This window comes from Helianthus annuus, chromosome 2 (genome assembly GCF_002127325.2).
Source record: "Helianthus annuus cultivar XRQ/B chromosome 2, HanXRQr2.0-SUNRISE, whole genome shotgun sequence".
In the NCBI taxonomy this organism is placed as follows: domain Eukaryota; kingdom Viridiplantae; phylum Streptophyta; class Magnoliopsida; order Asterales; family Asteraceae; genus Helianthus; species Helianthus annuus.
Window position 1 is genome coordinate 100330857 of NC_035434.2, and position 72089 is coordinate 100402945.

The 72089-nt window shown below is 42.3% G+C and overlaps 2 protein-coding genes and 1 pseudogene across 2 annotated transcripts; 1 reads left to right on the plus strand and 2 right to left on the minus strand.

Moving 5' to 3' along the window:
- The first annotated feature begins 23419 nt into the window (after positions 1 to 23419).
- Positions 23420 to 24640, plus strand: LOC110892580 (pentatricopeptide repeat-containing protein At5g40410, mitochondrial). The gene has a single exon (XM_022139738.1). It carries the CDS (start codon positions 23420 to 23422, stop codon positions 24638 to 24640), a length of 1221 nt encoding a protein of 406 aa, XP_021995430.1.
- Positions 24641 to 25484: 844 nt separating this feature from the next.
- Positions 25485 to 27117, minus strand: LOC110917421 (annotated as a pseudogene).
- Positions 27118 to 28598: 1481 nt separating this feature from the next.
- LOC110892574 (extensin-3-like) lies at positions 28599 to 29285 on the minus strand. The gene has a single exon (XM_022139732.1). It carries the CDS (start codon positions 29283 to 29285, stop codon positions 28599 to 28601), a length of 687 nt encoding a protein of 228 aa, XP_021995424.1.
- Between the last annotated feature and the right edge of the window lie 42804 nt (positions 29286 to 72089).

Genomic DNA, 72089 nt, shown 5'->3' on the forward strand with positions numbered 1-72089 from the left:
ACCCATCGTGAGCGTAGTATAGGCGTTGGTAAGATACCGAGGTCGTCCAAGGACACAAGAGCTTTTAGTACCGGTTTATCCTCAACGTCTAATCAAATCAAAATTTTAGAGAAAGGTTTTAACATGAAAATAAAAACTAAAAATGCTGAAAATAAAAACAGATAGACAAGATGAATCACTTGGATCCGACTCGCCTTTAGTGTAACCTTTGATGTTTTCCGCACTTTTGCACTTTTTAAGAGATTATCTTAGTTATAGTAGTAGGCCCCTCTTTTGAAGGTGACGTTACCCTCAAACCAGTAGTATAAGTCAGCAAGGATACAATCCGAAAGGGTTGGACTATTGGAAGATAATTAATTAAGTTATTAATGCGTAATGTGGTAGGCCCCTCTTTTGAAGGTGACGTTACCCTCGGCTAAGTGGTTTGAGTCAGCAGGAATACAATCCCAAGTAGCCGGGTTAATGTATTAATAGTAGTTTACATATGAGGGGGTCAAGCCATTCGCACCCCCGCCATCCAATACCAGTGGGTATTGAAGGAGGTCCTAGTAAGCTTGACCCAGGTCCTTGTAGGATCTATACACTGAACAAGGCAAGAACCTTAACAAACCATTCCCTTAACCCCCGACCAGGTAGCCAACATATCTCTATATAGACCGTAGAGATATGAATGGTGTAAATCTTTTATTTTATATAGACAGTAAAATAACGCCAAGACACCACGGATAAATGATAAGGAAGTTTCACCTTCAACATAAGAAACTAGTTATTAAAGTCATTAATACAAAACCAAATAAAAAGTGCGAAAAGATTAAAAAAACAAAGGTATTACACTAAATGCTTGTCTTCACCAAGTGATGTAAGAGACTTAGGCAAACATGGCCTTTGATTGTCAAGAACGCTTACTATCAATCTTGGATCCCGAGACTACTACACACACTCTATGATGGATGATGGTAGTGGATGTGGGTGTTGTGATGGTGGTGGAGTGTGGGTGAAGTGGGAGAGAGGTGGTTTGTCAAGGGATGCTTTTGAAGTGAACCAAGCACCTCTATTTATAGCCTGCACAGAAGCCCGGACACGGCCCCGCGTCCATCCACTTTCTCTTTCTTCATTAATTGCAGTTTGTCTGCATTAGTTGACCACGCCCCCGTGTCCGCTGGGCACGGCCCCGTGTGCAGAAGCGTATCTGTACTATCAAGACTTGCTTGGATTCTGCGAATCTTAGCGTTGACCACGACCGTGTGGAGCTGGGCATGCCCCCCCCCCCCCCCCCGTGTTGGGGAATAGAAGCTTCTACGCTTTTGTCTTTTCTGCAGACACCTGAGCACGCCCCCGTGTCCGCTGGGCATGGGGCGTGTTCAACCTTCTGATATCTTGTTTTTGCTTGGGAAGATGTTGTTGAGGGGTCAGGCATGCCACGTTTATTCCTTTTCTTGTATTTATGTTAGATTTAGCTGTATTTTTGCTTCTTTTGTTCATTTGCGCTCATTTAATCCTGAAAATACAAAAGGAAGACAAAAGCACACTTTTCCAACATTAATACTAAAAAAGGTTAGTTTTATGCCTCATTTGATGTAATTTATATGTTGCATTTTACACACATCAAATACCCCCACACTTGAATCTTTGCTTGTCCTCAAGCAAAACTCTTTATAATGTGGCTTACACACCCAAATGGAATGGGTAGAAGAGAAGTTTTTGGGCTTATCTTCAGTGTCGGGATTCCAAGATCTTTATTAGGCTTTATTTTTATGTTATTTACAATCCTATTCATTATGATTTATTTAGAACATTACATAAGAGAAATTACTTATTTGGGCATAACATGCCTCTTTAAAATTCCATTTATATACAAGTTCACATACATCATGGGAGATCACTCAACACTCGGCCGAAGATGTATTTTTGTGAAACACTCGAGACCGGCATGGAACTTACTTCTACCATATGCTTGCCAAGTAATCAATCCTCCTCCTTTTTAACTATAAACCTTTGTAAATATCAAGAGGACTTTGGGGAAGGGTTAGGGTTGGGTTAAAGGTAGGTGGTTTTGGGTTAGTGGTTAGTAGAAAAGGGCGAAAGGCGTAAAAAGCGTCGTTTTTCGTAAAACTTTTTGTTTTTGTGACTTTTTATTCAAAACGAAGCATTTTTCAAACAAAGTTTCTTTTGAGGAACTTGTTTGTTTATTGCTAGACTTCATAATTTTTTTTATAAGGAATGTCACATGAAGACCGAGCTTTTTACTAAAATAAAGGGTTTAAAATAAAAAAAAAGGTTTTTGGTGGGTAAAGGGTGTTTATTTTGTGGGTTTAGAAATGAAAAGGTTTAGGCTCAAAGGGGTTAACTAGGGGGATTTTGGGTAGGTGGTAAAAAAATAGAAAAATAGTGGTGTTGAAAGAAAAAGGGTTAGTCCTAATGCCTCCATCATTTACTTATTTGGGTTTAAGTTGGTAAGGACCGGAAATGTATCGTCATGGAAATTCTAGAGTCGTAAGAAACCAAGTGGCTATTCACACAAGAAACGAAAAATGAGCATTTAGTTTAAAGATGTGTATTTATATGCTCAATTAAAGGCTCAAAACTCAATTTTTGTGGGAATGGGTTCTTGATGTGATCAAGTATATATAATAAAATTTTAACTAGATTTGTCATGCCGTTTCATTATTTTCTTATGTTGGTTCTTTTTATCACGACGCTGTCAGTTGTAAATTTGTAAAAAATATAACCTTTTTAGAATTTGTTATTCCCAATTCAAACCAAGACAAGTGAAAAAAATGAAAACTTTTTGAAAAAATTTGGGGTGTTTAGCAGTTCCAATAGAGTATTGTGTAAGGCTTATAATTAGGACACCACGGCCTGTGTCCGGGCACGGCCTGTGTCCGGGCACGGCCTCGTGTTCAGATTGCCAGTAACAGAAGGTTGGGCACGGGGGCGTGTTCAACGAACACGCCCCATGTCCAGTTACCTGAACTGGGCATTTTTCTGCCGAACCTTGAGCACGGGGCGTTATTACTCCACATGAAATCCCACTAGATTATATCAAACCAATTACCAACCTATGGGTCACCCTACATCAGTTATTAATTTGTTAAGTTTGATACAAACATTCCATAGGAAAAATAATACATTTAATCATATAGTGAGCCTTATGAATTAATTGAATAAAGGTAACGCCGAAATACTAGTATAATCACACATGGGCCTCTCTCCTGATGTCATGAAGTAACATGATAAGAGGAATAATCTCTTGACACTAAATACAACCTGATCACTCTTACAAACATAGCCGACTACTATGTTCACGGTAATATCCTATTGAACCGATCTGTTTGGTGGGCTGACAAGTATATTGGGCGCTAACCCATAGGCTGACTAAAGAATCCAACTAAATCACATGCAAACCTTAGATCACAATCATGTGCAATTTATGAAATTATGTGCAATTTATGAAATTATGTGCAATTTATGAAATCATGTGCAATTTCAGAGAGCAATCAGTATTTACAATCACTATGTCTAGAATTAATACAACTTACAACAATTCATAGGATCATATCGACACACAGCAACTTTTATTCATAGATCATGCATGATTAATACAACCAACTAATATAAATCACATGATGGAAAGAACATACCGATTGCAGAATTATAGATAGATGAGAAGGTCACGAGAGGGGGAAGGGGTATCTACTGCCGTACGTATTCTTGGGGAAGGTAGGGTTTAATTTTTAAATATGAGATGATGAATATTAATGTTACGTGCACATTAATATTACATGATTGGCGATTCTTCCTATTTGGCCGATAATGGGCTCAAGCCCAACAAATAGTGCCGAGATCAAAAGTGGGAGGGTGTGGGCCAATCGGCTGCTTAAGTGGGTGTGCAATTAGTTTTGGTTTGGGATTGCTAAACGAAATACGCATACTTACACAATTGTAAAAGGGGTGGGCGTTTGGGGTTGCCATGGGGTTGGGCCGAGGACTTGGTGGGGTTTAGGATTGGGTTTCTTGAGCCGCAAATAGGTGAGACGAGTAATACAAGTTTAATTAGAAATAATTAATACATAATCTATATATTAATCAAATTACGATTCAACGGTTTGGGGTCGGTTTGGCATGATTAGAATTTGGCTTCAATGTGCCTTTTACATTAAATACTTTATATAAGTGTAAATAATTCGTCGCATGAATAATTCGTCGCACCGGTCCATGCATTTATATAAAAAGAATGAGGTAAGTATAACGACGCTAACCTCAGGAACACGGGTTGTCACATCATCCCCAACTTGAAAGAAATTTCGTCCCGAAATTTAGCACGTGGTTACTGAGAAAGCTAGTTAAGTTGCGTGGTTTCCTGGTTTTCCTGGGGTGTCACATCATCCCCCCGTTGGTTTGGAATTTCATCCCGAAATTCCGCAGTAGCTTCAGCCTTAGTAGTGGTTTCACGTTTCTCGAACAACTGGAGATACTTGTGTTTCATTCGGTCTTCTCGTTCCCAGGTGAATTCTGGGCCACGACGGGAGTTCCAACGAACTCGAACAAGAGGTATTCTGGTATGCTTGAGAATCTTAGCATCTCGGTCAGTAATCTCTACTGGTTCCTCGACGAATCGCAACTGATTGTTGATAGTGAGCTCCTTGAGAGGAACTATGAGGGTCTCATCTGACAGACACTTCTTCAGATTCGACACATGGAATACGTTGTGAACTCCGCTGAGTTCTTCAGGTAGGTTCAGTTTGTAGGCCACCTTGCCTATTTTCTCTGTGATTTCGAAAGGTCCGACATATCGCAGGTTGAGTTTGCCTCGTTTACCAAAACGAACTACACCCTTCCAAGGTTAGACTTTAAGTAATACTCGATCCCCAACCTTGAACTCGAGTGGTTTCCTTCTCTTATCAGCGTAGCTTTTCTGACGGTCACGAGTTGCCGCCATTCGTTGTCGTATCTGATCAATCTTCTCGGTTGTGTCTACGATGAGTTCTGGGCCAGTGATTTGGCTGTCGCCAACCTGTGCCCAACAAAGAGGTGATCGGCACTTACGCCCGTACAATGCCTCGAACGGGGCGGCCTGGATGCTAGTGTGGTAACTGTTGTTATATGAAAATTCCACCAACGGCAAATGTCTTTCCCAACCGTTACCAAAGTCGATAACACATGCTGGAAGCATGTCTTCAAGAGTTTGGATGGTGCGTTCAGACTGCCCATCCGTTTGCGAGTGATACGTTGTGCTCATGTCTAAGCGAGAGCCAAAAGACTTGTGCATTGCTTGTCACAATTCAGAGGTAAAATGCGAGTCGCGATCAGAAATGATGGAGGTTGGCACCCCGTGCCTTGATACTACTTCCTTTAGGTAGATGTCTGCTAGAGTAGAAAACTTATCCGTTTCCTTGATAGCCAGAAAATGTGCAGACTTGGTCAGTCGATCCACTATCACCCAAATGGTATCATTTCCGCGTTGAGATCTAGGCAGGCCAGTAACGAAGTCCATGGAAATTTGCTCCCGTTTCCATTTCGGTAACTCTGGTTGTTGAAGTAGGCCTGATGGTTTCTGGTACTCGATTTTGACTCTCGCGCAAGTCAAACATTTACTAACGTAGGTTGCTATGTTGGCTTTCATACTAGGCCACCAATACGTAGTCTTGAGATCGTGGTACATCTTATCAGAACCAGGATGTACCGAGTAACGAGACTTATGGGCTTCATCCATCACAAGCTCACGTAGATTACCATAGAGTGGAACCTAGATGCGCCCTGTCACGTAATAAGCGTCGTCTTCCTTTTGCTGTAACCGTTTCCTCGATCCTCGCAAAGACTCAGCCCTAATGTTCTCTGCCTTCAATGCTTCAACCTGAGCATCTCATATCTGAGCGGGAAGACTAGAGTGAATGGTAAGCCGTAACGCATGTACACGCTTAGGTTTAGACTCCTTCCGGCTGAGGGCATCGGCCACAACATTGGCTTTGCCCGGATGATACTTGATCGCGCATTCGTAATCATTCAGAAGCTCGACCCATCGACGCTATCGCATGTTCAACTCCTTCTGTTCGAGGATATACTGGAGACTCCTGTGATCGGTGAAATAGTGCACTTGGTATCGTACATGTAATGCCTCCATATCTTGAGTGCAAAAACAACTCCCAGCTCCAGATCGTGAGTAGTGTAATTCTTTTCGTGAACTTTAAGTTGGCGTGATGCATAAGCAATGACTTTCTCACATTGCATCAACACACAACCAAGTCCTTGGATTGACACGTCGCAATAAACCACAAAATCGTATGTGCCTTCAGGTAATGAAAGAATAGGCGCGCTACAAAGTCTCTCCTTTAAGTGCTGAAATGCGGACTCCTGTGCATCACCCCAATGATAGGTGACAGACACCCTTCTGAGTCAGTGAAGTGAGAGGTTGCGCAATCTTGGAGAAATCCTTGATAAACCTTCTGTAGTAACCCACCAAACCCAAGAATTGGCGGATTTCTGTTGGGGTATGGGGCGCAGGCCAGTTCTTGATCGAGTCAACCTTGGATGGATCCACATGAATCCCATCCGCATTTACCACGTGGCCTAAGAAATGGACTTCGCGAAGCCAAAAGTCACATTTTGAAAACTTAGCATACAGCTGCTCTGCTCGAAGAAGTTCCAGAATAAGACGCAGATGATGTCCGTGCTCCTCCTGACTCTTAGAACAGATCAGGAAGTCGTCGATGAAAACAATAACGAACTTATCCAGGTAAGGTTTGCACACTCGATTCATGAGATCCATGAAGACCGCAGGTGCGTTTGTTAATCCGAAAGGCATGACCAGAAACTTGTAGTGCCCGTAACGAATTCTGAATGCTGTCTTGGAGATATCCTCGTATCGAACTCTCAACTGATGATAGCCCGATCTCAGATCAATCTTTGAGTAGAAGCTCGACCCTTGCAGCTGGTCGAATAGGTCATCAATGCGCGGAAGAGGATAACGATTCTTCACGGTCACCTTGTTGAGTTCGCGATAGTCAATACACATTCGGAAGGTACCGTCCTTCTTCTTCACAAACAAGACTGGAGCTCCCCAGGGCGAAGAGCTAGGACGAATAAAACCCTTGTCCAAGAGTTCTTGCAATTGAGTGGACAATTCTTCTAGTTCTAACGGGGCTAAGCGATAAGGTGCACGAGCTATGGGTGCTGCTCCAGGAGTTAGCTCGATTTGAAACTCGACTTGACGATGAGGTGGAAGACCGGGTAATTCCTCAGGAAATACCTCAGGAAAGTCGCGTACGATAAGAATGTCTTCTACCTTCTTCTCTTTCGTTGAGGTGTCAGTAACAAGGGCTAGAATGGCTGTGTGGCCCTTTCGTAAACACTTCTTGGCCTTAAGAAAAGAGATGATACCCACTACCTCGCCACTCTTGTCACCACGAATCACAAGGGGTTCTTTACCAGAACGAGGAATACAGACGATCTTCTCCTTGCAAAGAATCTCCGCTTGATGTTAAGATAACCAATCCATTCCAATAACAACATCGAAACTACCCAGAACGATAGGAATGAGGTCGATAGAGAAGGTCTGATCAGCAAGAACAAGATTACAACCCTTAACTATGAGTGTGGCCTCTAAACTTTTACCATTTGCTAGTTCTACAATGTGCTTGGTGTTTAAAAGTGTTGGAGTACGCTTAATCATCTGACTAACTTTTAAGGACACGTAGCTAGTATCGGCACCCGAATCAAATAAAACTGAAACAAAGAAGTCATCCAGTAGGAACTTACCCATCACGACGTTGGGATCATTCCTCGCATCACCTTGACCAATCACGAAAGCACGACCCTTGGCACCATTGCCACCACTGTTGCCCCCGTTGTTTCCATTTCCTTGGCTGTTGTTGTTGTTCTGATTCTGATTCAACTATGGACAGTGTCTCTTGAAATGACCCTCAGCACCGCACTGATAGCATCCCTTATTACCCTGCTGGTGTTGCTGTTGGTTCTGTGGAGCTTGTGGCTGCTGTTGACGATTCTAATTTGCAGGACGAGAGCTCCTGCAATCCTTGGCTTCATGACCAAACTTGTTACATCTCTGACAACGACCCTTGTGGCACGGCCCGCTGTGGTGCAAATTACATCGATTGAACGTAGGGTGATTTCCCCTATATCCACCCTGACCCTGATTCTGAGTACCTGAAGATTGCTGACCAGGGCTCTTGAAGTCGTCAGTCCTTCGCTGCTGAGACTGAGACTGAACCGAAGTGGAACCCTTGCTCGAATTTTCATCCCACTTGCACTTGTTGTCACTAGGAGCATCTGAAGTAGTTGTAGTAGCACCAATACGCTTAGGCAGCTTGTTCTGCTCCACTGCCTGATCAGTGACACAATGAGCTAGCCGTATGACTTGTTGAATGGTACCAAGGTTAGCTGCAGTCACATGGCTCTGAATCTCTGGCACCAAACCCTTGAGGTACAGCTCGATACGCTTGATGGGAGGATCCACCATAGTAGGACACAAGATAGCTAACTCGTTCGATCTCTTTGTGTATGCCTCGATTTCGGACCCTGTCCTCTTCAAATTGAAAAACTCCACCTCCAGCTTGTGAATGTCGTCGCGATTACAGTACTCTTCTTTGATCAGTTCTTTGAAGTTGTTCCATGGGGTGGCATTAGCAACCGCCAGCCCTAGCAATTGGACCTGTGCTTTCCACCAGGTGAGTGCAGCACCATCAAGAGTTCCCAAATTTCACCCTACGAGCTTCAGGGCATTCACACATCTCAAAAACAGACTCGATCTTCTCGAACCAGTGAAGAAGACCAACAGCTCCTTCTGTGCCGCTGAAGGTACTAGGTCGGCAATCCATGAATGTTTTGAACATACACACGGGAGGCTGAGCATGTTGACTTGTTACGTGAGAAAGAAATGACAAGGTTAAGCACAAGAGTTGGTTCGCAAAAAGTAGGATCTAAACGTCCTAGGATAGGTCGAAATGGCAGGTTATACCTCCCACTTGAGCTGCAGCGAGTGCCTCAGCAACTCGTTCGTTGATTAGAGCCGTCAACTGGGCTTGAGTCATGTTGATACGTCCACTCATGATCTTCACATCAAAGAAACCACAAGTGAGAGAGGTGTCGCGAAAGTACATAAGTATGGGATGACAGAAGAGAGTACACAGGGTTTCAAACAATAGTCGTTACATTAACCAAACATACAATAAACAATGCACTAAGCAAACTAATAGATAGGCAAAATAAACATAAACCATATCACCTATAGTGTTGAGTCTTGCACGTGGAGCGAAGCGTCATTGTGGATCGTTGAGCACTGTACAGGTTATAGTCTGGTTTTGTCAAAAACTTTTCCTTTTTTTAAACCAAGTTCACTATAACCAATGGCTCTGATACCAATCTGTCACACCCCCAAACTCCACAAGTGGAGTATCACCGCATGGAGGCGTGACTGACCAGGATCAACCCACCAATCATATTGAACGATATAGTAAATTAAATAAAAGTTCAACCACACAATATAATTGGTGTTCAAAAACAAGTTAACCAAAATTCAAGTTAAACAGCGGAAGCAATAAAGGTAAAACCAAAACATAAGTTCAATAAGTTTAAATGTTAACATGGCACACAACGGTCCATGTCCCATAACGACTCCTCCTGCTCGTGCAAGCTCCATAGATACCTAACGACCTGCAAGGCATGTAACAACGAGTCAACAACAAAGTTGAGCGAGTTCACATTTGGTTGTTCAGTTAAAGTTGTTTCATAATCCATAAGTTCATTTGAAAACCAGTTGTTTATCAATTCCTTTGCTTCCCAAACCATAACCGGTGGGGGCTACCCCATGTTGTAAACCACTAGAATAGTTATATATATTGGAGTCCTTCCCAATCCGAGGACGGAGGTACGTATTCTACCCAACCGAGAATACGCAGGTTAAATGTGGGCGTCCTTCCCAATCCAAGGACGGAGGTACGTATTCTTCCCAATCCAAGAATACGCAGGTTTAGTGTAGGCGTCCTTCCCAACCGAGGATGGAGGTACGTATTCTTCCCAATCCGAGAATACGCAGTTTAGATGTAGTCTATTAGTGGTGAATATACAGGTTTCATCTTGGCTTCTTAATCCCATTCCCAACCCACCGGGAATCCCATGCCTTAAGAGTGTGAACTCACCTTGGTGTGCTCAGCAGAGTGTTTCACTTGTTTTAGTTATTAAATTGACCATGCCCTATTATTGTTCCATTTAACATAGGCTCATATTCAAGTATGGTCGCATACACAAATATATAACACATAGCACCTAGGAATCGTGTATTAATCTTATACATCTAACATACCACATTTCACAAGTAGCACCGAAATAATACTATACAGGTTGTCGAGTTATGCCATTTAATCAGTTTGCATACAAGCACCGCACGTATCAAACCACATTTATCCATCAGATAGTGCACACGAATACAAGTATTGGCATTCACCACGCCGTTACCTTAGACTAAACAGTTAAGCATGTAGTATAATAGTTCGTCAACCAGGTATGGCCCAATAAAACCTAAGACCCAACTAACGAAGACCCGTGTACTTACAACTGGGCCCAATACCATATGCGGACATGAAATTACATCGCAGCCCAAGTGTGTGCACATATGCCCATTTACCATGTTGTGCGGCCCAAGTAGGTTAGTAACCATATTACCATGTAATCCATTAAATTTCCCAGGCCCAACCATTTATGCCCTTAACAGCATGGTCCAATCCCCCCCCCCCCATTCGAACATGTGCGGCCCACCAGTATTACTCCACATGAAATCCCACTAGATTATATCAAACCAATTACCAATCTATGGGTCACCCTACATCAGTTATTAATTTGTTAAGTTTGATACAAACATTCCATAGGAAAAATGATACACTTAATCATATAGTGAGCCTTATGAATTAATTGAATAAAGGTAATGGCCGACATACTAGTATAATCACACATGGGCCTCTCTCCTGATGTCATGAAGTAACATGATAAGAGGAATAATTTCTTGACATTAAATACAACCTGATGACTCTTACAAACATAGCCGATAACTATATTCACAGTAATATCCTATTGAACCAATCTGTTTGGTGGGCTGACAAGTATCTTGGGCCACTAAGCCATAGGCTGACTAAAGAATCCAACTAAATCACATGCAAACGTTAGATCATAATCATGTGCAATTTATGAAATTATGTGCAATTTATGAAATCATGTGCAATTTCAGAGAGCAATCAGTATTTACAATCATTATGTCTAGAATTAATACAACTTACAACAATTCCTAGGATCATATCGACACACAACAACTTTTATTCATAGATCATGCATGATTAATACAACCAACTAATATAAATCACATGATGGAAAGAACATACCGATTGCAGAATTATAGATAGAGGAGAAGGTCACGAGAGGGGGAAGGGGTATCTACTGCCGTACATATTCTTGGGGAAGGTAGGGTTTAATTTTTGAATATGAGATGATGAATATTAATGTTACGTGCACATTAATATTACATGATTGGCGGTTCTTCCTATTTGGCCGATAATGGGCTCAAGCCCAACAAATAGTGCCGAGATCAAAAGTGGGAGGGTGTGGGCCAATCGGCTGCTTAAGTGGGTGTGCAATTAGTTTTGGTTTGGGATTGCTAAAAGAAATACGCATACTTACACAATTGTAAAAGGGGTGGGCGTTTGGGGTTGCCATGGGGTTGGGCCGAGGACTTGGTGGGGTTTGGGATTGGGTTTCTTGAGCCGCAAATAGGTGAGACTAGTAATACAAGTGTAATTAGAAATAATTAGTACATAATCTATATATTAATCAAATTACGATTCAACGGTTTGGGGTCGGTTTGGCATGATTAGAATTTGGCTTCAATGTTCGTTTTACATTAAATACATTATATAAGTGTAAATAATTCGTCGCATGAATAATTCGTCGCCGGTCCATGCATTTATATAAAAAGAATGAGGTAAGTATAACGACGCTAACCTCAGGAATACGGGCTGTCACAACAACATCATCCAAACACCAATTAATTTGAAAACCATCATTCATTAAAGAGAGAGTTACATAAGTTCCTAATAAAAGCATAAACTAAAACTTAGATAAGAAGGTCAAGAAACACAAGAAATCTAAAACCGCAAAGAAGTCCTAGCCTATAGTTTATTTTAAGAGCAAAATTTCTGACAAAGATAATTTTCTCGATTGAATGAGGCTTGAAGAACTTCTCCTCCGGGACCATACACGTCGTTAAGCCATTCTTCTATCTCCCGAGGGAGAAGAAAGGCGGGCTCATTGGCATCATCATTTTGAAGGGGTGTAACTTCCACCGGAACTTCTTGCAAATTGTCAAGAGGCGGTTCCGCCGGGGATGTCATCCCACCCGGTGGGGTTAATGACTCCAAGTGCTAAGTTCCAATCCTCTTGGGGAAGGATTGGTTCCATGGGAGGTATCACAAGAATGTTCAACCTCTGGTGCAAGAGGTTGATTTCTTAGAAACTATTTTCCAGACCCACCGTCAGATAATTTATACGGTCAATCAGGACTTCTTCTACGGATGTCATTTCGTCAAGAGCTTCTCATAGTGCCATCACATAGCGTACAAGAGTTGCTTCAATTGAAGGCCTTCGTTCCCTCCGACTGTTTCTAGAATGTGCTGGAGACAGTGTTTTGGCTTGACATTCTACGAAAATAAACCAAAAAGAGTTCATTTTAATGAAACGGTACCTCGAACACGGCCCCGTGCTCACCGAGCACGACCCCGTGTTCACCTCTATGCAGATTTTTGGAACAAGGAATCGTGGAGCTTTAAATTATTTTTCTGACTTTTGAGGCATTTTAAGCAGAAATAACTTAAAACAGTGTTGTAAAACTTATTTTTAACAAGATTCCTTGAATAAAAATCTAACAAATATCACAATAAAGCTTTAATCTATGGTGATTTCAAGCTCTAATGGAGGTGTTGAGGAAAAAATGAAGAAGAAGGCAATGGACAAAAGTGGAAAAGACAAGATGGTTGTTAAGAACCTTCTTTAGAATATACCTAGTATGGTATATGTGAATATCCTACCAAATCTCTGTCTTTGGAGTGGTCCAAATGTGCAGGAATCTTGTTGCATTTATAGAAAACGACAGCACGCTGGACATGGCCCCGTGTCGGCTGGACACGGCCCATGTGCAGACAAGATTCTGACACTTTTTGTCCGTATTCTGACCGAAAGTCAGACGAGAATCTTTTGGTGGACACGGGGGCGTGTTGACCTGGACACGGCCCCGTGCCTAGAGGCTGATTATGAAGTTTTGTCTATTTTTAAGGAGTTTATCCGGATCGGGTGGTTCCTTACTGGACGGGACAACACCGAAGTGCCTGAGATACCTTAGTTGCGCTAGTTTTAGATGAGAACGCAAGAGGTTATCGAAAAGGGTGATTCCTATCCTAATGTAGGTGGACAAGTCCAACCCTTATCTAGGCTCTCGTTAAAGAAGGTGTATGTCGAATCGCTCAGGTCTATGTATGCATCGACGGAAGTCGATGGGGAGTCCTTCACGACACAATCGACACAGGGACGACTATCGCTCAAGTCTTCGCAAGAGTTAGAGGTGATTTCGGGAGCGACGATGTTGTTTTTATCCGAATGCGATCTCAATAATTGTTCTTGGGCGTTGTCTTGAGATGAATTAGTTATGTCCATCTGAAGCTCTTTTATCCAATTAAGAATTAGATCTTCTAATTGAAAAAATTCTTCAAGAATCATTTCATTTAGAATAGATGATTGAGAGCATTTTAGGGAGAGATAGGGATTATTTTTACTTTCGCCCCTCTTAAGGCTATAGGAAAACGGTGGGTCTACATAGTGGGGAGTGTAATTTAAAAAATAACATTTTAAATCTTCATGATTTCTGCCACATATTTGACACCACATACCATTAGAGGAGCGGTAGTAAAAAAAATCAGTATCGCTCATGGTTGTGTCAGAAATTACCAACCGTCGGGATCTTACGGTTCTGTTTTCAGTATCTGATACTTGGGCACGGGGTGTGTTGATTAGCACGACCCCGTGTTCAGCTACTGTCTAACTTAAAACAGGATTGCCAGTACCAAAGATTGGGCACGGGGCGTGTTCAGCAGGTACGGCCCGTGCTAAGCTCTGCAGAAGCTGGAAAATTTAAGAAAAATCCTAAAAAAACAGAAAATAAGAAAAACGATTAGGCCGTTGATTCCTAACTTTCTTAAAATCCTTGTGTCCCCGGCAACGGCGCCAAAAACTTGATGCGTGTGTATCGTTATATATTTTTATGTATATTTTTAGCCCTTTTTAACACTTTAGTCAAGTTTTAAATTTATAAAACACGATATTTTACTAACACTAAACACACATATGGGTAAGTGCACCCATCGTGAGCGTAGTATAGCGTTGGTAAGATACCGAGGTCGTCCAAGGACACAAGAGCTTTGAGTACCGGTTTATCCTCAACGTCTAATCAAATCAAAATTTTAGAAAAGGGTTTTAACATGAAATAAAAACTAAAAATGCTGAGAATAAAAATAAAATAAAAACAGATAGACAAGATGAATCACTTGGATCCGACTCGCCTTTAGTGTAACCTTTGATGTTTTCCGCACTTTTGCACTTTTTAAGAGATTATCTTAGTTATAGTAGTAGGCCCCTCTTTTGAAGGTGACGTTACCCTCAACCCAGTAGTTTGAGTCAGCAAGGATACAATCCTAAAGGTTGGATTATTGGAAGATAATTAAGTAAGTTATTAATGCGTAATGTGGTATGCCCCTCTTTTGAAGGTGACGTTACCCTCGGCTAAGTGGTTTGAGTCAGCAGGAATACAATCCCAAGTAGCCGGGTTAATGTATTAATAGTAGTTTACATATGAGGAGGTCAAGTCATTCGCACCCCCGCCATCCAATACCAGTGGGTATTGAAGGAGGTCCTAGTAAGCTTAACCCAGGTCCTTGCAGGATCTATACACTGAACAAGGCAAGAACCTTACCAAACCATTCCCTTAACCCCCGACCAGGTAGCCAACATATCTCTATATAGACCGTAGAGATATGAATGGTGTAAATCTTTTATTTTATATAGACAGTAAAATAACGCCAAGACACCACGGACAAATGATAAGGAAGTTTCACCTTCAACATGAGAAACTAGTTATTAAAGTCATTAATACAAAACCAAATAAAAAGTGCAAAAAGATTAAAAAACAAAAGTATTACACTAAATGCTTGTCTTCACCAAGTGATGTAAGGACTTAGGCAAACATGGCCTTTGATTGTCAAGAACTCTTACTATCAATCTTGGATCCCGAGACTACAACACACACTCTATGGTGGATGATGGATGATGGTGGTGGATGTGGATGTGGGTGTTGTGATGGTGGTGGAGTGTGGGTGAAGTGGGAGAGAGGTGGTTTGTCAAGGGATGCTTTTCAAGTGAACCAAGCACCTCTATTTATAGCCTGCACAGAAGCCCGGACACGGCCCCGTGTCCATCCACTTTCTCTTTCTTCACTAATTGCAGTTTGTCTGCATTAGTTGACCACGCCCTCGTGTCCGTTGGGCATGGCCCCGTGTGCAGAAGCGTATCTGTACTATCAAGATTTGCTTGGATTCTGCGAATCTTAGCGTTGACCACGGCCGTGTGGAGCTGGGCACGCCCCCTTGTTGGGGAATAGAAGCTTCTATGCTTTTGTCTTTTCTGCAGACACCTGAGCACGCCCCTGTGTCCGCTGGGCACGGGGCGTGTTCAGCCTTCTGATATCTTGTTTTTGCTTGGGAAGATGCTGTCGAGGGGTCGGACATGCCACGTTTATTTCTTTTCTTGTATTTATGTTAGATTTAGCTGTATTTTTGCTTCTTTTGTTCATTTGCGCTCATTTATTCCTGAAAATACAAAAGGAAGACAAAAGCACACTTTTTCCAACATTAGTACTAAAAAAGGGTTAGTTTTATGCCTCATTTGATGTAATTTATATGTTGCACTTTACACACATCAGTACTCAAAAAAAAAAGAAAAGAAAAAAAACCGTGTAGAAATAAGGTGTTAGCAATCACATATGACACTTAGATTAAAATCTCTGGACAAAAAGTGCTTTGGATTACTTGTTACTAAACTTACTCATCTTGACACCTGTTAACAAAATAAAGTTGCCTTGTAAAAAAATCAATGAAGTTTTAGTAATCTCATTTGTCACTAACTATTTTAAAAAATTTAGCACAGAAAGTGTTTTAGAATTTAGACCAATCCAACTTGAACCATACCCGTATGGAAAATCACCCATTTTGACCCTGAACAATTTTTACCCGTTACTCATCCCACCCATATCACCATATCTAACGCAAAAACGTACCTTTATCAATCCCAACACACTCTTGGACGCAGAAAACTGGAGATACACATTGAGCATCTCAATGCCATCTCCATTCTTGCTTAGAATTAGATTACCACCAAACATTAGCAAAGCGTAATCCGATATACTTGTGGGGTCCCGAATGTATACGTTGCTGGTTATCACCTTTTCACTATAAACCAAATAAGGAAGAGGATCACAAAAACTTAGTACATACCAAATGGGCAGGTTGGAGTGGTAGGATAACAGGCCAAAAGGATAAATAAGTCTACAGATTGGGCTGACCGGTAACACCCTTGGAGCTCACCTGCCTATATAACTTATTTCATCAAGTCCACGTGTATATTAAAACTAACTTACGCTACCATGTACGCATCTGGTTTCATACTTTCATTTATACCCATTTCGGCAAGTATATGCTATGAATTGTGAAATGACAAAAAATGCCCGAGTTTATAAAATTGTAGTACAAATATAAAATTCTAAATGAGAACCAATTATACCCTTCATTTAGGTGTACCTTTCTCTTAATAAAATTGATTTAGGAGATGTAGAAAAACTGTCCACTGCATAAACACAGAAAACAGGATAAGTTATACTCGATAAGAAAGAAGTAAAGTTCCTACAATTCTATCCTAAGGATCCTATATCCTACCCTTCAAAGCCCACTTTTTAGGGAGGGTATTCCCTAGTGGAATGGTATCTTTCCTAACAAAGAAGAATTGATTTCTCCAGTTAGTGTCGTTCTTGGTGGTTTTGAGAAGTGGGAGTGGATGTTGTGGTTTGGCTTTAAACAGAAATCTGTGGGAACCATGAGAGACCAGGTTATAGAGACAAGCTAGTTCAAAAAGGTTGATGTTTGCAAACCCTTACAAGTTATGTCCTTTAGCCCTAACTCAGTTAATTTTTATGGTTAAATCTGACCAAATGGACCCCACATGAGGGTATATTAGTCATTTTACCCTAAATACTAAAAAATAAAATTATAAAAATTTCATATTTTCTCTTTTCATAACACCCCCACACCACCATTGCCACACATCCTGCCCACTCGTTCATAAACACTTCCTTCCAACCAACATTCCAACCCAAAAAAAAAACTTCACCCACTTTCTATCTAAACCCACCTAATTTTCCAAAACAAACCCCACAAAAATTTTATAATCACTTCAACAAAAAGATTCTTTTAGATTATACTCAACGAGATATACATCTGAACACGAAATCAACAGTTTAATCGCTTCGAATTTGGCAATTTTGACTCAATTTTGCGGTTTGTTCTTCGAGAAATCACTGGTTTTGACTCGATTTTGACTGCATCGCCGCTTGGATTCTAGATCGGGATTAGCTCGCTCTGAACCGGCGTTGTCGAGAACTGGCCTGAACGGCGCTGTTGCAATCATTGAACGTGGTGGAATCTTCATTCAAGTTGCGTTGTTATCATGGTCTGCATCAGGAGAAACGCCCTTTTCATCACCAGATTCACTTCCATTATGCTCCGAATGATCCGACAACCACCACCAACATCTGCCCCCACCACAACAATCCAACAACCGGCGGAGCTATGACGGTGGTGAACGGAGCTATGACGGCGGCGGACGGATCTGTGTCGACAAGGGAGCTGTGGCGGTGGTGCTGGCGGTGGATCTGTATATATATATGAGAGAGAGAGAGAGAGAGAGAGAGAGAGGGGGAGTTAAGGGAAAGAGATGGGTTTTTTATTATTTATTTTATTGCTTAGGTTAAAATGACCAAAATACCCCTCGTATGGGGTCCACTTGGTCAGATTAGACCATGAAAACTAATTGAGTTAAGTTTAAAGGACATAATGTGCAAAGATTTGCAAACACTGAGTACGTTTTTTTGTACCTTTTGAAGACAAAGGACAAACTTTGCAACCTTGTGTCAACATAAAGAAAGATTTTTGTAATTACTCTAAAAAAAGCATCTAGGGACTTAAGGAGTTATACATTTTGATTTTGGACTCAAATGGTTAAAATCACTAAAACAAAAGGACTCAAAAAGTAATTTACTCTTTATATTTATAGAGTTATGTATTCTTTAATTTATATGGTTCAACCCGTGTATCACACGAGTAGATAACCTAAATATGTATGTATGTATGTATGTATGTATGTATGTATGTATGTATGTATGTATGTATGTATGTATGTATAGGATAAGGATCATGTGAGAAGTGATAGGCTAGTTGAGAAACTTGAGAAGCATTCTGGACCACACATTTTTCTAAGCCTTTCGTAATATACACATATGTATAGTTTAAAATTGACTATATACATATGTGTATAACTCAATATACATATATGTATATAGTCAATTTTAAACTATACATATGTGTATATTACGAAAGGCTTAGAAAAATGTGTGGTCCAGAATGCTTCTCAAGTTTCTCATATAGGGTGGACTTCTCTTAGGATCCCTACCCTGTATGTATGTATGTATGTGTGTGTGTGTGTGTGTGTGTGTGTGTGTGTGTGTGTGTGTGTGTGTGTGTGTGTGTGTGTGTGTGTGTGTGTGTGTGTGTGTGTGTGTGTGTGTGTGTGTGTGTGTGTGTGTGTGTGTGTGTGTGTGTGTGTGTGTGTGTGTGTGTGTGTGTGTGTGTGTGTGTGTGTGTGTGTGTGTGTGTGTGTGTGTGTGTGTGTGTGTGTGTGTGTGTGTGTGTGTGTGTGTGTGTGTGTGTGTGTGTGTGTGTGTGTGTGTGTGTGTGTGTGTGTGTGTGTGTGTGTGTGTGTGTGTGTGTGTGTGTGTGTGTGTGTGTGTGTGTGTGTGTGTGTGTGTGTGTGTGTGTATGTATGTATGTATGTATACACACACACACATAAGGTAAGGTTATTGTAAAAAAAGACCAAAAGTGTGAGAAAGGTAGGAAAGAATCTCAGCCATTAGATCTAAATTAATTGAAAAGGGTAAACAAGTAATTTTAGCATTAATTCAATTAATTAAAAACTTTCCATAACCGCCACCTTAACTATAGGAAGTATATAATACCATTCAGCAAGTATATAACACCATTCAGCAAGTATATAACACCATTCAGCATTCAGCAAGTATATAACACCATTCAGTAAGTATATAACATCATTCAGCAAGTATATAACACCATTCAGTAAGTATATAAACCATTCAGCAAGTATATAACGTATATAACACCATTCATTGACTAATCATCTGATCGAAACATATTTTTTTCTCTATATAAGTATAGCAATATGGTACTCATATTAAAGATAAAAAACGCTCGTTATTATGGCGTAATTTTAAAAAAAAAAGTTACGTACAAAAAGTTATTGACGTTTAAAAAAGACCGGGGGGGGGGGGAGTTACATGTGCATTACGTAATTTCTAGTGGGTTTAAAAGATTATATTACCCCTAGATATTTCAAATCAGTCCAAATTAATGAAAATATTGTACAATTTGGTTCCTATTGATCTCAACCATTAGATCAAAAGATCTAATGGCTGAGATTCTTTCTTACCCTTCTCACACTTTAGGCCTTTTTTACAGGATCCTCTACCTATATATATATATATATAGGGAGCGGTTAACATACTTCACGGCTTATCCTACTTCACGTACGCGACAAGCATAACCATCAGATCAGGGAATTAATCACGCATGGATCAGTTAATCACGCATGGGAGTAGTTAATCACGCATGGGAGCATTTTAATCATGCATGGGAGCATTTTATCATGCATGGGAGCAAAATCACGCGCGTTCAATTGGACAAAAAATAATCACGCATGTTATTTATATATTATCACGCAAGTTGTGTTTGTGTCGCGTACGTTAACGTACGTTAAGGCGTTTTGTACATTATACTTTCTCTCTCTCTCTCTCTCTCTCTATATATATATATATATATATATATACACACTTTCTTATATTAGTTTTATCATGAATGTTTAATGTATATATAGAATAGGGGTGCTCATCAATTCAGATGTTGATTTATTTGGTATTAAATTATTTTTGCCCTAACAGAATACTGAATCCATCTGACTTTGAATTGTGCCTAATTGAACCGAGTTCAATCATTAAAAAGAATAAATTTGGTTTATTCGATTCAGCTGTCCAAAAGTTTATTGAATTGAATTTGGTTTGGTTATTTGAATAAACAAGATTTGTTGAACCGATAACCAAACCATTACCAATCGGCTTTTGTTCACACCCTTAAATTATAAAATACTATTATCGTATTGCAACATAACTTTTAGAGTAAATTGTTAAAATGGTCCCCGAGATATGGTCACTTTTGTCACCTTAACAAATTAAAAAATCTGACAATTTTGCTCTTCATTAAAAGGAAGAAAAATAACAAAAAAAAAATAGATGTTAACTGAAAAATTTGTCAAGATTTTGATTTTGGATGAAAATGGCAACAAGTTAAAGCAACAGGGACCCAGATTCAGAATGTTTGAGTTTTGGATTAAAGCAGCAAAAGTGGCCAAACGTTACTCTAACTTTTGATTGTCAAAAGATGGGAGATGTTGTCTTCAACGCTCCGTCCTTGCTCCATCTTCAACTTTATAGCTTCAACTAGGCCTGGCAATTTCTACCCAAATACCTAAACTTGGGTCAATTTGGACTTTAAATTTAAGCTGCTTTTTGGACTGATGAAAAATATTAATGAGTCTAGATGGGTAATAAGAAAATCCGAATTAAAAGAGACCAAGTCAGGATGGGCCATTATCTTTTTTACCCAAACAACTCATCTACGCTCATCTTTTCTACTATCTACTACCAGTAGGCTCTCAATTTCTACCCAAATACTCCCTTAAATCAACCTATTAACAAACTATTCTACACTTCTTGATCGATTGAAAGGTATGAATTTCACTTTTGGTTGATTTATTTTTCTGTAAATTCACTATGCATTCTTAATTGTTCAATTTCAAATACACATCAAAACCCTAGTTAGGAATCCTATGTGAATATTCATGACGATTTAGATGTCGTTTGAGTTGTATGTTGTCTTGTTTGATGGATTCACATTGGGAAACTGTAGTTTATGGTATGATTGATTGAGGTTAATGTGGTTGTTGCTTTAAGCAAGTTTCTACATGTTCTGGTCTTGTTTTGCCCTCTTATTTGCTTTAACTTTTGTTGATGGTTGAAAATGGAGTTACTGTTCCAGTGTTGGTTTACCCTATGTTGGTTAGTATGATGGGATCACATTAAGATCCCAAGTTAGGTTTCTTTTTCACTTTGTTGTCGACATATGAATTTATTGCTTTCATGGCTGATTTACCCGCAACCCGAAGCGAGTTCTGTTTCTTGCCAGCCAAGATTTCTGCTGCAGATTTTCTCATCTCTTCCTGCTGCACGTCTTTCCAGTTTAACATTTCGTGAACTTTTCCAAGATTCGAACACCAATCAGCTGCTCATCGGACGAGTTCGAACCCAAAAGTTCCATTGCAAATGACACCAAATCCATTTTCAACCCATCAAAGATGCTTCCGTTAACACATTTCGAGTACGCATCATAGAAAAACCTCCTAACTAAAACCACCCCAACCGGCCTGAGCTCGCATTCGTCATTAACGCGGTCCAGTATCTTCTTGCACATTACCTTCCATTCCCAGTAAGCTTTCTCCAAAAGAAACAACAATGCCTCTGCCAAAGCCAATGCATAGAGTATGGTCAACGCTGACTTTCTGTTTCTTTTATCAGTATCTCCTTTCTGTATCTCCCCATGGTTCTGTTTCACAAGCTTTATTAGCGACAGAACAACATAGGCGGTCGCTGATGCTAACAGCAGCCAGTAGAGAAGCCTGCTGATGTTTCTGGACAAGAACACCCATTGACCGTACGTAAGAAGTGGGACGTCTGAGCTCGTCCATGTCCGAGTCAACGTCGTCGTTTTCTTCCAGTTTCTCAGATGTGGACTCTCTTTAACTTTAACCACTCCACTGGTCGGGCCGGATCGGAATATAGCTTGGAATGCTACACGCGTCCGGTTTGAGAAACTGCAAAGGAAAACAGACAACAATGAAACAACCTGTTTTATTATTCTGCATACTAATCTGCTTATATCTTTAACTGTTCAAATGTATTAAGCTAAAAGATTTAAATACAGTGAAACACGTCAAACAGGTCAGGCGCCCAAACAGACTGAGGAGCATCAAGAAAGTATTCAAGTGTAATAAAAGAGAAAGTTTACATTGTTGCTGTAGCGATATACATTTTATAAACTACATAGCACACTGGTTATCAATAAATATAGTAGTAGACTCATCAAACAGAGATCGAAGGTACATTATAATATCAGGTATGTTATGCAGGAAAAGCGCAGATCGTTTTTTTAATTTTTTTCGTTTTTAAATTTTTTTTTATCTTTGATAATATTTTTTAAATTTTTTATAATTTTGTTCAATTTTTATTATTATTGATTTATTCTCAACTCATCCTGACCCGAATTCATCCTGACCCAAACCCATCCTGACCTTCTTCTTTCTTTTACCCATCTTAACCCAAACTCATCCTGACCCAACAACCAATCCAATCCAACCCATCCATTTTGCCACCTCTAGCTTCAACCCGCATAATCAAATGTCATTCTACATTTCTTCATAATCAAACACACCCACCAACATCGTTTCATGCTCTCTGTCGTGGATATCACTCCAATTCACTTCTTGAGTCAGTAATAACATCTATAACCCTATGTTCTTCTATACCCTTTTGCCGGTTAATCCATTCTAGAGTCATCAAATGTTTGAACTACAACGACTGCTTCATTGGTGACAGATTGGTGTCACTTTATGTGAGACTGGGGTCCTTTTATGATGCACTCCACCTGTTCGATGAAATGCCTAACAGAGATTTGGTATCCTGGAATTCGTTTATTTCGGTGTTTTCGCAAATGGGGGAGGTGGGTTTGAGCTTAAATGCGTTTTGTAGGATGAGACATGAGGATGGGATGATCCCCAATGAGATAGCGCTTATATCGTTGATTCCAGGTTGTGGGATTGTTGAGGGAGGTTATCCGAAAGAAAAGTTGTTAATTCACTTATTAACATGTACGGAAAACATGACTGTTTGAACACGGCTTCTACGCTGTTTCGAACAATCAAGTTACCGAATCTAGTATCGTGGAACTCGATGATTAAAATTCATGTTCAAAATGGTGTTTTAGAGAATAGTGTTTTGTATTTTAGTATGATGTGTAGAGTCGAGGTTTATCCTGATCAAGCAACAATCGTCACGATTCTTCAGTGTTGTGCTGATATTGGAGTCGGGAAAGTGGTAGACGCGTTTCATGGTTATATTTTGTGCTCGGGTTTGGATAAAAGCATCCGTACGATGACCGCGTTGTTAAATGTTTATGCGAAATCTGGAAGATTAACGGCTTTGTGTGAAATTTTTAAAGAAAAGAAAGAACCCGATATGATAGCTTGGACGGCCATGCTTGCTGCATACGCGATGCACGGGTATGGTAGACACACGATTGACCATTTTGACTTCATGGTCAAGAAAGGCTTTGAACCCGATCATGTAACTTTCACTCATTTGCTGAGTGCGTGTAGTCATCCGGGCCTTGTTAACGAGGGGAAACAACTTTTCAACGAAATGTCTAGTGTATATAAAGTCAAACCTAGGTTGGACCATTACTCGTGTATGGTTGACCTTTTTGGTCGATCAGGACGTGTACAAGATGCACGTATTTTAATCGATAGCATGCCGACGGAGCCCAACTCTGGTGTTTGGGGAGCACTGCTTAATGGTTGTAAGGTTTATGGAGGCATAGAGCTCAGTGAGTTAGTTGCAAAGAAGTTAATAAATTTAAACCCGTCGGACCCAAGAAGTTATATCATGCTTTCAAGCATATACTCTAAAGCGGGTCGTTGGGTTGACTTTTCAAAAGTCAGAGCGTTAATGAAAGACCAAGGTGTTGTGAAAACTGCGGGTTGCAGCTTTATTGAACATGATCACAAGATTCATAGGTTTGTAGTGAGTGGTCAAGCGCACCCTGACATCGAGCGTATATATGCTAAGTTAAACGAATTAATGAACAAAATTGAGAAGGTTGGGTATGTAGCTAATACCGAGTTTGTTCTTGATGATGTAGAGGAGGGCGTTAAGGGCGATTTGGTAAAAATGCACAGTGAAAAACTTGCTATTGCATTTGGTCTTTTTGTGTATAGTGACAATGCGCCTATGATAATCACTAAGAATTTGAGGATTTGTGGTGATTGTCATAACATGGCAAAGTTGTATCGCGTGTTGAAAAGCACATGATCATCATTCGGGATACGAGATTTCACCATTTTGTTGATAGGTTGTGCTCTTGTGGAGATTATTGGTAATCTTTATTATGATGGCTAGCTCGATTAATCTGGGTTGGCAAAGTATGTGACCTGAATAATGGGTCAAACGCGAGCGGGTTTTTTTCCAGTGTTTAGCCACAAATGCTTTGTTTTTCTTCAACTAAGTGAATTTGGAGCAACCAGATAAATACAGATTGGATAGAAAAAGATCCAACTTAAAACGGTCAACTTTTCATCTGTTGGATAAAAACGGCCTAATAAGCCGGATGTTAGTGACAAAGTGCCACACCCAAAATTCCTGCACCCTTTATATAAAAAAATATTAAAAAGAATATTGTCTGTGTGTGGAGCCCACACGCGATGATACACATCATTATTCACTTGCCCACAGTGATACATTATTATTCACTTAAACAGTGATTTACAATCGTGTTCACCCACACGCGATGATACACGTTATTATTCATGCATACACGGTATTTTGCTTTAGTGGGTATTTTACTTTCATGTTAACCTATGCAAAGACATTTCATGTCTAAGACCAAGTGTAATGAATTAATGCCCCGGGTGAGGTGGCAGTCCTTTGGCATTATTTCGGGTGAGATGGCAGCCCGGGGCGTTAAGCCAGTGTTATACACTACCCCAAGGGGCATTGTCGGGCGTGAAAAGGGGTTGTGGTCACTGTCCAATCAGGCTTATAAGTGAGCCACATTGTTGAGCGAAGAAAGTGGTGCTAAAGATCACATCCTAAAAAAAAGACGCCCCACCCGTAGCTTTTACAACCTTTCAACTTTTTAACAGACGTTTCATACGAATGAGCCCAAAACCCTTGCTTTATTATTTACATAGCTGAACCGGCCACGACATGTCAAGATACTTGTACATAACCAACATTTCAAGATAGTTGTATATTTACCATACACATAACCAACAAAATGAAGACCTAAACTATATACCAAATTATACAACACAAACAAACAGCAAAGACTTTTAACATTAGAAATTCAGAAGATCAATGCAGACTTGGAGTGATCCAAATGGGAGGCGGCCATCGTCTCCCATTGTAAAACTTCCTTGTATAACAAGGCAAAGCTGCTACACTCCCATCTTCCAAATCATAAACGCCTAAATCATGATCCCCATTCGCACCATCATAATTCCACTCCGAATAATCATCCGTAAAATAAATCTTATTCCCTTTACACCCTTCAAAATCAGAAGCCCGAATCGCAACTGACGAATTCTCTCCCACAAACAAAGCCCAATCATCCAACTCAACAACACTTTTCCACATCCACCCGTCCTTCAAAACCAGCTTAAACACACGAAACTCAGTCGTTTTGTAAGCATGAAACCCCAACTCCAAATACCGCGTCACCAACAGCAACTCGTCACCCAAACTAACAAGATACTGCATATCACCGCCGCCAACCTGCAACGGCGTATGAATAAAAGAAACATTCGGCACATCATTAGACAAATCTCCACAAATGTCACAAACCGCAATCGTCCCATATTTACTCACAGCATAAAAACACCCTTTATGAAACACAACATCCTCACAATACAACTGTGCGTCATCTACAAACCTCCAAACATCATCCCCCTTCCTACAGTACGCAAGATCACCCGTCTGGTTAACAATCGCAAGCGCATAATAATCCAAATCCTCATCAGACGGACTCGACGAAAACACCACTTTTTTAATAAACGAGTTACACATTTCTTTCAAACTACATGTATACACATCACCTTCTACTGTTTTAAGAGTATATTCTCTTCCAACGTTATAGACACTGAAGTTGACAACATTAGGAAACGAAGATAAAGGCGGAAGATGATGTTTCACACCACACGTGTTAATGGATTTATAACAAAAACTGCAGGCGTTTCTTCGAGGTACACAAGCCAACCATGGGACGAACCGCATCTACGACGAACAGTGGAGGCTTCTGGAAGACTTATGCGGTAGATTTTGTCATCGGATAAGCTGAAGAATAACCGTAGATGTGATTGTTGGTTTTGATTGTTGCTGTGGGGAAACATTAGCCATGGGAGTTGGCAGGGGAGGTGTTTTGGGGTCTTTGAAGTTGATTTTCGCCAATTCCAACACACGGATCGGAAGTGGATGTAATCTTTGTGAATTTTGAGTTTATGTGCGATTGATTCGATCAGTTCCGGTTGTAATTCTGACCAATCTACTGTTGTAGTCATTCTTCTGTAAAATTCGGGTTCAGATGGATGAGAAAACAAACAATCAGTTGAGATGCAATTCTTCAAGGATTATGGTGATCAACATCAGTGTATATGGTGAGGAAACAGAGGATTGATTATGGAGTTGAAATTATGATCATTAAATTTTGCGAAATTGAATTGAATTTGAAGTAGAATCAGAGAGGGGATTCCTGGTGGAGAAGACGACACCCAACTGATATATTATTTTATGGTTAGGATGTGTCGGCTGGAATATAGGAAGTCGATTACGGAGTGGAGCTGCTTGGTTTTGGGGCATACGTGGCGAGGGTGGGATTCACAAGCTTATGGGAAAAATGAGGGGTGTGGTGTGCCTAGTTTGGCGTGGCCAGCCAGGTGATTTTTTTATTAAAGTAGTCAACCAAAGCCACTCATATTGAACAAGCCAAGTCACCCTGTCCCCCACCAGGCTGAATACCCACGCCAAAAGGGCAACACCAACCTAAGGTGGAGCAGCTGGCGTTAAAAGGCATCCCCGCCCCAACCAACGCCCCCACTCTCCACAGCCTTAAAATTTGGATTTTAATTAGGGTGCGACAAAATGCACTCTTTTTTTTATTTTTCATACCCCTTTTCAAAAAATCAATTTAAACTTTTTAATGTCTATTCCTCTAAGAATTCATTCTTCACACCTTTTACACTATAGATTAACAACCAACCAATCTCTGTTCTTCAAAATTTACAAACTCTAAATATGCAACTCAATGGCTACTATGCAAGTTAGCAACGGCGGAAACTCACTATCTGCCTCTGAAAAAGTTGTTGTACGGGCACGGCTGGAAAAAGTTGGTAGCACGAACCGCTGCTAAGATAGACAATATCATTAATCTTTAATTTATGTTCGGTCGGAAAAATCTGTGATACGAACCGCCGTTGTGCCGGTATGGCTTAGATCCCACTCGTTTCGAACTCAACTGACTCAAAAATCAACTGCGAGCAAAAATTAGGTTATTAATGATCATGTTGATTGTAATTCTTAAATTGTTGTTCGGATTTGGTGTAGAACATAACTCTGTTGATCGTACTCTAAATGGTAGTTCAATCTTGTATGATTTATCGACACGAACTACTACTCAATTGGCTAACGCGTTAAAAAAAAGGTTAAAGAGTGAAGAGCTAAAGAAAGTCAACAACCTGTAGTACTTTGAACTTTACTAAGCTTAAAAGTCAACATTATGATAGAAAAATTAGTCAAATGAACTCTCACTTAATGGCAATCAAATGAACTCTCTCTTTGAGTATGTTTGGTATGGGGTAATGGAATAGACGGTGTAATGGAATGGACCAGGTAATGGAATGGATGAGGTAATGGAATTGATCATTACCATTCCATGTATTGTTTGGTTACAATGTGAGAATGGAATGAATCATTACCTTTTGTTGTTTGGTTGGCAAAAAAAGACGAAGGAATAAAATCGGATTATGATAGAAAAATTAGTCAAATGAACTCTCACTTAATGGCAATCAAATGAACTCTCTCTTTGAGTATGTTTGGTATGGGGTAATGGAATAGACGGTGTAATGGAATGGACCAGGTAATGGAATGGATGAGGTAATGGAATTGATCATTACCATTCCATGTATTGTTTGGTTACAATGTGAGAATGGAATGAATCATTACCTTTTGTTGTTTGGTTGGCAAAAAAAGACGAAGGAATAAAATCGGATAGTGGTGGTCAGTGGTGGGCATTGATGGTGGGTGGTGATAGGTGGCAGTTGTACCAGCGACATGGGTGGCGGCGGTGGTAGGTGGTTATGCGGTGGTGGTGGGTGACGACGAGGAGGGTGGTGGCGGTGGCGATGGTGGCGGTGGAGATAGTGGTGGGGCGGTGGTCGTAGGTGGTAGCAGTGTTGACGATGGGTGGTAGCGGCAGCGGTGGCGGAGGTGGGTGGCGGCGTTGATCGGAGGTTGGCAGCGGCGATGGTGGGTGGTGGTAGACGTGGGTGGTGGCGGTGATCGAAAGTGGCATCGACGGTGGTGGCGGAGGTGGCAGTGGCGACGATGGATGGCGGCGGTGGCGGTGGTGGGGACGGAGGTGGGTGGCAGCGGGTGGCGGTAGCGAAGGTGGCGGGTCAGGCGGTGGTGGCGATGATGGTTGCGGTGGCAGTGTTGGCAGTGGTGATGTCGTCGGTGGGCGGCGGTGGTGGTCGGAGTTGGCGGCGGTGGCATTGGTAGCGGTGATGGCGATGGGTGGCGGTGGAGGTGGGTGACAACGACAGGCGCCGGTGGTGGTGGATGGCGGTTGTGGTGGGTGGCGGCAATAGTGGTGGGTTGTGGTGTTGTTAATAAAGGGAGAAGAGGGAATGAAATTGAAAAAAAACAGGGGGGACGGATGGAATGATTTTGAGGGAATGGAATGCATTTTGGAATGAACAATTCCATTCCGTCGACCAACTAAACACTCTTTTTTTCATTCCCTCGCAATGGTCCATTCCATTCCACCTCTCATTCCTATATACCAAACGCTACCTTAATATAATACAGAACTAGGTTATCACCCGGGTGCAACCCGGGTTGGAGAAAACTATTAAGAAAAATATTAAGTGTATAAATAAAATAAAATACAAAGTCTCATGTTACATAAATTAGTGATATACGATTTAAATATAGTCGAGTCCCTTTGAAGATGCATATCCTTCGAGTTACCAAAACCTTTCCCTTAGTAAATTGAGTTCCCTCTACAAACAAACAACCAAATTATAAGTGTTTAAATATATAATATAAACTTTAGTGTCGATACTATATAATAGAAACTTTGGTGTCGGTACCAAGCTTGCTGAGATATTTATTGATTTATTTTATATATGTTACGAGTTGACGTCATGTCGTGCATCCATCATCACCACAATAAAGCCAAAACTTACCATATTTTAGTTGCTTTTCCATTTTATCACATATGAGAACCCAAATCTTGATTTTTGTAAATTATGAGCAATTTTGTCAATGTATTTAGATACCTGATAAAAGATTAAAAAAAAGTAATACAAATGTGTTAAAAGGATGGTATATAGATCAAACCCCACCAAACTTTATGTTCCAACCGAAAATTTCATAGCTCACCTAGTCCCAGCAAACTTTTGTTTTTCAAAAAATAATCAAGATTATAGAAATCTGGTGGCATTAAATATTGGTTCAAATATGCACAATAGTAAGGTTAGAGCTGCCTACTTCAAAGTACAAGTTGCTTTTATAAGTTACCATTTGTTAGCAATGTATTGACTACTCGTGTTTTTTCCGGTGACATGTTCTCACCGTAATATAACTATATAAAAAGGTACGGTACCGGTACTGATATTTGAAGACAAAATTCGGTAAAATACCGGTACTGTACCGAACCGGGACCGATTCCATAAAATACCAAAAAGTGGGTACCGATTCAATACTGAATATAATTCAGTACCGGTACTTGGTACCAAATGCTCAGCCTTACTCAGACTTTACATTGGCTGAAAGAGTATTGATGGGAGGTTGCACATGACCTGCAAGGTGTCACACCCCCAAAATCCCACCTGCGGAGTACCACCGCTTGGAGGCGTGACTGACCAGGACCCAGCCACCAATCATACTGAACAAGCATATAAGTAATTATAAAAGTTTAACCATCCCGATTGGTGTTTCAAAACATATAAGTTTAAGTTGCAAGCGGAAGCATAAGTTTAAAGTTATAACATAAGTTCCAAAAGTTTCAAGTTTATCATGGCCTTGTAGCAATCCATGTCCCACAACGATCCTCCTCCATGCAAGCTCCAGCTAAGTACCTATGGTCCTGCAAAGCATGTAGTAACGAGTCAACAACTAGTTGAGTGAGTTCACGGGTGGGCGTTCGTTTTTGTTGTTTCGAAAACAGTTTACTTTATCTGGCATCCAGCCGTGGGGGTTACCCCATAGTTTTAAAAACGTGACCAGTTCGTTCCCAGTTACTCCGGCACTCCGGCCGTGGGGGCTACCCCATGTAGTTATCAGGCATTTCGGCCGTGGGGGCTACCCCATGTGTATACTAGACTCGTTACCGTATCGATTGCTGACTGTAGTCATGTTTATGTGCCCTGAAAACATCAATGTCTATCATCATTGACGTGCCCCAGATCCATTAGTTCACGCCCGTCCTCTGCGGCACGGTGTGAGGCTTGTCAGACCTAAATAGCGCTATCTAACTAATGACCCGCTCGCCATTGGCCCGGCGATTAGTCGATACAAAAAGGAGGGACTCCGTGATAGAGTTTTAGTCTAGTACGTTTATCCGTCCATCCGGACGAGGAATCACATTCCTGAACCACTGACGTCCTACCCAATGGTAGACGAGGAACCCATGTTCCTGAATCCCATTCCCAACCCAGGGAATCCCATGCTTTGTAAAGGGTGTGAACTCACCTTGGTTTGCTCGGCAGTCAAACACAGAAAGTCAATCAAGTCGCAAGTAGTCAATAACGTCCTAACACGGATATCACGTATAATCAGATTCGAACCAAGTAGTGCACAAATGTTCAACACGTTTGGCAAGCACGTTTAGCAGTAACAGTTAACAGTCAACCGTAGCACATACGGTTCACAAGTTCAGCCCAACTACTTAGGCCCAAACACGTAAAAGCAGTTAACACAGAAGCCCATCAGTCTGGCCCATTAACTAAGGCCCAAAAAGTGTGGTCTCGAGTCGCAACCGGACTCGCAAGCATGGTCTCGAGTCATGCTGTGTGTTGATCATGGATGGTTGCGAGTCGCAACCGGTGTCGCAACCGTAGTCTCGGTTCATCATGCTAAGGTCTCGAGTCGCAACCGGACTCGTAACCTGCGGTCTCGGCTTGTCCTGTTATGGTTGCGAGTCGCAACCGCGTGGTCTCGAGTCATCACGCTGTGGTTGCGAGTCGCAACCAGGTGATTGCGAGTCGGTAAGCTGTCATTTTCACGTTCAGGTGCTGATGCAGATAGTCAGATTAATGGTACAATATAATCAGGCCCAAATCCGGAAATAACCAATAGAAATTCACTAACATATTTCCTAATCAGGCTATTAGTCAAATGTGGATCAAAATCACAAGGGTTTTTCAATCTTCAACTATCATTCAAAGTGTTCTTCAAATATTCAAACCCATCTTCATCAAGTTCATAACATTTTAACCACTTATTCAATCAACACTATGAACAAGCATCAAAACACTAAGCACAACACATAACCCGGTTTTCATACAAGTCCGATTTCATGACATATGTAACCCGATTTCATGTTCATCAACATAAGTGGTTCAAACTTCATTTAGACACAACATATCACATCTTGCCATATAATATATGTTAACCGGTTATCAACATGGTGCATATTAGAATCATCATAAACATCAAGAACATCATGTAATCTCTAACTATAGACATCATCTCATGCATACATCCATTCAAGCACAAACACAACAAAAATTAACCATAAAAATACTAACCGGTTGGTGATGTGTGTGTGTGTGCCGATCCAAAGTCCAAATCCGAGGGTTTCTTGGGTCAACCGAGTGGATCCGAGAGTCTTGGAGATGTGTTTGTGTGCTAGAGTTCTAGTGGGAGAGAAGATAGAAGTGTGTGTGTGTTCTAATGTTCAACAAAGTGGTAACAAGTAACTAGGGGTGGTGTATTTATAGTCAAGTTCCAAATGGTGCACCCTTAGTGGGTTTCGAGTGGGGGTTCACGGCCCAAAGGCCCAACCGGCCAAAGGTTCTCGGCCCAAGGCCCAAAACCGATTACTATTCACTCGAGACCTCATGGTCTCGAGTCAGGTTCCTTGTTGTTTCGTGTCGGGTTCTCGGTTCACATATAACACGTACACATATATACAATACACACGTAACAAAGCACTTATCATATAAAAAGGTTCACGTTATCATTTTAACTAGTCACATAACGTACAAGCAAGTTACAACGAAAGGTTCTAAATTTCGAGTTGTCACATCATCCCCAAGTTGAAAGAAATTTCGTCCCGAAATTTGATGGCACTCACTGAGGAAGCTAGTCAAGTTGCAAGGTTTTCCCGGTTTTCCTGGGGTGTCACATCCACCCCCCGTTGATCTGGAATTTCGTCCCGAAATTCCGTAGCTTCAGTCTCAGTAGCGTTTGTACTGTTCTCAAACAGTTGGGGATACTTTTGTTTCATCCGATCTTCGCGCTCCCAGGTGAACTCTGGACCGCGACGTGAGTTCCAACGAACTCGAACGAGAGGTATTCTAGTGCTCTTGAGGACCTTAACATCCCGGTCCGTGATCTCGACAGGTTCTTCGACGAATTTCAACTGTTCGTCGATCGTGAGTTCCTTCAGAGGAACTACGTGCGTCTCATCTGACAGACACTTCTTCAGATTCGACACATGGAAAACGTTGTGAACTGCACCGAGTTCTGCTGGTAATTTCAGTCTGTAAGCCACCTTGCCTATTTTCTCAAGGATTTCGAAAGGTCCAACGTATCGTGGGTTGAGTTTGCTGCGTTTACCAAAACGAACCACACCCTTCCAGGGTGAAACTTTGAGTAATACCCGCTCCCCAACCTGGAGCTCAAGTGGTTTCCTGCCCTTATCGGCGTATGCCTTCTGACGGTCACGAGCGGCCGCCATGCGTTGTCGTATTTGAGCAATCCGCTCAGTAGTGTCTACTACATGTTCTGGACCAGTGATCTGACTATCCCCCACCTCTGCCCAACAGAGGGGTGACCGGCATTTACGTCCGTACAATGCCTCAAACGGAGCAGCTTTAATGCTGGTGTGGTAGCTGTTATTATACGAGAATTCCACGAGTGGCAGATGTCTTTCCCAGCTGTTGCCAAAGTCGATTACACAAGCGCGAAGCATGTCTTCTAAGGTTTGAATAGTACGCTCGGACTGCCCGTCCGTCTGTGGGTGATATGCTGTGCTCATATCTAAACGTGAGCCAAAAGACTTGTGCATTGCCTGCCACAGTTCCGAAGTAAAACGTGCATCTCGATCAGAGATGATAGAAGTGGGCACCCCGTGCCTCGAAACAACTTCCTTGAGGTATATCTCCGCTAGAGTGGAGAACTTATCCGTTTCCTTGATTGCCAAAAAGTGTGCGGATTTCGTGAGTCGATCCACGATCACCCAGATAGTATCGTTTCCGCGCTGTGATCTAGGTAGGCCAGTAACGAAATCCATGGAAATTTGCTCCCATTTCCATTGTGGTATCTCTGGTTGCTGAAGTAGGCCTGAGGGTTTCTGATATTCCGTCTTGACTCGCGCACAAGTCAAACACTTGCTGACATACGTTGCTATGTGGGCCTTCATGCTAGGCCACCAATACGTGGTTTTAATATCGTGGTACATCTTGTCCGAACCAGGGTGTACCGAGTAGCGAGATTTGTGCGCTTCATCCATCACAAGTTCTCGTAAATCGCCATAGTGCGGGACCCAGATGCGCCCTGTTACATAATAAGCACCATCTTCCTTCTGTTCTAAACGTTGCCTTGACCCGCGTAGAGCTTCAGCTCTAATGTTTTCTGGTTTCAGTGCTTCTATCTGAGCAGCTCGTATTTGCGAAGGTAGACTAGAATGGATCGTGAGTTGTAAAGCTCTTACACGCTTAGGCGTAGTGTCCTTTCGACTGAGGGCGTCTGCCACAACATTGGCCTTGCCCGGGTGATACCTGATAGAGCACTCGTAATCATTCAGCAGTTCGACCCATCGTCGTTGCCGCATATTCAGTTCCTTCTGCTTGAATATGTGTTCTAAACTTCTGTGGTCGGTGTAGATGGCGCACTTGGTTCCGTACAGGTAATGCCGCCATAGTTTAAGTGCGAAAACAACAGCTCCCAGCTCTAAATCATGTGTCGTGTAGTTCTTCTCGTGAACTTTAAGTCGTCGTGAGGCGTAAGCTATGACTTTATCTCGTTGCATCAATACACAACCAAGACCTTGAATTGATGCATCACAGTAAACCACAAAATCATCCGTGCCCTCTGGCAGTGAAAGGATAGGTGCACTACAAAGTCTATCCTTTAGATGCTGAAAGGCTAACTCTTGTGCATTTCCCCAATGATAAACAACGCCTTTCTGCGTTAACAAAGTGAGAGGCTGCGCGATTTTAGAAAAATCCTTAATGAATCTCCGGTAGTAACCTGCCAATCCCAAGAATTGGCGAATCTCCTTTGGTGTACGAGGCGCAGGCCAGTTCTTAATAGATTCCACTTTGGATGGATCAACGTGAATCCCATCCTTGTTCACCACATGCCCTAGGAAATGGACTTCACGAAGCCAGAAGTCGCATTTCGAGAATTTTGCGTAAAGCTGTTCCTTCCGGAGAAGTTCCAAGATAAGTCGTAGATGTTGTTCGTGTTCCTCTTTACTCTTAGAATAGATCAGAATGTCGTCGATGAAGACTATAACAAACTTGTCCAGATACGGTTTGCACACCCGATTCATCAAATCCATAAAAACTGCCGGTGCGTTCGTCAGCCCAAACGGCATGACCAGAAACTCATAGTGCCCATATCGAGTCCTAAAAGCCGTCTTAGGGACATCCTCTTCTCGGACTCTCAGCTGGTGATATCCCGACCTCAGATCGATCTTTGAATAGTAGCTCGACCCCTGCAACTGGTCGAACAAGTCGTCAATACGCGGTAGAGGATAACGATTCTTCACAGTCACCTTGTTGAGTTCGCGATAGTCGATACACATTCTGAAGGTACCATCCTTCTTCTTCACAAAAAGTACTGGAGCTCCCCAAGGCGATGAGCTAGGACGAATAAAACCCTTATCCAAGAGTTCTTGTAGTTGCGTGGAGAGTTCTTCCAACTCTGATGGCGCTAAACGATAAGGTGCACGGGCTACAGGCGCGGCTCCAGGAGCTAGATCAATCTGAAACTCGACTTGGCGATGGGGCGGAAGACCAGGTAATTCCTCAGGGAATACCTCAGGATAGTCGCGTACAACCGGAAAATCCTCTAGCTTCTTCTCCTTCTCTGTGGTATCAGTAACTAAAGCCAAAATCGCAGTGTGGCCCTTTCGTAAGCATTTCTGGGCCTTAAGAAGAGAGATAATGTTCTCAACAGCACTTCTCTTGTCGCCACGAATCATGAGAGGATCACTACCTAAACCAGGAATACGAACGATCTTCTCGTTGCAAAGAATCTCTGCTCGGTGTTGGGATAACCAATCCATCCCAATGACAACGTCGAAACTACCCAAGACAATAGGAATAAGATCGATAGAGAAAGTCTGGTTAGCGAGAATAAGCTGGCAACCCTTGACTACGTGTGAGGCTTCCAAGCTCTTACCATTAGCTAGCTCTACGGTGTGCTTGTCGCTCAGGGGTGTAGGAATACGCTTAAGCATCTTACTAACTTCTAGTGACACATAGCTAGTATCGGCACCCGAATCAAATAAGACTGTAACATAAAAGTCGTCGAGAAGGAACTTACCCGTCACCACGTTGGGATCATTCCTTGCTTCACCTTGACCAATCACGAACACACGCCCCCTAGCACCATTGTTGTTGTTTCCATTGTTACCATTCCCCTGGTTGTTGTTGTTGTTCTGGTTCAGTTGGGGACAATCTTTCTTGAAATGACCTTCAGCTCCACACTGAAAGCACCCTTTGTTGTTACCCTGCTGCTGTCGCTGATTCTGCTGAGGTTGCTGACGATTCTGGTTGACGGGGTATGCGCTCCTGCAATCCTTTGCAACATGACCAGGCTTGTTGCACCGATGACAGTTGCCCCTGGTGCATGGCCCACTGTGGTGTAGGCTACAACGATTGCACTTGGGGTGATTCCCCTTGTATCCACCATGACTTTGACCACTAGATGACTGCTGACCGGGGCTCTTGTGATCATCCGTCTTTCTCTGTTGAGGCTGAGTTTGCACTGTAGTTGAACCCCTGCTTGAAGTTCCATCCCATTTTCGTTTATCCCCACTAGAAGCACCAGAAGTAGTTGCAGTACCTATACGCTTCGGCAACTTGTTCTGCTCCACCGCTTGGTCAGTGAGACGGTGAGCCAACTGTACAACCTGCTGGATAGTAGTCAACCTTGCTGAAGTCACATGACTTTGGATCTCTGGCACCAAGCCCTTGAGATAGAGTTCAATTCGCTTATATGGAGGGTCCACCATAGTAGGACACAACAAAGCAAGCTCATGCGATCTCTTAGTGTATGCCTCAATCTCCGACCCCGACATCTTAAGATTGTAGAACTCATCTTCCAGTTTGTGAATGTCGTCACGACTGCAGTATTCCTCCCTGATCATTTCCTTGAAGTTTTCCCATGGGGTGGCGTTGGCAGCAACCAACCCCAACATCTGCACTTGAGCATTCCACCACGTGAGAGCCAAACCCTCGAGAGTACCAGTAGCATACTTTACCCTGCGCGCTTCAGGGCATTCACACATTTCAAACACGGACTCCAGTTTCTCAAACCAGTGTAGGAGACCTACTGCTCCTTCAGTGCCGCTAAAAGTCGTGGGCCGACAGTCCATAAAGGTCTTAAAAGTGCACACCGGTGCCTGAGCATACTGACCTAAGGTAGGTGAAAGAAAAGACAGAGTTTAACACAAAGGTTGGTTCACGAGAGTAGGATCCAAACGATCCTAGAACAATTTCGGACTGCAGGATATACCTCCTGCGCGTGCAGCTGCGAGCGCTGCGGCAACTCGCTCGTTGATCAAAGCCGTCAACTGGGCTTGTGTCATGTTAACGCGTCCAGACATGTTTCTTCATAATAAAAGCAATACGTGTGAGAGAGGTTCGCGAAAGCACGATAGTAGGACAGAGTAAGTACGCATGTGTTCAAACAACAGTAGTTATACTAGTCAAGCATACCATGAGCAATGTACTACGCAACTAACAAGTAGGCAATATACACACATCATATTACCTAGAACGTCGAGCCTTGCATGAGGAGCGAAGTGTCGTTGTGGACCGTTGAGCACTAAACCGGTTATAGTCTGGTTTTAACAAAAACGTTTCTCCTTTATTAAAACCAAGTTCACTATAACCAATGGCTCTGATACCAATCTGTCACACCCCCAAAATCCCACCTGCGGAGTACCACCGCTTGGAGGCGTGACTGACCAGGACCCAGCCACCAATCATACTGAACAAGCATATAAGTAATTATAAAAGTTTAACCATCCCGATTGGTGTTTCAAAACATATAAGTTTAAGTTGCAAGCGGAAGCATAAGTTTAAAGTTATAACATAAGTTCCAAAAGTTTCAAGTTTATCATGGCCTTGTAGCAATCCATGTCCCACAACGATCCTCCTCCATGCAAGCTCCAGCTAAGTACCTATGGTCCTGCAAAGCATGTAGTAACGAGTCAACAACTAGTTGAGTGAGTTCACGGGTGGGCGTTCGTTTTTGTTGTTTCGAAAACAGTTTACTTTATCTGGCATCCAGCCGTGGGGGTTACCCCATAGTTTTAAAAACGTGACCAGTTCGTTCCCAGTTACTCCGGCACTCCGGCCGTGGGGGCTACCCCATGTAGTTATCAGGCATTTCGGCCGTGGGGGCTACCCCATGTGTATACTAGACTCGTTACCGTATCGATTGCTGACTGTAGTCATGTTTATGTGCCCTGAAAACATCAATGTCTATCATCATTGACGTGCCCCAGATCCATTAGTTCACGCCCGTCCTCTGCGGCACGGTGTGAGGCTTGTCAGACCTAAATAGCGCTATCTAACTAATGACCCGCTCGCCATTGGCCCGGCGATTAGTCGATACAAAAAGGAGGGACTCCGTGATAGAGTTTTAGTCTAGTACGTTTATCCGTCCATCCGGACGAGGAATCACATTCCTGAACCACTGACGTCCTACCCAATGGTAGACGAGGAACCCATGTTCCTGAATCCCATTCCCAACCCAGGGAATCCCATGCTTTGTAAAGGGTGTGAACTCACCTTGGTTTGCTCGGCAGTCAAACACAGAAAGTCAATCAAGTCGCAAGTAGTCAATAACGTCCTAACACGGATATCACGTATAATCAGATTCGAACCAAGTAGTGCACAAATGTTCAACACGTTTGGCAAGCACGTTTAGCAGTAACAGTTAACAGTCAACCGTAGCACATACGGTTCACAAGTTCAGCCCAACTACTTAGGCCCAAACACGTAAAAGCAGTTAACACAGAAGCCCATCAGTCTGGCCCATTAACTAAGGCCCAAAAAGTGTGGTCTCGAGTCGCAACCGGACTCGCAAGCATGGTCTCGAGTCATGCTGTGTGTTGATCATGGATGGTTGCGAGTCGCAACCGGTGTCGCAACCGTAGTCTCGGTTCATCATGCTAAGGTCTCGAGTCGCAACCGGACTCGTAACCTGCGGTCTCGGCTTGTCCTGTTATGGTTGCGAGTCGCAACCGCGTGGTCTCGAGTCATCACGCTGTGGTTGCGAGTCGCAACCAGGTGATTGCGAGTCGGTAAGCTGTCATTTTCACGTTCAGGTGCTGATGCAGATAGTCAGATTAATGGTACAATATAATCAGGCCCAAATCCGGAAATAACCAATAGAAATTCACTAACATATTTCCTAATCAGGCTATTAGTCAAATGTGGATCAAAATCACAAGGGTTTTTCAATCTTCAACTATCATTCAAAGTGTTCTTCAAATATTCAAACCCATCTTCATCAAGTTCATAACATTTTAACCACTTATTCAATCAACACTATGAACAAGCATCAAAACACTAAGCACAACACATAACCCGGTTTTCATACAAGTCCGATTTCATGACATATGTAACCCGATTTCATGTTCATCAACATAAGTGGTTCAAACTTCATTTAGACACAACATATCACATCTTGCCATATAATATATGTTAACCGGTTATCAACATGGTGCATATTAGAATCATCATAAACATCAAGAACATCATGTAATCTCTAACTATAGACATCATCTCATGCATACATCCATTCAAGCACAAACACAACAAAAATTAACCATAAAAATACTAACCGGTTGGTGATGTGTGTGTGTGTGCCGATCCAAAGTCCAAATCCGAGGGTTTCTTGGGTCAACCGAGTGGATCCGAGAGTCTTGGAGATGTGTTTGTGTGCTAGAGTTCTAGTGGGAGAGAAGATAGAAGTGTGTGTGTGTTCTAATGTTCAACAAAGTGGTAACAAGTAACTAGGGGTGGTGTATTTATAGTCAAGTTCCAAATGGTGCACCCTTAGTGGGTTTCGAGTGGGGGTTCACGGCCCAAAGGCCCAACCGGCCAAAGGTTCTCGGCCCAAGGCCCAAAACCGATTACTATTCACTCGAGACCTCATGGTCTCGAGTCAGGTTCCTTGTTGTTTCGTGTCGGGTTCTCGGTTCACATATAACACGTACACATATATACAATACACACGTAACAAAGCACTTATCATATAAAAAGGTTCACGTTATCATTTTAACTAGTCACATAACGTACAAGCAAGTTACAACGAAAGGTTCTAAATTTCGAGTTGTCACACAAGGCATACTTGAAAACCTTTAAGAAAACCTCCAGTATTGCTTAAGTAGTATTGCTTAAGTAGTCTTGCCTAAGTACTGTACCTTTTAAGTCATCTGTATATTAAGAGACCAAAAGATGTCATAAACTATTTAAATAATATGTACATAAAAATGCCAAAAAGCCACATGACTCACCCACAAAATCGACCTTCTCTTAAGCTTTCTTTTAGCCAAGCAGAAGATATATCCCAAACTCCAGTTGATCACGTTATCCATATAAGTGTTTCTTGATAATTTATGATGGTAAAATATGGTTCTGACTTTTTTTTCGTTATTACATGTGTGCTAACTCTTCCGTCAGATGTAACCGAGCCACCAAGATCCTCCATTATCAGTCATCAACAATAACATTGACCTTAAAGAAAGCAATTAAGAGAATAAAATCACTAAACCACATCACCTTTGTCACATTAGGGGTCTGTTTGGTATGGGGTAATGGAATTGAGGAAGGAATGGAATGGACGAGGTAATGGAATGGACGAGGGAATGCAATGGATCATTACCATTCTATGTCTTGTTTGGTTACCATGTGAATGGAATGAATTATTATTGTGTATTGTTCGGTAGACAAGAAAAACGGAGTAATAAAATTAGCGGTGAGTGGTTATGGTGGTCGGTGGTAGTGATTGTGAGTGGTTATAGGTGGTGGCGGTGGGTGTCGGCGGCGGCGATGGGTGGTGGTGGTGGCGGCGAGTGGCGGTTCGGCGGTGACGACGAGTGGTGGTGGCGACAAGGTGGCCGTTGGTGGTGGGTGGCAGCAAAGGTGGCGGTTGGTGGCGGCGGCTGCGGTTGGTGGTAACAGTGGTGGTGGCGTCGACGATGGTGGTGGGTGGCGGCGGCGAGTGGCGTTGGTGGTTGGTCGCAGCTGTGGGTGATAACGGTGGCGAGTGGGTGGCGGTGGCGGCGGTGGCTGCCGGGTTAGGTGGTGGCGGGTGGCGGTGATGGCGTCGGTGGTGGGTGGTGGGTGGTGGTGGGTTGTGGCGAAGGTCGTGGATTATGGTGTTGTTGATGAATGGTGCAAGAGGGGATGGAATGGAAAAAAAACATGAGGGGTGGAAGGAATGATTTTGAGGGAATGGAATGGCTTTTGGAATGGGTGATTCCATTACATTGACCAACCAAACACTCTTTTCTTCATTCCCTTGTAATCACTCATTCCATTCCATCTCTCATTCCTGCATACCAAACACTACATAGATATTTTAGCACCATCCGCAATGTTCATCAACATGATTATATAGCAACTTGTTTTTTTGGGTATTGACCTTACAAATATACGACTACAAAGTTTTAAAATAAGTTTTAAGTTGAAAATGGGTTAGAATGGGTAATTACGTAAAATGAGTAAGAGTGGTAGAATAGGCGTTGCTTCGACCCATTGTAGTGACAGTTTGTCTTTCATTGTTATTTTTTATTTTTACAATTCCTCCTAAATCATGTCTCAGATCATAATTGCGTGCACAAGCATACGCCAATTCGTTTGATTCCGTTCATCCATTTTTCTGTTTTCGAAAGCAAAAAAGGATGATGATAAATACACTACTGTTGTACTACTTGTACAGATTTCAAGTCTTGTTTCGTTTAAATATCTATCCTTTTTATTTTAATTATTATGAGCATTTATTTTATTTTGTTACTACGGCCCATTCTGACCCAACCCTATTGTATACAGAACTCGATTTAACCCGAGCCATGTAGATTTCTTTTAGTATCCCATTATGACTCGGACCAGGTATGACCCATTACCTAACCCAACCCTGGCCCAGTCATTTTGCCAGGGCTTACATATACCCAAACCAAAACCAAAAGCAAAATATTATATATACCCTTTTTCAAGATTTTTATTAATGACTGTTTTACCCTTTCCATTGTTATTCTTTTTTTTGGAAGGTGACTTTCTCTATACAGGACCGAAGTGGTCACCGGGGTCATGTCGAAGATATTCCCCCGTCGCCCCGCTCTTACGGACACGATGTTCGATCGGGCCCCGGCCGGTGTGCAAGCTGACTTCCGCCCGGAAACCATACTGCCCCCACACGAGAGATTCGCTGGGGTAACAGCTGGGTAAAACCGGGTTGTCCTCAGGACCGCACCATGCCTCGGTAGTAACGATCCATCATTCCTATTATACTTTCCATTGTTATTCTTCTTTTATACTTTAGTTTCTATTATTATCAACTTGTACTTCAATTTTAAGAGTTAGTTGGGTTTTTTTTGTGAATTTTTTCCCTTTTAATATCTGGATTGTTTTCTTCCAGAACAATGCGAAATTACGGAAAGTTATGGTTCGCTCTAAATCATACTTTCTGTTGACTTTTCGATTAATCAAGATGATTAAATTGATGAGGATTGAGGATTGTTTTAGAAGAAGGCGATGACAGTACCACCGAAAAAAGTCAGTATTACAAGTGATATAAAATCATAGTTTATAGGATTCTGATGTAGGGTTGAGCAGTATACGGTTCAGAACCGTCAGAACCGAGGAACCGAACCGGAACCGCTAGATTCAAACCGTATTTTTGGATATAGGGTCCGGTTCTGGTTCTTAGATTTGGGTAAAAACGGTTCCCGGTTCGGTTCCGGTTAAAGAACCGCAAGAACCAGTTGGGATTATAAATATTTAAAACCCTGTTTTATTAAGGGGAAAGTGAATACGGTGCTGTTAGACGTATAACCTTACGCTCCAAACACATCAAAACTACGTAGTTTTGATTAAAATCCTTAAAAAATAAAATTAAACCTTTTATTTCTCAAATCTTGGTTCATATCCCTAAATAACTGAAACAAAAAAGAATACGTGATTCATCCCCAAATAGCAGAATCATAGCATGAACTGCCATTGTAATTACAAAAAGCCATAGGAGTCTTGTGTGTAACTGGTGCCTCTGTTACAAACAAAAAGAATACCTCATCGGTAGAATCGCAGAGGAGTCTTGTGTGTAACTGGGGAAATTAGGTATTTGCTAATACCTCCCCCATTAATCATTAATCGATCAACTCCTTGTCGTCATACGATCTCCACTCTCAATTAATCGATTAGGTATTTGCTAATCGATCATGTATTCAATTAATTAATCTCCTTGTTTTTTTTAAGTTTCCTTAGAATGGATTTAGTACTAGTAATGATTGTTTGACTAAAACTATCTTAAACATCATGATCCGTAAGTAAATACTATGAAGTTTTAAACAATCACCTCGTACCTTATAATTGATTTACTGCTGGTGATGATTGTTTGACTAAAAAACACACTAAACACCATAATTCGTATAACCATCGGGAAGATATACATGTATTAGATGTAACCAACTCTATTTAAGAATGCTTTTTTCCAAGGCCGTTCATCAATGTATCGGTTTCGACATGTTTGTACTTTTGTTGATGCAGAACATTCAGAAGCTAAGCTAATGGATTCAAGAGTTCAACCTGAGGAGGAAGCTTTAGAATCGAATTTGATTGCTGATATTGATGCAAATGGGTATTTAGTCGTACATAACGATTCCGATGTTGAAGTAGAGAATATAAAAGACTTCGACATGGATTTTGAGTTTGAGAAAGAAGTAGATGATGATGTGACCGGGCAGGTTTTTGATACTCTTGGTGACGCATATGATTTCTACAATCGCTATGCATTTGTACATGGGTTTGGAATACGTATTCGTTCGACTTTTAAAGATAAGACAACAAATGAACCTTATAGAAGGAAATATGTATGCAACAAAGAGGGGTTTAAAGATTTAAAGCGTGATAGTTCTAAAGGAGATGTCAAACGTTGTAGGGAATTAAGGACCGGATGTGAAGCATTTCTTAGGATTTCAAAAGGTAAAGATGTCACACCCTGGCTTTGCGGAAGCGTGGTTAATTTGGTGTGACTTCTTAATACCATAGCTTAATCATAACAAAGCTATATGAATTAAAAATATGCAAGATCATCCATTAAAATAAAAATATCAAAACATTGTCTTAACGGGTTAACACCCAACAACCATAAACTTGTCTAAACATTACAAACCCAAATACAACATAAACATGATTCAAGGACTGTGACTTGTCCAGGAAAGAGTCACATTCCCCGAACCCTGGATGACCCTGGTGACTTATGCAACAGAAAACATGCCATACCGTGCCAGATCTTTAATTCCCTGAAATACATGTAAGTTGAAAAATCAACAATAATGTTGAGCGAGTTCATGTGAAAGTGAGTAAATAAACCTTTGTATTTATCGAAAACCCTGGTATGTAGCAAATAAGGAAAAAGAGATCACCAATGGTTTGCAAGGCCATTGATATGTGTGAAATGCAAGTAGGAAGGCTCAAACCTAGCAAATTTATGCGTCGGGAACAAAGTCATCCCAAGGTCCGTTATGCTGGACCTGGGACTGGGCTCGCTACACCCAAATAGATCTACCGCTCCTGCCCCTCGGTCCTACCTTGAGGATTAATGACCTCAAGTTTCCGCCTACCCATTCACATGATCTAAAAGTAACCCTCCTTACGCTAACCATACCATGTATAAAGTAATCATAACCATTGTAACATGTATTTCACCCCCGCAGTTTAGAAAACTGAAAACAGTTAAGAGAAAAGGGGGACATGAACTCACAGTCAGTGCGTCGCTATACCAAGTACTCCAAATATCAGGCAGCTGTGCAATGACCTACATGTGCTAATACTATTAGACGGATGGCCGTGCCTTAGCTTTATAGTTTAAGTTTTGGGAAACAGTTAGACAACCGTTCCTTTTATATACTTGGTAATTAATTTCCTTCCCAAGGATGGGGGATTTAATACATGTGTATTTGTATCATCTCATTAAGTCCCACTTAATATATTTTTACTTCTCATTCCAAAATATAAATATTTTTCTCAAAAATATTATATTTTCTCTTCACTTAATACTTTCCAAAATAATACGTTGACAAAATACGCATTTATGAATATTTCCGTAGAAAGCGTAAGTTACGTTTTAACGATTAAATGGTAATAGTAATTACCGTTGTGACTTATACGTTCGTCGTGTAAGCGTTTGTATTATTTTGGGTTCGTCAACGTTTGTAAATATTATTTTTACTCTAAAAATAATATTTATATATTTTCACAAAATAATCATAAACAGTGTGGTGAAAAATATATTTATCGAATAAATATTTATCACGTTTAGCTTTTGTGAAAATCCCACCTCCGATTATTTAATCAATAAAGTCATGGCGAAATATATTTTGAAAACATCTCAAAAATAGTTTAACACTTGTAAATAATTCTAAGTGTTAGATTTTTAGAAAAATTTCGCCAGAGTTTCCCCTGTAACTGGAGGTGGCCACGCTTTCAAGCGTATCATTTTCTTTTACAAAATCACTTCAACAATTTCTTGATTCAATCAAACAATTTCCGACACATTAAACTAATTTCAACACATCAAACTTGCCGACTAGTATGTAAATCGCATTATTACATGAACTTGTAGTTTTTCCGAAAACTATTGTGTAGATCTCGTTATATTTGGTGGATCTATGTATAAAATAGTTTAATCTTGTAAAAACCCCGTTTTTAGAATAAATCATCCTTTACAACTTCCCGTCATCTTTCTCAAAGATTGTTATTTTGTCGAAACTTCTTATTTCACAAGTGTTTATACACTTGTGGTTTGTAAAATCACCTTTGTTAGTATGTCACCCGACTTTTATAAAACATGATTTTCTCGACACTTGGTTCTACGAAAATACCACTTGCAGATACGTAGATCCGCTAGTTTTAAACACCATTTTACTAGTAATAATACTTTTACACAAGTTCATGTTTCTCGTGTGGTGGAGTTTCACCTTTTAACCCTCGTACCGACAGAAACAAGCTTATGTCAAGATCTATGATCTTAACAAAGTCGGGTTAAACGATGATAAGAGCCACCACAACGTAGATCGGGCCTCAATAATCAACATATTCAAATACTACAACTTTTACACATGTTATGAGCTTTTAACCAACAAAATTCAAGTTTTAGTAGACTTTAGAGATTCAAAACGCATGATTCCGACTTTTAACCGTTATAAATCATATTAACCAATTTAGATACGATCGAGAGTGAGTTTTAAACATTATACCTCTAGCTCGGGGCTAGGGAAGAATCTAGTCGAAAATGTGGTGGATGAAAGCTAAGAAACGAGGTCCTTCCACTTCCGCTTGCTTCAAGCTTCCTAATACGTGACCCGTGAAGCTAGTATGTGCTTGGAATGGAGTGATCAAGATCGAAAGATGGATGAGTAGGGGGAGGGGGTTTCGGCCGAGAGTGGGAGGGCAAGAGAGAAAGAGTGGAGTTTGGTGAAATGTGGTGGTAATTCTCTAATGTTATGGTGGGGTATTTATAGAGAATTTTCAAGTTCTTCGTCCAACGGATCTCGTGTCCCCTTGATATTAAACATATAGCATTATAATAATCAAAGTTGTACTCCCTTGTCTCCTCTAGTTTGCCCGATCCCATTAGGGGGGGGGGGTATCCGGTTCGTTTTCAATCGTTCAGTTAGTGTTTAGTTTAGTTAAGTAGGTTAACTTTAGGGATTAACCCCGTTAGTTGCAGGATGTGTTATATTGCGAGTGTTAGGGTAATCAGGGACCTTAACTGGCTCAGAAAAAGACTAATAATACTTTTGGCAATATTTTTATGTTCCGGGTATAGTCCGGTTGTTCGGTTGGATAGTAATCCGTTAAAGTGCTTAAGTAAGCTTTTAAGCGTCGTAAGTAATATTTTTAGCGACACAATTTATTCTGCAAAGTGTCAGGAATATTTCCTCATGTTTTGGCACTTTATTAGTTAGCTAGAAGCTAGTGAGTTAATAAAAGTGCTGTGTTTTGTGCTTAGAGTACGTTTTAGGCACATCCAATCTCTGTTTCTTATTCCTAGAGACGCAGTTTAACAACCCTTGTATCCCTACACACACTATGGGTGTAGTAAAATATTTCTGGCTCATTCAGGCCTTTAGAGGCAGTGTTTGCCTGATGCTGACTTTATCAGCATGTTCAATAGGTTATCCGTTCAAATGCTATTGTGCTTTTATGCATCATGTTTGTCACTAGAGTTCAGTAGGTAAATAATGTAGTGACGGAAATCAAAGTATGATGCAGATATGTACAAGTATCAACAGTCAAGTAGCAGTTCATCAGGAATCTCAGTTAAGCACAGTAATTAAGCAACAATTAATAGTTAATTAAGACGTACGGATACCTGGTTTAGTGAGGGTTGTCACATTCTCCCCCCGTTAGAAAAATTTCGTCCTGAAATTTTAAGTTCTGCTTGTAGAAGCAGGGTTCTCAGGAAATAAGTGGGGGTATTTCTCTTTCATTCGGTCCTCACGCTCCCAGGTGAATTCAGGACCATGTCTAGCATTCCAACGAACTTTGACGAGCTTGACACTGCTCCGGCGGGTCTTGTTAACTTTCCAATCCGTGACCTCAACAGGTTCTTCAACGAAGTGGAGCGTGTCATCAACATGAATTTCGTCGGTAGGAATGGCAACGTTATCTTGAGTTGGACTTCTTTTCAGATTGGATACATGAAATGTATCGTGAACACCATTTAGTTCGGCAGGTAGGTCCAACTTGTAAGCTACTAACCCGATTCTCTCCAAGATCTTGAACGGTCCAATATACCTCGGGTTCAACTTTCCACGTTTCCCAAATCGTGCCACACCCTTCCAGGGTGATACCTTCAACAAAACCATCTCACCAACCTCAAACTCTAGAGGTTTTCTGCTTCGATCTGCGTAGGCTTTCTGCCTGTCACGAGCCGCACTGATGCGGTCCCGTATCTGTGCGATCTTATCTGTGGTTTCCTGTACCATTTCAGGACCAACCAATTGTCTATCACCTGCGTCAGCCCAACAAAGCGGCGATCTGCACATGCGCCCATATAAGGCTTCAAACGGCGCGGCACCAATACTGGTGTGGTAGCTGTTGTTGTATGAAAACTCAACCAGGGGTAAATGCTTATCCCAGCTACCGCCCAAATCCATCACACATGCTCTCAGCATGTCTTCTAACGTCTGAATCGTCCGCTCGCTTTGTCCGTCGGTCTGCGGGTGAAAAGCTGTGCTCAGATTCAACTTGGAGCCAAAGGCTTCCTGGAAAGATTGCCATATCCTTGACACGAACCTTCCGTCTCTATCAGAGATAATCGAGAGAGGTACTCCATGGCGTTTAACAATCTCTCTCATGTAAATTTCAGCCAATTTGCTCGTGTTATCCTTCTCTCGGATAGGCAAGAAGTGTGCTGACTTCGTCAATCGATCCACTATCACCCAGATAGTGTCATGGCCTCTTGGCGTTCTTGGCAATTTTGTAACAAAATCCATGGAGATTTGTTCCCACTTCCACTTGGGAATCTCTGGTTGTTGCAGAAGTCCTGAAGGCTTCTGGTATTCCGCCTTAACCTTGGCGCATGTCAAACATTTGCTCACGTAAACTGCAACATCGCCTTTCATCCTAGGCCACCAATAATAATCTTTAAGATCCTGGTACATCTTATCCGCTCCAGGGTGGATAGAGTACCGTGACTTGTGAGCTTCATCGAAAATAACCTTCCTTAAACCACCAAACAAAGGAACCCAAATCCTTTTCTCAAAACATAACGTTCCTTCCCTGTTTGGTACCAACAACTTCTCCATCCCACGGAGATACTCTTCTGCAAGGTTTCTTTCTTTGAGAGCTTCTTGTTGCGCTGCACGAACGCGCGAGGAAAGATCGGTCTGAATGATCATCTCCAAAGCTCTAACCCTTATGGGCTTAATTCTCTCCTTACGACTTAGGGCATCGGCGACCACATTCGCCTTCCCTGGGTGATACTTTATCTCACAGTCGTAGTCGTTCAACAGCTCGACCCATCGTCTTTGCTTCATGTTCAACTCCTTCTGGTTGAATATATGCTGGAGGCTCTTGTGATTTGTGAAGATTGTACACTTCGTACCATAAAGGTAGTGTCTCCAGATCTTTAAAGCGAAAACCACTGCGCCTAGCTCCAAATCATGTGTGGTATAGTTCTTTTCATGTATCTTCAGTTGGTGTGACGTATAGGCAATAACTTTTTGGCGTTGCATCAACACACAACCCAATCCTTGATGCGATGCGTCGCAGTATACCACGAAATCGTCTGTACCTTCTGGTAGAGCTAAGATTGGCGCGTTACAAAGCTTATCCTTCAATATCTGAAACGCTTCATCCTGTTTGATTCCCCAATCAAACTTCTTATCCTTTTGTGTGAGGAGTGTCAATGGTTGAGCGATCTTTGAAAAGTTCTCGATGAACCTTCGATAATAGCCAGCCAAACCCAAGAATTGCCGAATCTCGGTTGGCGTCTTTGGCGTTTCCCAATCTTTGATCGCCTCGATCTTGGTTGGGTCCACGTGGATTCCATCTCCGTTCACCATGTGCCCAAGGAATTGCACTTCCCTTAGCCAAAACTCGCACTTAGAGAATTTGGCGTACAACTGTTCTTTCTTCAGCAGCTCCAGAATGGCTCTAAGATGCTGCTCGTGCTCAGCCTTCGTCTTTGAATAAATCAAAATATCATCGATGAATACAATCACGAACTTATCCAAGTACGGCTTGCAAACTCGATTCATCAAATCCATGAACACGGCAGGTGCGTTTGTCAGACCAAACGGCATAACGAGAAACTCGTAGTGTCCATATCGAGTTCTGAAGGCTGTCTTCGGGATACTCTCCTCCTGTATCCGTAGCTGATGGTATCCAGATCGAAGATCGATCTTTGAATAGAAGCTTGAACCTTGAAGTTGGTCAAATAGATCATCGATTCTTGGCAGGGGATACCTATTCTTGATCGTTAGCTTGTTCAACTCTCTGTAGTCAATACACATACGAAAACTACCGTCCTTCTTCTTCACAAACAAAACTGGAGCTCCCCAAGGCGAGAAGCTTGGTCGGATAAATCCCTTGTCTAACAACTCTTGAAGTTGTGTCGACAGTTCCTGCATCTCAGACGGAGCAAGTCTATAAGGTGCCTTAGCCACAGGCGCGGCGCCTGGAACTAAGTCTATGCGAAACTCCACTTGCCTTTGAGGCGGCAATCCAGGCAAGTCTTCAGGAAAGACTTCCGGATAATCCCTTACGACAGGGATGTCTTCGATCTTCGGCTCAGCAGCCTTTTTATCCACAATGTGTGCCAGAAAAGCAACACATCCTTTCTGCAAACACTTTCTCGCTTTCAGGCAGCTAATCATCCTTAACGGCGTCTCACGCTTCTCCCCATGAACAACAATGGTCTCACCATCATCGGTCGGGATACGAATAATCTTCTCGTGACAAACTATCTCGGCCTTGTTACTCGATAACCAATCCATCCCTACTACCACGTCGAAGCTTCCCAACTGGACTGGTAGTAGATCCAGAGCGAACTCACGCTCTCCCAATTCGATTGCGCAACCTCGAATCACCTCGTTAGCCTCTACTAACTTCCCATTTGCTAATTCGATCGAGTATGGAATATCTAATTTACTAGCGGCTAAACCAAGCATATTCTTAAATTCTAGCGATACGAAGCTGTAATCGGCACCAGTATCAAACAAAACGGATGCATAGCGTTGGTTTACAGGGAACGTACCAGTGACAACATTGGGATCCTGGCGCGCTTCCCTTGCTTCTATGTTGAAAACCCTTCCGCGTGCTTGGTTTAATTCCGGGCAATTCCTTTTGTAATGCCCAACATCACCACAGTTAAAACATCCGGGCCTCTGCCCGTTCCCACCATTATTTCCCGCTTGGTTGTTTCCCTGATTTCGATTCATGGCGCCCGCTTGATTAGCATGATTGGCACGGTTTCCATCACCTCCCTGGTTTCCTTGTGGGCGGTTCCCAGCACCACCACGGTTGTTCCTATTCCCGTATCCTCCTTGGCCTCCCCGGCCAGCAGTGGCCCAACAAGTCTCCTTCAGGTGGTCAGCCTTTCCACATGCTTCACAAACCTTTATTCCACAACGACCAGAGTGATGTCATTGGCATGAGTTGCATTTGGGTTGTGCACCCATATACCCCTTACTTTTCTTTCTCCCACCAGCTGTATCTTGAGCTGGCGCATTTGATTCCCCTTTCTTAACCACCATCCCGGTGCCCTACTTGAATTTTGAAAACTTTCGTTTATTCCCACCTGACGACTCCACATGAGTCTCCTTTTTCTTGGGCTCAGTTTCATCAAACTTGTTCAACCGAATTGCCTCTTCGGTGAGAGCCACACTCAAATCAATGGCTTCTGTGATAGTTGCAGGTTTGGAGGAAGTCACCATGCTGATTATTTGAGGAGCCAATCCCCAAATGAAGCGTTCAATCCTCTTGAACTCAGGTGTAACCATGTATGGTACCACATGCGACAAATCGTGGAACCTCTGAACATACTCAGCTATCTTAGGACCTTCCATTTTTAGATGCCAGAACTCGGTCTCCAATCTCTGAATTTCAGCGCGAGAACAGTACTTCTTGCGCATGAGTTCTTTCAGCTCGGTCCACGTCAGTGCGTAAGCAGCAGCTTCGCCAAGTGTTTGGACTTGTAGATTCCACCATGATAGGGCTCCATCCAAAAATAGCCCTGAGATGTAAGTGACTTGTTGATCCAGCGCGCATTTGCTCATGCGAAGTACGGATTCGGTTTTCTCAGCCCAGCGGACGAAAGCAACAGCACCACCTGTGCCATCGAAGTTTACGGGCTTGCAGTCCAAGAATTTTTTGTAAGTGCACCCATGCGGTGGATTGTTGTTGTTGCCCGTGTTGCCGGAGTTGCTTCCACTCATTCCTCCTTGAGAGGCAGCATATTGAGCAATAGCAGCAGCAATGACTTGCTGTAGTTCGTCCTGAGTAGTAGGCATTGGCTGAGGTTGACGTCTTGGCGGCATCTTCTAAAGATGTATACGTCGGTCAGGCCATAATAAAGTGTACGTATATAGTAATGGTAATTGCACCTAACATCTCATGTTATCGATATATCACACACAACATCCCATGTTACGATCATTATACACACAACATCCCATGTCACAAATATTATATACACAACATCCCATGTCCCAACATCCCATGTCACAAAAATATAAATAAGCAATCAAGTGAATCAGATATGGTGAGAATACTGCGATTGCCATATATATCGAGACCACAATGTAGTAAGTGTATCGGTACATCACTGTGTCATACAATCATCAATCAATTAGGGGCTACATCACCCCTGTCCAAAAACTATATCATGTCAGTGTCAAATACATCAAGTACATCGAATAAGTGTCAACAAAAGTCAGTATCATCAGATGGTCTCCAAAATGCTGCGCAGTCACAATCGCTGTCGTCTCACCAACGTCTACCTATATAGCACTGATAAGCTCTAAGCGGATGGCGGGGGAGGAGGGGGAAAGTGAGGGTAAAGCAAGCGGCGTAACAGAAGCCAATCCTCCTCCATAACCTGCTGAGTGCGAATAACAGAAGCAACCTGCTGCTCTAGGGTAAAGAGACGAGCAGCAAAATCTGGGGGTAATGATCGTCCTGGCTGAAGAGGGGAGTGTATCTGACCATGGCATGAACATGGTGGCAGCTGAGCTCTCTCGAGCTCCTGGAAACGCTGCGTGTGCGACTCATGCTGATGAACGAAGGACATCAAAACGTCCTCTATAGTGTGTCCAACATGAAACGAATGGTATGGGTCAGTAGGTGGCATGGCTGATGGCGTCGGCCAAAGCAAGGGCTCACTGGTGGGGTCGAATGGTGCCACATGAAATGATGAAATAGAGGGTGGAACAGATGACATCTGAGGCATGAAGGGAATAGACATCGGTACGTGCCCAAAAGGATGGGCTGAGGAACCCTCTCCAGGCCTCGCTGGAGGTACAAACTGAGGAACCTGAAAGGTGAAATCAACAGATCGTGTAACAGGGATCTGAGGGGGCAAAGGTGGGACGTCCTCGTCAGCAGGTATCCAACCGTGCTGAGCGTCCTCATCGGGTGGATCCATATGCTCTGCAAATAGTGCGTGCTCTGGCTCGAGTGGAATGGGATCAAATGGAGGAGCAACGACAGGGTCAACTGGTGCAATAGGATGGTCGACCGGTATATCAGCAACTAAAGGTGGATCAACAACAGGATCGATAGCAACAACATGATCACCAACTAACAAAGGAACATCATCAACAGGAAGATCGCCAACAGGCGGGTCAGCTATAATGGGCTCAATAGGAACGCCAGCATGTACCAGGTCATGCTCATGCATAGGATCTAGAGCAGCTGCCTGCTCAGGAGCCAAGGCAGGCTCATGGTCATCAAAAGCCATATCGAAGTCGAACTCAGGATCAATAGGGTCAACTGGATCAGCGGGGTCCTCCACGAGCTGGTCCATCGGGATAAACTCAATGTCGTGATCCGGGTCGAATCCCGGAGGGAAAATGGGATCCGAATCCTCTATGTCGTCATGCTCAAATGCGAAGCTCGGAATAGGTGCTGCTGAGGATGCCTGGTCAGGATCCGAGTCGTGTGCGAAATGCTGTGCGCTCACCTCGTGAGAAGGTGCGGATGCCACAGACTCAAAGGAGTCTGGGACCGGTGAATGTGCGGGCGAGTCCTCAGCAGGGGCGTCAGCGATCATCAGAAGATCGCCAGCGGGAAGAAGGGCTGCATCCGGAATCTCATCCTCAAAAGGCTCGTCCTCAAACAAATCGATATCGCCGTCAGCCTCGGCGTCGAGTAGTAAGTCATATGCGGGATAGACAACTAAAGGAATAGGAGCTGGTATCACAACTAAGGGTAAGTACTCAGCAGGAGGGTCATCAATTGGCTCATCAGCGCCGTCGGGCAGAGCGAAGGGCTGGAAGTCATCGTCATCAGTGCTCGTGAAATCGGAGGTATGCACCTCGTGCTCTGAGGATATAATGTCATCAGATACTATGGGTAAAGGTCCGGTGGTATCCGACTCACCCGTGCCTGGTGAATCCATGTGTCTGTAACAAACACAAATATGCACAAATAATCAGTAAATCAGGTAATCACATAAGTTACCAAATAATAATCACATAATTCTCCTAGTCCCACTAGCTTCCCAGCCTCCCAGACTGACTCCCTAGTCCCACTAGCAAATTCTCCCAGCCTCCCAGACTGACTCCCTAGTCCCACTAGTCAATTCTCCCAGCCTCCCAGACTGACTCCCTAGTCCCACTAGACAACTACCTCGATCCATTAGATCGAGCCTCGGCCTCCCAGACCGAGCCTCAGCCTCCCAGACTGAGCCTAAAAATAATAAATAAAATGCGCTCAACATTTGTTTATAAAAAGGTTTTGGATCTGGACTTAAGTGGTATGAAGTAAAAATGTTTTCGTGAGAGCCCTAGTGATCATAGTCTAGACTCGAGAAGGAATCCTAGTTCGCTATGATCAGCTGCTCTGATACCAAGCTGTCACACCCTGGCTTTGCGGAAGCGTGGTTAATTTTGTGTGACTTCTTAATACCATAGCTTAATCATAACAAAGCTATATGAATTAAAAATATGCAAGATCATCCATTAAAATAAAAATATCAAAACATTGTCTTAACGGGTTAACACCCAACAACCATAAACTTGTCTAAACATTACAAACCCAAACACAACATAAACATGATTCAAGGACTGTGACTTGTCCAGGAAAGAGTCACATTCCCCGAACCCTGGATGACCCTGGTGACTTATGCAGCGGAAAACATGCCATACCGTGCCAGATCTTTAATTCCCTGAAATACATGTAAGTTGAAAAATCAACAATAATGTTGAGCGAGTTCATGTGAAAGTGAGTAAATAAACCTTTGTATTTATCGAAAACCCTGGTATGTAGCAAATAAGGAAAAAGAGATCACCAATGGTTTGCAAGGCCATTGATATGTGTGAAATGCAAGTAGGAAGGCTCAAACCTAGCAAATTTATGCGTCGGGAACAAAGTCATCCCAAGGTCCGTTATGCTGGACCTGGGACTGGGCTCGCTACACCCAAATAGATCTACCGCTCCTGCCCCTCGGTCCTACCCTGAGGATTAATGACCTCAAGTTTCCGCCTACCCATTCATATGATCTAAAAGTAACCCTCCTTACGCTAACCATACCATGTATAAAGTAATCATAACCACTGTAACATGTATTTCACCCCCGCAATTTAGAAAACTGAAAACAGTTAAGAGAAAAGGGGGACATGAACTCACAGTCAGTGCGTCGCTATACCAAGTACTCCAAATATCAGGCAGCTGTGCAACGACCTACATGTGCTAATACTATTAGACAGATGGCCGTGCCTTAGCTTTATAGTTTAAGTTTTGGGAAACAGTTAGACAACCGTTCCTTTTATATACTTGGTAATTAATTTCCTTCCCAAGGATGGGGGATTTAATACATGTGTATTTGTATCATCTCATTAAGTCCCACTTAATATATTTTTACTTCTCATTCCAAAATATAAATATTTTTCTCAAAAATATTATATTTTCTCTTCACTTAATACTTTCCAAAATAATACGTTGACAAAATACGCGTTTATGAATATTTCCGTATAAAGCGTAAATTACGTTTTAACGATTAAATGGTAATAGTAATTACCGTTGTGACTTATACGTTCGTCGTGTAAGCGTTTGTATTATTTTGGGTTCGTCAACGTTTGTAAATATTATTTTTACTCTAAAAATAATATTTATATATTTTCACAAAATAATCATAAACAGTGTGGTGAAAAATATATTTATCGAATAAATATTTATCACGTTTAGCTTTTGTGAAAATCCCACCTCCGATTATTTAATCAATAAAGTCATGGCGAAATATATTTTGAAAACATCTCAAAAATAGTTTAACACTTGTAAATAATTCTAAGTGTTAGATTTTTAGAAAAATTTCGCCAGAGTTTCCCCTGTAACTGGAGGTGGCCACGCTTTCAAGCGTATCATTTTCTTTTACAAAATCACTTCAACAATTTCTTGATTCAATCAAACAATTTCCGACTCATTAAACTAATTTCAACACATCAAACTTGCCGACTAGTATGTAAATCGCATTATTACATGAACTTGTAGTTTTTCCGAAAACTATTGTGTAGATGGTGGATCTATGTATAAAATAGTTTAATCTTGTAAAAACCCCGTTTTTAGAATAAATCATCCTTTACAACTTCCCGTCATCTTTCTCAAAGATTGTTATTTTGTCGAAACTTCTTATTTCACAAGTGTTTATACACTTGTGGTTTGTAAAATCACCTTTGTTAGTATGTCACCCGACTTTTATAAAACATGATTTTCTCGACACTTGGTTCTACGAAAATACCACTTGCAGATACGTAGATCCGCTAGTTTTAAACACCATTTTACTAGTAATAATACTTTTACACAAGTTCATGTTTCTCGTGTGGTGGAGTTTCACCTTTTAACCCTCGTACCGACAGAAACAAGCTTATGTCAAGATCTATGATCTTAACAAAGTCGGGTTAAACGATGATAAGAGCCACCACAACGTAGATCGGGCCTCAATAATCAACATATTCAAATACTACAACTTTTACACATGTTATGAGCTTTTAACCAACAAAATTCAAGTTTTAGTAGACTTTAGAGATTCAAAACGCATGATTCCGACTTTTAACCGTTATAAATCATATTAACCAATTTAGATACGATTGAGAGTGAGTTTTAAACATTATACCTCTAGCTCGGGGCTAGGGAAGAATCTAGTCGAAAATGTGGTGGATAAAAGCTAAGAAACGAGGTCCTTCCACTTCCGCTTGCTTCAAGCTTCCTAATACGTGACCCGTGAAGCTAGTATGTGCTTGGAATGGAGTGATCAAGATCGAAAGATGGATGAGTAGGGGGAGGGGGTTTCGGCCGAGAGTGGGAGGGCAAGAGAGAAAGAGTGGAGTTTGGTGAAATGTGGTGGTAATTCTCTAATGTTATGGTGGGGTATTTATAGAGAATTTTCAAGTTCTTCGTCCAACGGATCTCGTGTCCCCTTGATATTAAACATATAGCATTATAATAATCAAAGTTGTACTCCCTTGTCTCCTCTAGTTTGGCCGATCCCATTAGGGGGGGGGGGTATCCGGTTCGTTTTCAATCGTTCAGTTAGTGTTTAGTTTAGTTAAGTAGGTTAACTTTAGGGATTAACCCCGTTAGTTGCAGGATGTGTTATATTGCGAGTGTTAGGGTAATCAGGGACCTTAACTGGCTCAGAAAAAGACTAATAATACTTTTGGCAATATTTTTATGTTCCGGGTATAGTCCGGTTGTTCGGTTGGATAGTAATCCGTTAAAGTGCTTAAGTAAGCTTTTAAGCGTCGTAAGTAATATTTTTAGCGACACAATTTTTTCTGCAAAGTGTCAGGAATATTTCCTCATGTTTTGGCACTTTATTAGTTAGCTAGAAGCTAGTGAGTTAATAAAAGTGCTGTGTTTTGTGCTTAGAGTACGTTTTAGGCACATCCAATCTCTGTTTCTTATTCCTAGAGACGCAGTTTAACAACCCTTGTATCCCTACACACACTATGGGTGTAGTAAAATATTTCTGGCTCATTCAGGCCTTTAGAGGCAGTGTTTGCCTGATGCTGACTTTATCAGCATGTTCAATAGGTTATCCGTTCAAATGCTACTGTGCTTTTGTGCATCATGTTTGTCACTAGAGTTCAGTAGGTAAATAATGTAGTGACGGAAATCAAAGTATGATGCAGATATGTACAAGTATCAACAGTCAAGTAGCAGTTCATCAGGAATCTCAGTTAAGCACAGTAATTAAGCAACAATTAATAGTTAATTAAGACGTACGGATACCTGGTTTAGTGAGGGTTGTCACAAAAGATGGAAAATGGCTAGTAGATAAATTTAATGATTCACACAATCATGAACTAACTGTTACTCCAACCAAAGTTATGAAACACCGGTCTCATGGGAAGTTTCACCGCGCAGAAGCTTGCAAATCTCTAATGTCAGAACGTAGTGAATCCGGGTTGAAACCTAGTCAAATTAGGAAGGTCGTAAACACCATGAAAAGTCCATGTGAAAATGATGTTACATCAATGCAATGTGCTGATATCTTAGCTGTTGAACAGAAACAATATAAAGGCAAGGAGTTTTATGGGCTTATTAAGCATTTCCAAGAAAACTAATTGAAGATCGAAACCTCTATTTTGTTGTGGATTTATTTGAGGATGGATCTCCAAGAAATATTTTTTGGGCTGATGGGAGATCAAGAGACGCATATATAAAGTTTGGAGATGTTGTTGTGTTTGATGTCACATACATGACCAACAAATTTAAGATGCCATTTGCTCCTTTTGTCGGGGTGAATCATCGTCGCCAGTCAATGTAGTGAAGTAAAACTAAACGGGTAATATACAGTGAACTAAAATGAAACGGGTCAAAATAAAGTGAATTAAACGAAATGGGTCAAAATATAGTGAATTAAATGAAATGGGTCAAAATATATTGAATTAAAATAAAAAGCGTCAAATTATAGTTAAGTAATATGAAATGGGTTAAAATATAGTAAGTAAAATGAAATGGGTATTGAACAGGCCCCACTGTAGTAGTCATTGGTTCCACTTAGATTTAGAGCAAATTTCGTGATTGTAGAGAATTAAATAGACCCCATTGTAGTACTCAGGGGTGGTATAAGCCAAGTAAATCTTTCAAATAAAAAAATTGAAAACAAACTATACAGAAACATAACAACTGATATCGAAACACTTCAATTCTCCATCCGTTTGGATTAAAGAATCAGAACTCCCCCTCACAACAAAACTATTTTCCCATAATGATTTCAAAACACTTAAGTTTGTTTTAATCAGAATGATTTTTCCGGAAAATAAGTTTAGTTGTTTTACCTTTTGTAAAAATGGGGTTCAAATCATCACTTTGTATACCAAATTCTTGAATGATAATTAAATCAAGTCCAATTCAATGACCTTGATTTAACTACTAATAAGATCAACTGGTTCTCGTTCTGAACCAAATATAACAATCACAAACATACAACCACTTGTAAGTTTAGCAATTCAAGCTCTTCAAACCTGTTTTTCAACCAATTACCATCTTTTGGTTAAATTCTCAAGGTGCCGATTCCTACTCCTCGCTTACAAACCTGGGAGTTCCGGCAAGTCCTGCAACTTCTCAAACACAGATTTAGAAAAATGCCGATTCATGATCCACAATACCATCTTGGGATCTCCGGCAAGTCAGGTTTTTATTCTTGGAAAAATATATCCACCCAAGCCTGACCTTCCTTGGGTGTAACCTCATCGTTTTCATCATTCCTTTCAACCGACTTGTAAACCCATCCTTTGGAAGCATAAAAATCCTTAATGCTTTGGGCCTTACCACTGACCATTTTTCCAAAGATGCGTTTTACATTTCCGTTAAAAGTTTTTTCAACATCAATTTTCCTTTTGTCAGAATAAAACTGATTTGAAATTTCAACTTTTCCGATTTTAGATTTGTAATTTTTAGCACTTAGTGGCGGAAAATTCACATCATCCACTTTCAGAACTTTCTTTTCAACCTTTTTCTCAACACGTGGCTCCTCTGATTTTATGGAATCAGATTCATCACCAGAACAATTACCTGAACCTTTCACAACCCATTTCTGATTTGGCACATTTTCTTTCCTTTTTGAAGCACTCTTTGAACATTCTCCTTTTTCGAAAGTCGAATTCTCAAAGCCTGTGAACTTCCGGATTGACAGTTCAGTCTTTTCAACAACTTTTTCTTTCATTTTTCTTGAGACTTCTTGTTTTGGTCGAAATGTCTTTGGACAATCTTTCGCAACATGACCCACAGCTTTACACTGAAAACAAGATCTCTTTTCAACCTTCTTCGGGTCTTCTTTTTTCTTCATACCCTCTTGCTTCTTAGCAAAGAATTCTTGATTTGTCTGATTTCTGAATGATTTCTCTTTTTCAGCTTCTGTTGTTTTTCCTGCAACAAACATTGTTTTTGGTTTATAAACTTTTTCATTTTTATAGTTTTTCTGTGGATTAAAACCAAGACCTTTCTTTTTGAAATTACGATCATGGTTTGGTTTCTTTTGGAAACTATAACCACAATTGTAACCCATTTTCTTGTTAATTCTCTGTTGATCTCTTGAAGTGTATTGTTTAGGTTTTCCATTAAGATTGAAATCTTTTATTTCAGAAAGATTAATTTCTGTGATTTTGAAAACCTTGTGAATCATTTCAAGTCTAACACTTCTTATTGGAAAACTTTCATCTGAATATAATTTGTCAGAACCTTTCAAAGTATATGCCACTTTGACTGATTCATCATTCAAATTAGATTTCGAAAGTAAAAACTCTTTATCATAAACCCGTTTGTCCTTTTTGACTGTTGGCTTTGACGCACTGGACCCAGACTTTGACTCTGGTTTAGACTTCGGTTTTGATTCCTCATTGTCATCTGTGTCTAACACCTGATCGACCATACTTTTTATCAACTTTGACTCATGATCAGTGTCTGATGACGTATATGTGACATCAATACTTTCTGGTAAGTTATCCGACGACCCAGACTCCCATTTCAAATTGATTGCTTGATTGACTCTTTCTGAATTTGGATTTCGAGGTGAATATCCATTTTCGACCGGGGGCGGACATCTGTTATAAGATACACTCGGTTTCTTACCAGAAGTCTTCAATTTTTCTTCATCTTTTGTCACGGATTTTTCTTCTTCAAATATCTTCACTTCTTCAAAAGTCTTCAAATCTTTCACAACTGGATAAATCCTGTCAACAACAAAAGTAGAACATGAGTAACTGTCTAATAATTTCTTAACTTTCTCAGTTTCTATCTTTTGTGTTGCTAACTCAAGCTCGAGATCTGCACATTTCTTTATGTTATAGTTTGCCGTATCAAGCTGTCTCAGATAAGCTATCTTCAAAGTATTCATAGCTTCAGCTTGTTCACCATCAGAATCTGTATATTTGTTGATTTCTCTGTTCATTGTATCATACGATTCCTTCAACTTGTGAATATTGTGTAACAGCTCATTGTTCTGCTTAATCAGCGAATCACAGTTCATGCATTTTTCTTGGACCATGACCGGTTCAGCATCCACTTTAATCTCAAATTCAGGAACCTCTTTGGCTGTCCTGCTTGAATTTAAAAAGTGAGCTCTTCTCAATTTCTCAGCTTTTGCTTCTTCCTTCAATCTCTCTTCCTCTTCAGCCTCCTCTATGATCTTTCTTCGTCTTTCTTCAGCAGCTTCCATGACTTTTCTGCATCTTTCTGCACATTTCAAATCATACGCATTAGCAAAGAAAGCATGAGAAATGTTTTTAGACATCTCTTTGGCCATAAGATTTTGATCTGGACAAAAATCATCCCAGGTAAAACCTTCAGCCATTTTTTCATCATCTTGTTCAGCTAGACACACTTTGCTATCTTTTGGAAGATACTTTTCCCATGTAAAATTATCATATTTTCCCTGACTAACAACACATGCTCTTTTATCAGCCACATCTCTCCCATGAGCCGTTTGTGCCTGATGCTGCTGTGCTGGTTGAGTGATTTGATGATAAATGGCCTTCTTGTGATAATCATTGTTTCCGAAAGGATTCTGGGCACCGGTAGCTTCACGGTTTTTACATTCCCTCTTGAAATGCCCCTTTTCCCTGCAACGAAAACACGTAACTTTAGATTTATCAAAACCTAAAGCTGAAACGTTTGCATCACGAAAATCATCACGGCCGGTAATTTGTTTGAACTTTTCAGCACGTCTCATCACACTCGCCATACACCATTTTATATCCATCAATTCCATTTCTTCAGCATCAATTTGATCGTAATCCTCTTTCGTGAGCATTGGATTTCCGATTTTTCCTGCAACAAAACAGCTATAAGACTCTAAAATCATCCCTAACAAAGACATTTGATTTTTTGCAATATCTTCAGTGTAGTCTTGATCATTTTCAAGGCTTAATACAATGTTACACTGAAGTTTTCTACCATTCTTTGTTACAGAGATGTTAGGATCGTGATGTATTGCAAAATACATCGGTATTCGCGTCGGTTTTAGTCGTTAGTCAGTTAGTTTTAGTGTCGGTTTAGGTTAGAATGTACATACTTTTGATTTATTTGTGTTTCCAGGTCTTTACAGCCAAAAGGAGTAAAAACGAGCAGAAATCTGGAAAGGCGGAAGGCTGGCACGGAAACCGAGGAAGTCGGGAGCTGAAACGAAGCGAAATTACAGTTCTGGAGCTCCCAGGCGGGCCGCGTGGACTTAACAGGCACCCTCACGCGCCCCGCATGGACTTAAAGGAGAATTAGAGAAATCTTTACCTCTTGCGCCCAGCGTCAACTTAAGCATAACTCTTAGGCGGGCCGCGAGAGCTTTGGAAAAGAAGTTCAGGATTTAAACCCTTAGGCGACCCGCGTTAGCTCAACCCATTTCTTTACGCGGGCCGCCTGAAGAGTCTGTGTCGGCAGAAGGTTGCGGATTGCATGGAAAGTTAGGGTTTTTGGTTATATAATAACATATACGCGTGCACAGCCGGCCATAGACGAACTGGGGCATCTTAGGGCAAGTATTGGCTGCTGATTGAAGGCTGTGGAAGTGTTTGGAGCATCTTGGAAGCTTGGAATCATTGGGATAGCACTTTGGAGCATTCGGGAGTGAAGATTCGGGTTCTACAAACCTTTTTCTTTCGTTCTTCGTTTGTTTAAACCTTGTTACCCATGAATTCAGATTATACAATGTTTTTGATTACGTTCTTGATGATGTTTTCCGGCTAAAACCATAAACTACCTAGGCGATGGCTATGGCATAATAAAGTTTGGATTTTTATTTGATTATTGATGTGGTTGTGGATCTTTCTTGTATTGTAAACGCTATGGTAGTTTGTCTTGGTGCGTATGTGTGCTTGTGATTATTTTATTATTGTTTATTGTTTCATTCGATTCTTGGTGACGGTCTTTATCACGGAATAGAGTCGGATTAGGATTCTTGATTTAGGTGAGTGTCTATATCACATAATAAGTCATTAATCCTTTAGGGTGAAAACGCGTTAGTAACCTTAGGAACAATATTCGGTAATTAATTAAAATCAAGTGTGCTGCTAGACTCGTCGCGGAAAGGCTCGAGGATATTAATAGGTCTCGGAGTAGTTATAAGGAATTAACCACCCATTGTCTATTAAGCCAAGATTAAACCCATAGTTGCTTTAGACGTTCGCGCGACAAAGTAGAGCGTCTTACATAAGCACTTTCAAGAAACTAGAGGACGGACAAGAAATCTAGAAAACCGGTGAGCGTAACATCCTAGGTAGTGCCACAAGAATCGCCTCGAGAGTGTTTGAGGGGCTTAGTGGTATCTTAATAGGTTTAGCATTAGAAGATCCCGGTTCCACACCACATCATTATCATATAGGAATCCATTCTGAGTTTAGCCTGCGTCTAGCCTAGGTAGTCTTCATTCTCACTGATCAGACCCTTCGTTTGAGTTCGTGTCTAGCTTTCTAGTATTATTTTATTATTTTATTTAGGATTTTTAGAAACCCCCCCCCCCAAATTAATAAACAATTTAGTATGTCGTGTCAGTTTGAGTCTAGATAGAGTCGTAGCGTAGTCAGTAGAGTCTCGTGGGTTCGATACTCGGACTTACTTTAGCTTTACTACATCGATCGGTTCACTTGCTGGTTGCGTGTTTTAGGGTTTAGGTCGAGTCTTAGTTTTATAATTTTAAAGCTTAGAGAGTCTAGAATTAGGGTAATTTAGTTAGTTTTAATTCACCCCCATTTAGCACATCAAGTTTTTGGCGCCGTTGCCGGGGACTCTTGGCGATTGCGCTGATTACTTTGTTTGGACTTACTTGACATATTACGTGCTATTTTGTTTCTTTGTTTGAGTCGTAGGTGTCTAAGTAATTTAGTGTCTTTTTATAGTTAGTCGAATCGTTTAGTAGAGTCTTCTTACTTGTTTGTTTTCGGTTTTTGCAGTGGATGCCCCATACGCGCTCGCAGGGACCGCCGCCGTTGCCGTTTGCACTCAAGTCTTCCTTCTCGTCGTCTACGTCCGAGGTACGTGCTTCTAGCTCTACTTCATTTTCTCAGTCCACCCCAGTTTTCGATTTTACACCAAAATCTTCACCCCACAATTCCCCGCCACCCACCCGCGCACCTAGTCCACCACCCGTAGCTCACATGGCCCGTAGGACAGTTTACGACCAGGCTACCACCGGCTTCGCCGGTGGTAATTCCCCCATCACCCTTCCCGAGATCCTGAACGATCGGTCTTGGCAGATACCATCCTACATTATGACCGCCATCACCAATTCCTGCCAGTTCCATGGTCGTGACGACGAGGATGCACCCGCCCATATCAATCGCATCACTCGTCTCTGCAGCACCTTCTCCATTGAGGGTGTCAATCTTGATGCTAGGTATCTTCAGGTTTTTCCGTTCTCACTTGCTGGACGCGCAGCCGTCTGGTTCGATTCCCAGCCTGCTGGCACTTTCACTACTTGGGCAGGCCTTCGCGATGCATTCTTAGCCAAATATTTTCCGCCAGCCAAGGCATCTCGCCTTCGTGACCAGATTCACTCATTTCATATGGAGCCAGATGAGCCTTATCACTTAGCTTGGGAGCGTTTTCAGACCCTGATTACCCGATGTTCTCAGCATGGTCTATCTGACTGGGCGTTAGTAGAGAAGTTCTACAATGGACTTACTCCTGAGATTAGGGCTCGTTTCGATACTTCAGCAGGAGGCCAGCTTATGGGAAAGAAGACAGTGGCGGAGTGCAATGATTTATTTGAGAGTTTTGCCCACTCCGATATGGACTACAGCACTACCAGCAGGACTTCCATTCCTGTGCGTACCACCTCGGCCGGTCGAGGGGTAAACCAAGTTGGCTTGGATTCATCGGTAGCTGCTGCAGTCGAGAGAGCGAAGGAGGAGTTGAGGCAAGAGATGAGGCAGGAGTTGAGTGAGATAAAGAAGAAAGTCGATAGGTGTGAGGTTTGTTGAGGAGGGCATGATACCATAGATTGCCCTACGCTCACTCTTGAGCAGGTAGAGTACATAGCCGGTCAGCCTAGGGGTCCCACGAATCCGTTCAATAATTCTAGTTCCAATTGGCGCGGTAGTGGTAATTCGAGTGGTTATCGTTCGTCTGGAAATCCTCCTGGATTTCCATCTGGTCAGTATCAGAGTAGAGGGCCCGGTATTTACACGCATTCTGGTTCAGGGCAGTTTAGTGGGTCAGGGTCTAGTGGTCAGTTTATGAGTGGAGGACCGACTCAGGAGAGTCAGGGTAGTGGGAAGGCTCCTGAGGTTAGTACGAACAGGTTGGAGGAGATGTTCGCCCAGATGATGACGCGGTCCGATGCGTTCATGAAAAATCAGGAGCAAATTAATAAAAACAACGAGCTCCAGTTCAAGAATCAGCAGGCCGCCCTCCTTGATCTTCAGAGGACAGTAGGCGGGCTTGCTAAGCAGTTGCAGGAGCACCCGCCGGGTCAGTTTTCGGGAAACACTTTCACGAATCCCGCGAACCAGTCAGCAAAGGCGATTACGACCCGTAATGGGAAGAGTTTGGGAGAGGTCGTGAGAAAGAGAGTTGAAGAGGAGAAAGAGGATGAAGTCGATGAGGAGATCGAGATGGAGGCTCCAGGCAAGGTGCACACGAGGCTAGCCCCAGCAAGTACAGCACACGCCGAGGAGTCGCCAGTAGAGCAGAGAGTGGAGAGGCAGCCGACGAGGGGTCGGCCGGCACCGGTGATAGATTATTCTCGCCTTCCGTTCCCCGCCCGTGCCAGGCAGCAGAAATATGCTCAGGAGTACGGGAAATTCCTCGAGATGTTTACTCAGTTGAAGATCAATCTTCCGTTCATCGAGGCGCTTCAGTCTATGCCTAAGTACGCGAAATTCCTTAAAGATCTTCTGAAGCGTAAGGAGAGAATCGGTGAGCTTTCGAATATTCCATTGACAGGGGGTTGTTCCGCGGTAGTCTTGAATAAGCTACCAGAGAAGTTGACCGACCCTGGCACATTCACGATTCCATGTTTCTTTGGGGGTGCCGTTACCCCTTCTCACGCCTTAGCCGATTTAGGGGCCAGCATCAATCTGATGCCATTCTCGTTGTATGAGCGTCTTGGTCTAGGAGAGCTTACACCCACGCGCATGTCATTGTCCTTGGCTGACCGATCAGTCAAGTATCCTCGTGGGATAGTAGAGAATTTGTTAGTGAAGGTCGATAGGTTTGTGTTCCCAGTAGACTTCGTTGTGCTCGATATGGAGGCCGATGAGAGAGTTCCGATTATTTTAGGCCGTCCATTCCTTCGAACCGCAAAGGCGATCATTGACGTCTTTGACGGTAAGATTTCTCTTCGTGCGGGTGACGAGGTTGTCACATTCGAGATCGATAGGGCGATGCAGCATCCTAGTTGTGGAGATGATGTTAGTGGGCCGTGTCATTCCGTCTATTTTCTCAATTCATTCATATCTTGTGTCGACACGTGCTTCGAGTACATTAGTGGAGCCGATCTGGTAGGTGAGGGAGTGGTTGACGAGCATTCTAAGGATGAGGTAGATGAGGTAGAGGAGGAGCAGTTTGATGAGAGTGACGAGGTTAGTGCTGAGCCATTAGAGCTCGATGCGATTAGTGATGAGAGTACTCCTGTAGAGATTCCACCGCCTTTAGAACTTAAGGTTCTTCCATCCCATCTCGAGTACGCGTTTCTAGGAGAGAAGCCGAGTATGCCTGTCATCATTTCTTCGAAGTTGACAGAGGAGGAGAAGGCGAGGTTGATTGAGGTGCTTAGAGAGCACAGTGATGCGATTGCATGGAGGCTATCCGATATCAAGGGCATCAGCCCTACCTTTTGCTCGCATCGCATTCTGATGGAGGACGTTTTCAAGCCTGTAGTGTAGCCGCAGCGTCGGTTGAATCCGAATATGCAGGAGGTAGTGAAGAAGGAGGTGATGAAGTTGCTTGAGTCTGGATTGATCTATCCTATTTCTGATTCAGCTTGGGTGAGTCCTACGCAGGTCGTCCCGAAGAAAGGGGGGATGACGGTTGTTCTAAATTCGAAAAATGAGCTTATTCCGTCTCGTACTGTTACGGGTTGGCGTGTGTGCATTGACTATCGAAAGTTAAATGACGCCACTCGTAAAGATCATTTTCCGCTCCCATTCATTGATCAGATGCTTGAGCGTCTCGCGGGTCAGCAGTTCTATTGCTTTCTCGACGGGTTTTCGGGTTATTTCCAGATTCCTATTGCACCAGAGGATCAGGAAAAAACCACTTTTACATGTCCATATGGCACATACGCGTACCGACGCATGCCATTTGGATTATGTAACGCTCCTGCTACATTCCAGCGTTGTATGATCGCGATCTTTCAGGATATGGTCGAGAGTTCGATGGAGGTGTTTATGGACGACTTCTCAGTGTATGGTAGTTCTTTCGATCAGTGTGTGACGAATCTTGAGAGGATGTTGAAGAGATGTGTGGAGACGAAGTTGATGCTGAACTGGGAGAAGTGTCACTTCATGGTGACTGAGGGGATTGTGCTAGGGCACAAGATTTCGCGAGCAGGTATTGAGGTTGATAGAGCGAAGATAGATACGATTAGCCAGCTCCCTCCGCCGACTAGTGTCAAGTCGGTTCGTAGTTTTCTCGGTCATGCGGGATTTTATAGGCGCTTCATTAGGGATTTTTCCAAAATCACTCGCCCCATGACGCGATTGTTGGAGAAGGACGTTCCTTTCGTCTTTGACGAGGAGTGCCTTCGAGCGTTTGAGTTTCTGAAGGAGAGGTTAGTGAGTGCACCGATCCTCGTATCGCCTGATTGGAGCTTACCATTCGAGCTGATGTGCGATGCGAGTGACTACGCAGTTGGTGCGGTGTTAGGGCAGAAACGGGAGAAGCATTTTCACCCGATTTACTACGCGAGTAAAACGCTGAATGATGCCCAGGAAAATTACACCACTACGGAGAAGGAGTTGTTGGCGGTGGTGTTCGCGTTCGATAAATTCCGATCATATCTCGTTCTTTCGAAAACCGTCGTGTTCACTGATCATTCTGCTCTGCGTCACTTGTTTCAGAAGAAGGACGCGAAGCCACGTCTTATACGATGGATTCTGCTTCTTTCCGAGTTCGACATTGAAATTAGGGATAAGAAGGGGGCAGAGAATGTGGCGGCGGACCACTTGTCCCGCTTAGAGGATCCGAAGCGTGAGGAGATTCGTGAGGAGGCGATAGGAGATAGATTCCCTCACGAGTCTATCGATGCTGTCACGGGAGGAGCCGTGGACCTCCCGTGGTTTAGCGATATAGCCAATTATTTGGCCGACGGGTTTGTGATGGAGAGGTTGAGTTTGTAGGAGAAGCGGAAGCTGACGAGGGACGCTAGGAAGTAAATTTGGGACGATCCCTATCTCTTCAGGATAGGCGGTGATCGAGTCCTGAGGAGGTGTGTTAGTAGGGAAGAAGGTGCGGGGATCCTGAGACACGTGCATGAGGGTTTGACTGGAGGACACCATGGCGCGCATGTGACCGCACAGAAGGTGTTTGATTGTGGTTTCTATTGGCCGACGGTGGTAGATGATGCGGCCGAGTTTGTGAGGAAGTGTGACCGGTGCCAGCGGACTGGCAACATCTCATCCAAGGATGAGATGCCCCAGAATCCCATTCAAGTGTTGGAAGTCTTTGACGTTTGGGGCATCGATTTCATGGGACCATTTCCATCTTCGAGTGGAAATCGGTACATCCTCGTTGCGATTGACTACGTTTCGAAGTGGGTGGAAGCTCAAGCTTCGCCTACGAATGATGCACGAGTGGTGGTGAGGTTCTTGAAGAAGTTGTTTACGCGATTTGGTACGCCTAGAGCCATTATTAGTGATCGCGGCACGCATTTTTGCAATGCGGTGATGGAAAAGGCGTTGGAGAGATATGGAGTTACGCACCGCTTGTCCACCGCGTATCATCCACAAACGAGCGGTCAAGTGGAGAACGCGAATCGAGGAGTGAAGCGGATTTTAGAGAAGACGGTAGGGAAGAGTAGGCAAGATTGGTCCGACAAGTTGGACGATGCGTTGTGGGCTTTCCGAACCGCCTACAAGACGCCATTAGGTACGACACCGTTTATGATCGTTTATGGGAAAGCGTGCCATTTACCGGTCGAGTTAGAGCATCGGGCTCTTTGGGCGCTCAAAACGGTGAATTTAGATTTGACCGAAGCCGCTAGGAGACGATTTTTCCAAATCCATGAGTTAGAGGCGCTTCGTGACGCCGCGTATGATCGTTCTTGGAGTATCAAGGAAAAGTCGAAAGCGTTGCATGATAGGAAGTTGCGAAAGTTGAAAGAGTTCAAAGTGGGCGATCAAGTGCTATTGTTCAACTCGAGGTTGAAGTTGATTGCCGGAAAGTTGAAGTCGAGATGGTCCGGGCCGTATGTCGTGAAGGAGGTTTTCCCGTACGGCACCGTCGAGTTGTTTGATGAAGCGAGTTCGCATGTGTGGAAGGTAAACGGGCATAGGTTGAAACACTACATAGGAGGTCCCATCGATACCGCCGAAGAGGAAACCGTTCCTCTTTCGGACCCGCCTAGCACCGCCACGTAGGTTCTTGAGTGAAAACTCAAGTGTAGAGTTTGTACATTGAGTCGTTGTCCGTGTCGTGTCTTTAGTTTAGCGTTTGTGTGTTTTTGCGTCTTTTATGTCGTTTTGCGTGTTTTTGCGTCTTGCGTGTGTCGTGAGTATTTTTGCAGGTTTCATTACCTTTACGGAGCCGAAGTCGATCACCGAACAGCTGCACAGGTACGTTTGACGTTGAAAACGCGGAAATAAGTGCAGGGGGTAAAATGGGTATTAATAGAAATAAGTTTCTGCTGTAACCTGCTGTTGCTGTCAACCAAACAGCAGGTTTTTGCTGTCCATGCGACCCGCGTAAGGGTTCTTCCCTATTTAACGCGGCCCGCCTGGACTTAAAAGGAATTGAACAATAAACACCCACTCGCGGCCCGCCTTCACTTAGCATCACACTTTACGCGGGCCGCCTGGTTGTTAAAGGGTTTTAAAAAAATAAAGTTCAAGCGACCCGCTTTATTTTGGCTTGATACTTCACGCGGGTCGCGTGAACAGTCTTAGTCGGTGTCACCAACAAAAGCCCCAATCGCTGCTCATTTCAAACCCTAACTTTTTTTTCCAACTCCCACCGGCGATTCACAAACCACCACTACCACCGCTTTCATCCACCAAAACCCACCGAATACCACCATCACTTTCATCCATAACCACCATCTCCGACCCCTGCTGTCCCACCGTCTACCACCCCTACAGCCGATTACCCTGTAACCACCCATCACCACCACTATTACCCACCTGTCCACCACTGCCTTACAACACCACCATTCACCCCGCTGCTGACCATCATCTCCGACCACCATCACTTCCGGTCACCATATTACCCCACAGTCTCGGTCGCTTATAAGGTATGTCCTGCTTAATTACTTATTGTACTTTGTTTCGTCATCGAGTCTAGTTTAGTCAAGTTGTCGTTTTGAGTCCGCAGATTTGTGTTGAGTTGGTTCAGTTTGTGTCTTGGTCGGGTCTGTCAGTTTAAATTTGGGTCAGCAGGTTATAATTCTGGGTCTGGTCTTGTGTAAGTGTCGAGTCGTCGGTTTCTTGAGTCTTGTGGTCAGTGTGTTTAGGTCAGTCAGTCCGCATGTGTTTACATCGAGTCCCTATAGTCTGCGTTGTTGAATATTCATTAGGGTGCGGGTGGCTCGGGTTGGTTTGAGTTGATTATGCTTGATTTGAGCGATGTGCGCGTGGGGTGTGATAGAGACATATAGGAGGGGTGGTTTTGTCTGCGGATTTATTGTGCATATTATTTGGACGCGGACGTTTGTTTAGGATATAATGCACTTCAAGTGTGGGGAGGCTTTTCGCGCCGTTTCATAAAATTCCATTTTTCACAAAATTTTGCGCGCATTGCTTCCATTGCTTCCGCACTTGGTGTGTGATGATTTCTCGGCACTTGGGATTGCTCGAGGGCGAGCAAGGTGCCGGGAGGGGGTAAAAGTGTATTTTTTGTGTATTTTGCGTCTAGAGTGTCGTTTTCGAGTCGTAGTGTCGTAGGTTGCGTCTATAGTCTAGTTTTTGCGTCGTCTAGGGTCGTGTAGTGTGTTTTGTCTGTATCGAGTCATGTTGCGTCGTGTTAGTGTCATGTTGTGCGCGTACTATCGCATCGCTCGATTTTAGGCCGCGTCGCCCGTACTCAATCTCCATTCGGGCGAGGTTGGCCTAGTTTCGAGTTGTTTTTGTGATATGCACCTATATCGGACAACGGCCGCGAATGAAATGCTATACGGCCGTCGTCCGATTGTACATTAGTATATTATTATTTTATTTTAAAAAAAAAAATATATATATATATATATAAATAAAAAAATAATAAAAAACAGAAAAATTCCAAAAAAAAATCAAAAAATTCAAAAATACCAAAAATAGCTTGTGATTACTAACGGTTCACCTGTTTTGCATGTTTATTTGATCTGTTGTGAACAGGATGTCAGGTGAAGGATCATCTTCGGGTGTGAAGCGCAAGAGGCGCAATACTCGTGCTCAGGCGGCTGCACAGGAGCAGCCGGATGCTCCGGTACTTCGAGAGATCACATACAGGGATGCTGGGACCCCACACGGGCAGAGTGAGAGGCTGGTTGAGAGCCCGTT

Excerpts from the sequence above, each read along its gene's own strand:
- LOC110892580 (XM_022139738.1), top strand. The coding sequence starts at position 23,420 with ATGTACGGAAAACATGACTGTTTGAACACGGCTTCTACGCTGTTTCGA.
- LOC110892574 (XM_022139732.1), bottom strand. The coding sequence starts at position 29,285 with ATGCATTCCATTCCCTCAAAATCATTCCATCCGTCCCCCCTGTTTTTT.